The sequence below is a fragment of the Nothobranchius furzeri genome, chromosome 9, assembly GCF_043380555.1.
Source record: "Nothobranchius furzeri strain GRZ-AD chromosome 9, NfurGRZ-RIMD1, whole genome shotgun sequence".
NCBI lineage: Eukaryota > Metazoa > Chordata > Actinopteri > Cyprinodontiformes > Nothobranchiidae > Nothobranchius > Nothobranchius furzeri.
In genome coordinates, this window is record NC_091749.1 from 68,664,458 (window position 1) to 68,725,405 (window position 60,948).

The 60,948-nt window shown below is 42.6% G+C and overlaps 1 protein-coding gene across 1 annotated transcript; it reads right to left on the reverse strand.

Moving 5' to 3' along the window:
• Nucleotides 1-31,371: 31,371 nt before the first annotated feature.
• Nucleotides 31,372-59,054, reverse strand: LOC129153263 (zinc finger protein 345-like). The gene is made up of 3 exons (XM_070555138.1): nt 57,159-59,054; nt 53,101-57,083; nt 31,372-34,392 (listed from the first exon to the last, which is right to left on the reverse strand). The coding sequence occupies exons 2-3, from the start codon at nt 53,267-53,269 to the stop codon at nt 32,729-32,731; spliced, it is 1,833 nt and encodes a 610-aa protein (XP_070411239.1). The 5' UTR covers nt 53,270-57,083; nt 57,159-59,054; the 3' UTR covers nt 31,372-32,728.
• Between the last annotated feature and the right edge of the window lie 1,894 nt (nt 59,055-60,948).

The window sequence follows — 60,948 nt, forward strand, 5'->3', positions numbered from 1 at the left end:
GCGTTTATTGCTCGGACTGTATCGCAAGATCTCGAAAATCCCGCGCATGCTTGCTTGCCCACCTCAGGTCTCCGCACCTGAGCGGAGACGTTGTAGAGCGGGTACCAGTAAAAATTGAGTTCGGAAGCGAGCGGCTGCGGAAGGCGGGGGCGCACCGGAGCGGAGCGGAGGTAGTGGAATTTGGGGGTTAGACCATACATGAATTTCTAGTTGGTATATGCATTAGCAAACAGGATCTCTACAGGTCAGATAATAAACACAGTGGCTGTGTCTCAATTCAGGGTCTGCATCCTACCTCGGCCGGATTCGTCGGCCGGTTACGTCACAGCGCCGCGACTCGGCCTGTCCCAATTCGAAGACTCCTTCAAATGCGGTCGACGAATGCGGCCTTCTTTTCGCCTGAATGAAGGATGGGTCGGGTGTATCCTTCAATAGGTAGCATTTCCCAAGATGCCTTGCGGGCCGGCCGGCAGAAAAACTTAAAAACAATGGCGGTCAGTGAAGCGGGAGCTGTCGGAGAGGATTGCGCGTATAAATGTCAGTATAAACTTGAAAACTGTTAGGTTAAGGACTTTTTGTGATACTTGAACGTTATTCTAGTTAGAAATGTAACAGTAAAAGTGCTTGTATTGCGGTCTCGGCTCGTATGTTCGGCCGCTCGGTGTCGTACTTCTCCCGCTACGTTTCCCCCTGATTTTAATAGAAGTTTGTATTTTAGGGACAAGAGAAAACCAGGGAATTTATTAAGCTTAGGGTGGAGATGGACCACATAATCACTGGAGCAAAGTATTCGGCGGCTGTGGCATGGAGGTACAATAACATCTCATATTTTAAAAAACTCGTTTGAGTTTATTTTTTTCTGCGAAAACATGAAAGGAATAACCCGTTGTCCTCTTTTCTCTGGTTTTTTTTTCTTACTTGTTTGTTAAGACTGTTCTGGAGAAAATGGGCATCCAGGGGAAGGTGCCAGCGATGACCAGCTTCTGGAGCTGATCAGGGAGGACATGAGGCTGCAGAGGGAGGCAGAGCAGCAAAGGGCCCAGGAGAGAAGGAAGAACTTTGACAGCTTTTTACTTTGCTAGAAAAAAATGGTTAAGGAAGATTAAACATGTACATATAAAAGAAATATCTAAATAAAATCAGTTCTGCATTAAACTCTTGGATTTTATTTTTGTTTACAAATGAGAATTGTTTACTAGAGGGTATCCGCTGGGTCTTAAAGGCTTAAAAGGTGATAAATCAGTTTTGGTCAAATTAAGACCCTTAGAAAGTATTAAAAACTATTATCACATCTTTGCTCAGGCTCAGCTTGTCTAAAGTATTTTCTCTGAATTAGCTCTCCAACAGTCAAGGAAATGATTAACCCCCAGAGACCCACGGTTGTAATATTACAACATCAGATTTAAGTCTACAAAAATAAACCTTCCACATTTTTTTTTCTTTTTAAAACCACATTTACATTGCTAATAGGTCCTATTGTTCAGTTCTGCAACACTATTGGCTGTTAAAATGTGTAAATAGGCCCGTTTATTTGGCCTCCTAGAACAACATGTGAAAGGTTAAAAAAAGATTTTGCAGTTGTTTTCTAAATTTGGGTTTCTGGGGGTTAAAAAGCTAAATAAAACGTCGAGCTCCATCGTTTAAAGTCCCTTCTGCCCAGCGGTTCCACGGTTGCTAGGCGACGGAACGTTCGCCGAGGGAGTTCATGAAGGCTAGGCCTGTCCAAATTCACAGCCGTTAACATCCGGTCTACCCGGCCGACGGAGGACGCAGCCCACGTCGGCCGGGTGGGCTGGGTCCTTCGAAGGATGCAGACCCTGAATTGAGACACAGCCAGTAAATAGTTCCATCCACCGCCAACCACCATACTTGACAGTGAGTCGTATATGGAACGCTATATAGGCTGCAACCAAGGCTGCCTGAAGTAGGCCAACAAAACCTGCAGCTTAGCGATAGCAAAAGGACTAGCTTCTTAGTGAATTACACAAAGCAACTCACAGATAAAGTCAAATGAGCATCACTCTCGTCTTATAATACTCACATGATAAACACGCACACCGAGGGTAACTCACACAGGAACGCACGAGAAAAACGCTGATCATCCAACACCTTTCAGCTGTGCTGAACTGTGCTAAACACATTCCCAACCGGAAGTACAAATACCGAGGTGCATCATGGGTACTGTAGTCTAAACGGTTAAGGTGACCAAGCAGACTTTTAACATACAGCTTGTGTTCACAAACATTCCTCTGGAAAGCGGACTTTTAACAGTGTTTAAGAAACTCAATAACCAACTTTTATTTCCTTTCTTCACCATTTAACAAATTCTTTACGTTTATCACTCCACCTCCTATGTTTTTTAATTTCTCCCCGAGTTGTCCTCTACTTTCCTCATATTTTATGCAGTCACATAAAACATGTTCCACTGTTTCTCCCCCCACCCCACATCCACACAAACCTGTGGGATGTTTCCCTATCAGATGCATCGTATTATTAAGCCCAGTATGTCCCATTCTCAATCTTGATATTATTCTTTGATCTTTACTATTCATTCTTATATTTTTCCATTTCCTACTTTCCCTTGTATCTGAAATAAATGTCTTCCTTTCTCTTCCCTTTCCCACATTCTTTGCCACTCTGCCATTACATGTGCTTTAATGATTTAATTTAATTTCAGCGGCACTATATGCAATATTAATTATTTCTCTCTCGTTGCCTTTTTTGAAAAATAATCTGCCATTTCGTTTCCTTCAAATCTTCTATGTGCCGGTACCCATAAAATTTTAACTTCCGTACCCAATTTCCTTAATCTAAATATGGTCTCATATATTTAATATAATACATCTATTCGACTCTTGGTAGACATTAATTTAACTGACACTAATACAGATAACGAGTCAGTACATATAATTCCTTTTTTAATTCTATTTTGTTCCATCCATTGAAGACTAAATAAGATAGCTAACATCTCCACTGTGTACACAGATAAATGATCTGGAGTTCTTTCCCTAACTACTACTCCTATATGTGGTATTACAAATGCAAAACCGGGTTTTCCCCCTACCAGTTCCTTTGATCCATCTGTAAAGATTTGCACAAAAGACTCATAGCTTTTTAATCTATCTTCTGTAATTTTATCTCAATTTCCTTTCCCCCCACTGCTTCTCATCATAAATACTATAATCAACACACACTTCCGGAAATATCCATTTTGGATTAACCGTATATAAAAACTTTTTAATTTGTACTTTATCTTGGATCTTACTCTCTTTTGCCAAATCTTGCACTTTCCAGCTACCATATTCCTTCTTCTGTTTCTCCTTTTCCCAACACGGACTCAGTGCCCTTTTTGCCATGTGTTCGTTGTCCTCACACCCTTGTATACTTGCCCAATAATTTAAAGCTACCTGTTTTATCCTAAGCTGTATTGGTATCTCTCCCATTTCTACCTGTATTGCCACAATAGGTGTAGTTTTTATTGCTCCACAACACACTCTTAATGCTTGACTTTGTATGATTTCAATCCGTTTCATTCATGTTTTAGATGCTGAACTATAAACTATACTCCCATAATCTATCACTGATCGTATCATTGCACTGTACATGTATGTATGTCTGATCTCAGAATTGTGTGTACTGAAACTCTAATTTCCCTCTGGGATTAATAAAGTATCTTTGATTTTGAATTGAATTGAATTGAAGGTTCATGCTCTTAAGTTCAGATGTGAAATATGGCTAATTAATTCTAATAATACAAAATGTTATCACCAGGAAGGCAAGTTATGCTTATTTAAATATGTGAATATACAAATATATTTTTATTTTTAACATTTTATTTTTATTCTTTGCAGTCTGGATGAACAAAAGGGAATAACTGTGGGATCAACATACAGGAATGAAGGGCAGGCCAAAGTGTTTGTGCACTATAAAGCTGAGGTAGAAACAAACAACATTAGAGAGAATCTTAAAAACACAACATTTCTCTCTATAACCACTGATGGCTCCACAGACAGTTCTGTGAAAGAGGAGGAGTTGGTATATGTTAGATTTAGTCACAAAGGCAAAATCAAGTCAACATTTGTTGGCATCAAGTCAGTGGAGAAGGCAGACGCATCACACATTAGCAAAGCCATTAGTGACATCAAGGATGAAGTGAGTGATGACTAGGGAAGCAAACTGGTCGCTATGGGAACAGAAGGAGCGGCAGTAATGACTGGAGCAAAAAATGGAGTCGTCAGCAAGTTGAAGGGTGACCGGACCTACATCACTGGCATTTACTGCATGGCACACCGCCTCGAATTGAGCTTTTCTGATGCTATGCGCTCAAATGTGATGTTTCAGAAAGTGGAAGACCTGCTATCTGGGCTATACACCTTCTATCACATCAGTCCACTCAACAGGGCAAACCTAGTTAACAGCTTTCAGGTTCTTGGCCAAAAGCTATAGGTGCCCACCAGAATAGGTGGGACCCGTTGGGTAGGACACCTGCTGTGTGCCCTGGACCACTTCCTGCCAGGATACCGAGGCCTTGTACAACACCTTGAGCAGGTATTGGCTAAGAAATAATAATGTGTAATGACCTATAAAATTAGTTAGAATTGTTAACATGTACCATAATCAATAGAGAGCAGTTATTTATTTATGTGTTATTCTTCCTCAAATTATTTTTAGATTCAGTCTCCCAATGCTCAAAATATCCGGGGTGTCCATCAGGCCAAGGCCAGAAAATACTACTCTACCATTAGGGAAGCTGTTATTGTCCAGTTTTGTGGCTTCCTGCATGAAAATGAATCAGGTTCCAGGAAGCCAGTGTAGGGATTCTGCACGCCACCAAGCTAGCCAGCTTCACCAACTGGCCACAGTCAGGAGATGAAGAAGCAGGTTGGTTTATCAGAGCTGTCCAGTCAGGTTGTGAATAAAAACAGCATGCTTAATTACTTTAATGCCTTCTTTTTACACCACTGTTCTAGATTTTGGTGGGTTAGGGTTAGGGTTAGGCTGGCTTTTGCATAGTTGGAAGGGTTGCTGGTGAATCAGATAATAAATAATAGTTAAATTACTATTTAGAACAATAATTTACACAATAGCTGTGGGGTTGTTTGTATCCTTACCGAATTCTAAGTTTCAAAAGCAAATTTTCATGGCCAGTTGGCCACTAACGAACACGAACAGGTGTTCTGACTATCCGTGTTCCCCGTCGAAATGTGCTACTTTGGGGAAATGCGCAGGCTGATTATTGCGTCACAGGCTGTTTACAAGTCGAGACGCGCTACTGTGGAAGTTTATGTTTAATCTCGTCACTTATCTAGTTACTTTCAACTCGTCGAAGGTCACAGTAAATATTTCTTTAAGTTGTTTTATTAAATTACTGCCTGCTGTATGTTTACCTGACAGTTAGCTTGTAAATGGCTTCTAAAATATCGTTATACTGAAACAAGAAATGTCTCCCAATGTTTACAGTCATTCTGAAAGAGTCCCAAATTAATATTCAAAGATACTTTATTAATCCCAGAGGGAAATTAGAGTAGTATCCAAAAGTTTTATATTATACATATAATACATTTATCATAGTTGTATAATCTCCCAAATTATACATTCAAACAAATAACTATAAGTATTGGGGGACGCTTATTTGTTCTATGTGGATTAATTTGTCTAATAAAGGATTAGGTAGAGAAATAGAACGGTAAGAGCTAACGTCTTACAAATCTCCACTTTTATGAATCACTTTCTCGACATGGGTGAAAGTAGTTGGTAAATCGTCACTGTTCTGAGAATATATATATAGGAAGCACGGATAGTCAGAACACCGGTAATACAGAACTCTCTCTCTCTCTCTCTCTCTCTCTCTCTCTCTCTCTCTCTCTCTCTCTCTCTCTCTCTCTCTCTCTCTCTCTCTCTCTCTCTCTCTCTCATGCATAATGCATTTACAAGTTTCTCTTTGAACCCTAAGAAATCGTTTATATAGTCAGAAATTAAATAGACTAAACATCTCCGACCCTTACCATGCCCCTGGGATACTTTTTAAAAACGTCAGAAGCTGTCGGAGCGGACCTGGCCAGGGAACGCCTTGGGATTTCCCCGGAGGAGCTGGCCCAAGTGGTTGGGGAGAGGGAAGTCTAGGCCTCTCGACTTAGGCTACTGCCCCCGCAACCCGACTCCAGATAAGCGGATGAAAATAGATGGATGGATGGATGGATGGATGGATGGATGGACGGACACAAGGCCAGATTATAATATGGGCAAACTGGGCACAGGCCCAGGGGCCCACAGCCCCTCTCCCCCCTCCCCCTGCGTAGTGGCAGCAAACTCACTGATGCGCCTGCAGCCTCTTAGAGTTCCTGCTGCTCTAAACATTAAAATAACTATTTCATTTTCTGTTCCTCACTTCTGATTACCTTCAATGGTGTCTGTTTGTTGCAACCACTAGGTACAAAAACTAACTTGTTTTTATTTGACTATTTTTCTGTCCTGTCTGTTTATTATCTTCCTGCATCTCCTCTCAGTCCTAAAGAAAAACTGCTTCCTGGGTTCATATATATTCACCTCATGAGTTACCTTTGAACTGCAGTTCTAAAAGATCTACCGACCGCAAAAATAGCAGAGTGCGCACCGGTGAGGTGAAATCACCAGAGGACGAAACAGGTTATGCGCCGCTCCGCAGCAGTAAAACGCATCAGGCACAAATAAAAGACAGAAAACATAAAAGGATGTGAGCCGACATAAACGATCGCATGTTAAATTTGTTTTTGAGGTGGCGACACTTTGAGAATGTTACTGTGGCCGTGCTCAAGACGCATCTGTCTGGAGGGCGTCAACGATCAGATCTCTGCACCTCTCAGCTCTAAATAATCCCAGCAGAGTCCACATGAATAATGTAATATTGTTGTAAGTTCTCGCATGCCAAAAACAGTGACAAGAAACGGAGTCAACAGAAGGGACACAGAGATAAGATTGAACTTGCTCATGCGAGTAAAATCAGCCAGAAGATAAGGAGGAGGGGTCCAACTGAACAAGAAGCACCGAATGTAACTGTCCCTGAGACAGTTAAAATAAAGTTGTTTATTTCAAATGTTTCTGTGATAGAGAGATGCTTAATTCGGTTCATTTAATTACTAGATAAGATGATAAAAGTGTAACATTGATTAAAAAACATTTACAAAATATGTGATTACAAAATATGGGTTTGTTAAATATGTAACGTGCTGTAGTTTGTATGAGGTAGAGTTTGTAATGGTCACATGATCAGAGTTTGGTTGAGAGCGCAACCATAGCATGGATACATGGGTTGTGTCTCAATTCAGGGTCTGCATCCTTCGAAGGACCCAGCCCACCCCGCCGACGTGGGCTGGGTCCTCCGTCGGCCGGGTAGACCGGATGTTAACGGCTGTGAATTTGGACAGGCCTACCCTTCATGAATTCCCGCCCCTCTCTCGGCGAACGTTCCATGGCCTAGCAACCGTGGAACCGCTGAGCAGAAGGGAGAAGGAACTTTAAACGATGGAGCTCGATGTTTTATTTAGCTTTTTAATCATTTCCTTGACTGTTGGAGAGCTAATTCGGAGAAAATACTTTCGACAAGCTGAGCCTGAGCAAAGATGTGATAATAGTTTTTAATACTTTCCAAGGGTCTTAATTTGACCAAAACCGATTTATCACCTTTTAAGACTTTAAGACCCAGTGTATACCCTCTAGTAAACAATTCTCATTTGTAAACCAAAATAAAATTCAAGAGTTTAATGCAGAACTGATTTTATTTAGATATTTCTTTTATATGTACATGTTTAATCTTTATTAACCTTTTTTTTCTAGCAAAGTAAAAAGCTGTCAAAGTTCTCCCTTCTCTCCTGTGCCCTCTGCAGCTCTGCCTCCCTCTGCAGCCTCATGTCCTCCCTGATCAGCTCCAGGAGCTGGTCATCGCTGTCACCTTCTCCTGGATGCCCATTTTCTCCAGAATAGTCTTAACAAACATGTAAGAAAAGAAACAGGAAGAGAAAAGATAGAGAAAAGAGGACAACGGGTTATTCCTTTCATGGTTTCGCAGAAAAAAATAAAGTCAAACGAGTTTTTAAAATATGAGATGTTATTGTACCTCCATGCCACAGCCGCCGAATACTTTGCTCCAGTGATCATGTGGTCCATCTTCGCCCTAAGCTAATACTTCAAGACTAGAGCCCAGGAAATCCTCAAGGGAGCGAAAGTTAACACCCAAAATGTTAGAACTTAAGCAACAAGAGTTTTCTCAGAAGGAGAGTAAATTTATCAAACTATATGAAACCTGGTAAGAACAAGTAACGCTACATGTTCCAAACTTAAAGAAGAGTGCTCTGACTAGGAATTAGCTGACATGATGGATACTGTCGAAGGGCTGGAGTCACAAGTGAAAAATACATACGAAGATATAAGATCGCAGTCAGCCCCTTCTACTGACACTAGAAGAAAAATTGATTCCTGCACAGCAGTAACAGCGGACTTGATGAGAATACTTAAAGTACGTATGAGTGAAGTGGGGCAAGAAGAGTTTGATGCTAAGGCAGAAAATGCAAGACTTCACATGGTGCTAGACAGAGAATATGCTCAGTCAATATTTGGGACTACAATCTCCCGACCTTCAGTACGTAGCTACCGCTCAAGCTGTTTATCGGAGCAGCAAAGCATCAATGTAAAAAAGGCAGAGTGTGCAGCAGAGTGTGCAGCACAGCTTGCCGCGAAGCAGGCCGAGATAGAAATGGAGGAGGCTATTGCTACACAAAGGCAAGAGCTTAAAAGACTAGAAAATCTGTGAGATCTTCAGGTAATAACTGCAAAGCTAAAAGCTTATTCTCAAGCAAGTTCAAGTGAAGTCTGTGGAGAGGTCAAAAGTGCACACAATGAGGTAGTCAGTTGTCCTCCATTAGCTCCTGAAGAAATCGTACCAGAGCAAACCTACAAGAATAATAACAATGAACAACCAAACAATAATAACAATGAGTCATTGTTAATGCAAGCATTGCATGACACAATGGTCTTCACCAGACTTCCTGCACCTGAACCCCCAGTCTTCTCAGGGGACCCACTTAAGTTCTTAGAGTGGAGCACTAGTTTCAAAGCTTTGATAGAACGGCGATGTACAAATCCAGCCGACAGGTTGTTCTACCTACGCAAATACATCAGTGGAGAAGCACGGTCTGTATTGGAGGGAAGCTTTTACAAAAAAGATGACCAAGCATATGACCAAGCTTGGGAAGCTTTGAATGCTCGGTATGGTCACCCCTTTGTAATTCATCGTGCATTTAATAATAATAATAATAATAATACATATTATTTAAAAGCGCCTTTTAGAACACCCAAGGTCACTTGACAGAAAACACTTAATAAAATAAAATAAAACAATAATAAAACCCAAACAAAAAAAAAAAACAAAGAGAGAAACAGTTCAATAAAATCAGAGGTTGTAGGCAGATTTAAACATATGTGTTTTGAGTTTTGTTTTGAAAAGGGTAAAACTGTCGATGTTCCTGATGTCTGGGGGAAGTGAGTTCCAGAGACGAGGAGCAGAGCGGCTGAAAGCTCTGCTCCCCATGGTAGCGAGACGGGCAGAAGGAACCGCAAGATGGATGGAAGAAGAAGATCTGAGAGAACGGGATGGGGTGTGAAAACTTATAAGGTCTGAGATATATGGAGGAGAGAGGTTGTGGATTGCTTTGAAGGTATGGAGGAGAATTTTGAAGATGGACCTGAATTTAACTGGGAGCCAGTAAAGCTGCTGGAGAACCAGGGTGATGTGGTGAAATGAAGGGGTTCTGGTGAAAATACGGGCTGCTGAATTCTGGACCAGTTGCAGTTTATGAAGGAGTTTGTTGGGGAGACCATAAAGAAGTGAATTGCAATAGTCGATACGGGAGGTGACGAGGCTGTGGATGAGAATGGCGGAAGTGTGAGGGGTAAGGGAGGGGCGGCGACGGTTTATGGAACGTAGATGGAAGTATGCTGACCGAATTATGTTATTAATGTGAGCTTGAAAAGAAAGTGAGCTGTCGAGGATGACGCCCAGACTCTTGACGTGAGGTGAGGGGGAGACTATGGCGCTGTCAATAGTTAAAGAAAAGCTGTCAGATTTTGAGATGGTGGATTTAGTGCCAACTAGAAGAAGTTCAGTTTTATTGCCGTTGAGTTTGAGGAAATTAGAGGTGAACCATGATTTAATTTCAGAGAGGCAGAGTGTAAGGGAGGATGGTGGGAGAGTTGAGTTGGGCTTACTGGAAATGTAGAGCTGGGTGTCATCCGCAAAGCAGCGAAACTGGATATTGAATTTGCGGAAGATTTTGCCGATAGGGAGGAGATATACTATGAAGAGGAGGGGCCCCAGGACAGAGCCCTGGGGCACACCTGACTTGACTGGGGAGGGTTCTGAGGAAAAGGATTTTAACTGGATGAACTGAGTGTGGCCAGTAAGGTAAGACTGAAACCAGCGGAGGGGGGTGTGAGTGATGCCTAAGAAAGAGAGTCTATTGAGGAGGATGGGATGAGAAATGGTGTCAAAGACCGCACTCAGATCGAGGAGAATGAGAATAGAGATTAAACCAGAATCAGCAGCAATGAGTAGGTCGTTAGTGAACTTGATGAGAGCTGTTTCTGTGCTGTGGTGGGGACGGAAGCCAGACTGAAACTGTTCATAAAGGTTATTGCGGGTGAGATGGGAATGGAGCTGAGATGCAACAGTTTTCTCTAGGACTTTGGAAATGAAGGGAAGATGGGAAATGGGACGGAGGTTATTGAAATCATTGGGATCTAAACCAGTTTTTTTTAGAATAGGGCTGACTGAAGCGGATTTGAATAGGGATGGGACCGTACCAGAGGATAGTGAGGAATGAATAATGGCTGTTATAAAAGGGAGCAGAGAGGAAAGGCAGGATTTAACTAAAACTGTTGGAATAGGGTCTAGTTGACAGGTGGAAGGTTTGGATTTGGTGATGTAATCTAATAGTTCTGAGGGATGGGGAAGTTCAAAGGAGGAGAACTGAATGGAGGTTTCAAATAAATCAGGAGAGGGAGGGGAGGAATGAGGTAAAGAGAGATGAATTCTATTGACCTTATCATTAAAAAACTGAAGGAGAGAGTTACAGGTTTCTGAAGAGTAAAGATGGATGGGTAAGGAGTCGGGAGGCTGAAAAATGCTGTTCATGATGGAAAATAATGTCTTAGTGTTGCTGGAGTTGGACGAGATGAGACCGGAGTAATACTGAGATTTGGCATGGGAGATGGAGTCCTTGTAGAGAGAAATCTGAGCAGAATATAAGTCTTTATGGATGGTGAGACCGGTTTTCTTGTAGAGTCTTTCAAGCCTCCGGTTGGTAGCTTTCAAGGAGCGTAGGGCAGGGGTGAACCATGGAGCAGACCGAGTAAAATATACAGAGCGGGATTTGATGGGAGCAAATGAATTAAGGATAGAAACCAGACCGTTATTGTACTGAATAACAAGATCATCGGGAGTAGAGGACAAATTTGGGGTCAAGGTGGCAAAACTGGAGGACAGGGAGGCTAGATCAATGTCCTTAATATTACGAATTATATGATAAGGGGTGACTTGATGATGGAGAGACGGAGGGGAACAGAAAAGGAGATGAGGAAGTGGTCCGTGAAAGGGAGCAGGTCAGCTGTACAGTTGGAGGGGGTCAGGCCGGAGCAGCAGATCAAATCCAGGGTGTGACCTTTAATGTGAGTGGGAAAATTGGCATATTGATGAAAACTGAGGCTGTCCAAAGATGAGGAGAAGTCTTTGCTGAGGGGGAGGGCCGTATTGTCCATATGAATATTAAAATCACCAAGTAAAATTACATTTGGGGAAAGGGCGGACAGATGGGATAAAAGAGCAGAGAGTTCATTTAAAAACTCAGGGCTGAACTTGGGGGGACGATAAACAGAGACAATTATTGTGGGGGTCGGGCCGGAGAGTTGACAGGCGAGGCATTCCAGAGTGGTGAGAGGAGGAAGGCTTACGGGAAGGACCTTCCAAGTCTCGCGAGACCACCACCACGGCCTGACCCACGTGGTTTGGAGAGGTAAACAAATCCGGGAGGAGTACAGTCATTGAGTTGTGAGAAATCGCCGGGTTGTTGCCGAGTTTCGTTCAAACAAAGAAAGTCTAGCTTATGGTCACTGATGGTATCTTGGAGGAGATGTCCTTTACCAGAAAGGGAGCGAATGTTGAGAAGACCAAAATTAGCAGTGCAGAAGTCCCTGGCGACAGGAACATTAGCCCGACTAGCCAGCCGGGCTAACACGCCGGATTCGCCCGCTCGGCAGGTATTCCTGGGTAGCCGCCAGCGAATCGTGGACCAGAAGGAGGGTATTCCTTTGGAGCCCTCGAGATGGAGGTTCCGCTGGGACCCCCGATGGATATACCGACAGCGAGGCTGGAAAGTGATGCCGGGGAAGAGGCACAGAGCTGGTGGTGGAGATCCGGAGTAGTGAATGCGGAGGTTGAAGAGCTCCGCCGCCGAGTACTGGAGAAGGCCATCCACGGACAGAAGAATGAGCGACAGGATGATCCAGGCCAGTGAGAGGCACAGAGAAATCCTGCTGGACCACATTATGGAGTGGAGCAGGGAGGTGGTGACGTGGAACCAGAACGCAAGCTGAGCAGGTAGGTGAAATGAGTTTTCACCGACACAGGGATAAGACTCGGTTGAAAAAGAAGTAAAAACACAAAAAGTTTGCCGGCGAGCAGCGGCAGCCAGACGCGCCAGCGTTCACTCAACCAGAAGAGGTGTATGTGCCAGGGAAAAACTGAACAACTGGCCAAAGACTGGTTCAAGAGAGTCGCTTAAACTGAGACAATTCAGTGATTTTCTGACAGCCTGCAGCAATGCTATGCCATACATCAAAGAACTGCAGGTGTTAAATGACTGTGAAGAGAATCAAAAATTGCTCCAAAAACTTCCTGACTGGGTGACTTCTCATTGGAATCGTCATGTCACGGTGCAGTTACGGCAAACAGAAGAATTTCCAAGCTTCAAACAATTTGCTGACTTTGTTACACAAGAAGCGGAAGTTGCATGCAATCCTGTAACATCATGCCTTGAAACACACTGAAGCTAGAGACATAAAGCATCCAAAGGCTAATGCATACATCACAAGTGTGGAAGCATCAGACAGAACAACAACAGGATACAGAAAGTGGAGAACAATTCAAATGAGGCTGATATAGAAAGAAAAGCACATGCTTTGCCATCAAACTCAGTCACATGTATTTGCTGTGGAGAAAGCCATTCTATTCACAAATGCCAGACCTTTGCTAAAATGTATGTGGAAAACAAGAGAAAGCTCATACATGAAAATAACCTGTGTTTTGGCTGTCTCAGAAGAGGACACAATTCAAAAGACTGTAAACGCAAGGCAACTTGTGGGGTTTGTAAAAAACATCATCCAACAGCTCTTCATGAAGACAGTCTAACAACTGCAGTGAACACATCATCACATAGAATGCAGGCAGAAGAAAACATATCTGCACTTTCTTGATGCATGGACAAAGGAGATGGTGGGGGCACATCCATGATAGTCCCTGCGTGGGTTTCTTCAACCACTACTCCAGAGAGAGAGACCTTAGTGTATGCTTTAGTAGATACGCAGAGTAGCAACACTTTTGTAGATCAAGAGGTATGTGAGGAGATGGGGATGAGTTTAGATCCAATGAAGTTAAAGCTAACCACTATGATGGGAAGAGATTCCATTGTTCAGAGCAAAAGGGTTAGTGGGCTAAGAGTTAGAGGGTTTTACTCCAAAGGCTTTATCAACTTACCACTTGCCTATACCAGAGACTTCATCCCACTTGAATGTTCACACATTCCCACCTCTGAAACTGCCAAGAGATGGAAACATCTAATCAGAATAGCACAGGAGATGCCCGAGTTAATGGATTGCAAGGTCGGTCTGTTAATAGGCTATGACTGTTCTAGAGCACTGGCACCACGGCAAGTAATCGCGGGAGGTGACGAAGAGCCATATGCAATCAAGACAGACCTGGGCTGGAGTATTGTTGGCAGTTCACAAAAATGGCAACATCAACAGAAGTGACAGGCCTGTGCCATCGCTTATCTGTTAAGGAGCTTCCACCTCTGACACCAGCCACCATCATCAGAGTACTTGAGTCAGATTTCAAAGGCACAGCTCCTGGAGAAAAGAGAATATCACAAGATGACATACAGTTCATGCATCTGCTAAATGAGGAAATACACCAGAATGCTGATGGGCACCTAGAGATGCCACTTCCCTCAGCTGCCAGAAAATAAGCGTCTGGCTCTGGTGCGACTTAAGCACCTAAAAGGGAAGTTTGAGAAAAACCCCAAATTTAAGAACGATTATGTAAGGTTCATGGACAATGTCTTCAAGGAAGGTGATGCTGAAAGAGCTGAAGATGATCCCAGAGAAGGAAATACGTGGTATATTCCACATCAAGGCGTCTATCACCCAAGAAAACCAGAAAAAATCAGGGTTGTGTTTGACTGCTCTGCAAAGTACAGTGGCACAGCTCTGAATGATCACCTCTTGACCGGACCTGACCTCATCAACAGTTTGACTGGAGTACTCTGCAGATTTCGCCAACACCCTATTGCAATCATCTGTGATGTAGAGAAGATGTTTCACAGATTTCATGTAAACAGAGAAGACAGAAATTACTTGCGATTCCTGTGGTGGGAAAATGGTGAAACAAACACAGAGCCAAAAGAATATCGCATGAAAGTCCATCTTTTCGGGGCAGCATCCTCACCAGGCTGCACAAATTATGCAATGAAGTCAAAATGAAATGGAACATCCGACAGCAGCCAACTTCATCAGAAGTAGCTTCTATGTTGATGATGGGCTAGTCAGTGTAAAAACTGTGAATGCAGCCATTGAACTAGTGAGAGATGTGCGGAAGATGTGTGCGAAGGCAAGATTACGTTTTCACAAGTTCATATCCAACAACAGAGAAGTCCTTGAGTCAATTCCAGATAGTGAAAGAGCTAGTGGAGCCCAGAATGTGGACATCAGTCATCATGAACTCCCAGTTCAGACTGTGTTGGGAGTAAGGTGGAGTGTAAGCTGTGACACCTTCTCCTTTAAAGTTGCCCTGGAGGAGAACCCAGTATCACGACGGGGAATTCTTTCCATTGTCGCCTCTGTGTTTGACCCATTAGGCTTCTTGGCTCCTTTCCTTCTAATAGGAAAGAAAATTCTACAGGAAATGTGTCTAAAGAGCATTGGATGGGATGAGCCACTGCCTGGTGAATTGAAGCCACAATGGGAGAGTTGGGTCACTGATCTGAAGAACCTGCAGCGACTCCAAATCCCAAGATGCTTTGTACCTGAAAACCTTGGAAAAGTCCAAAGAATAGAACTCAACCACTTTTCAGATGCGAGCAATCGCGGGTATGGTCAGTGCTCATATGTTCGGGTGATGAGTGAAGCCAGAGTGCAATGCTCCTTAGTCATGGGCAAAGCAAGAGTTGCACCCATGAGAGTTGTAACCATACAAAGGCTGGAATTAACCGCAGCAGTCAGCAGAATGCTAAAAGAGGGAACTGGAGCTCAAAATTGATCAAGAGTATTTCTGGTCTGATTCACAGGTGGTTTTGGACTACATTAACAACAAAGCCCGCAGATTTCATGTTTTTGTTGCTAATAGAGTGCAAAGAATCAGAGAAGCAACTGATCCAGCACAGTGGCCTTATGTTGACACCAATCAAAATCCAGCGGATCACGCTTCCAGAGGCCTCACAGTGGCAGAACTGATCAGTTCAAATTGGCTCACTGGACCTCATTTCCTGTGGGAAAGAGGGTTTGTCACACCAGACTCAACTCCAGACCTTCTGGTAGGTGATCCAGAGGTCAAAACGACGCAAATACTACAAACAAAGGTAGTAGAGGACAGGAACTTCTTGGAGAGACTCAAAAGGTTCTCAAAATGGCATACAGCAGTAAATGTAGTTGCTAGGATTCAGCAAATAGCCAAAAGAGCCAATGCAACAAAGGGTATAAATGTGGAAGATAGGAGAAAAGCAAGTCATGTGCTTATAAAATTAGCACAAGAAGATGCTTTCAAGGAGGAAATACAAACACTGAGCCACGGTAAATTACCACAGAGCCATCCTTTGTACCTACTTGACCCAATATTGCAAGATGGCATTCTCAGGGTAGGAGGGCAGTTAAGGAAGGCTTCCTTACCGCTTGACTTGAGGCATCCAATAATCCTACCCAAACATGGCATAATTACTCACCTGATTTTAGATCAGTGCCATGAGAAAACCCAGCATCAAGGCAGAGGACAGACACTTAATGAACTAAGAGCAAATGGTTTCTGGGTTATTGGTGGGAGCAAAGTTGTAGCTAATCACATTACGCAATGTGTTACATGCAGGAGAGTTCGCAGGCCAACAGAAACACAAAGGATGGCTGATTTACTGGCAGCTCATGTTGAACCCTCACCACCATTTTCCTATTGCGGGATGGATTGTTTTGGACCTTTCCATACTAAGCAAAACCGCAAGGACTTTAAGAGGTACGGTCTTCTATTCTCTTGTTTGTCCTCTAGATCAATCCGCATAGAAATGTTGGAAGATCTCACGACAGATGCCGTCATAAATGCTTTACGGTGTTTTATAGCTATTCGCTATCAGATCTGATCAAGGAACAAACTTTGTTGGGGCAAAAAATGAACTGACAGAGGCCTTAAGGGAAGTAGATAAGGACAGACTGTCTGCTTACCTGGCCAGGAAACAGTGTGACTTTGTCATGAATGTGCCTGACGCCAGTCATATGGGAGGTGTTTGGGAACGGCAGATAAGGACAGTCAGGGGCGTCTTAACCAAGGTCCTTTCACAGAGTGCTGGAAGATTAGATGATGCTTCTTTGAGAACATTTTTCTATGAAGCCATGTCGATTGTTAATAGCCATCCTCTTACCACAGACAGCAACAGTGATCCCAAAGGCTTAGAGCCACTCACCCCAAACCATTTACTCACCATGAAAACCTCTGTACCACTGCCTCCACCTGGAAAATTTGTGCCAGAAGATCTGTATGCCAGAAAAAGGTGGTGCAGAGTTCAATATTTGGCAGAGCAATTCTGGAGTAGATGGAGGAATGAGTACCTCTCAAATATCACATTAAGACAACGCTGGCACTCCCCAAGACGAAATATTAGAATAGACAACATTGTCATTGTGAAAGAAGAAGGAATCCCTCGCAGTGAATGGAAGCTTGGGAGAGTACTGGATGTTTGCAAAGATGAAGACGGTCTGGTTCGGAAAGCCAGAATACAAATAGGAAATAGAAAACTATCGAAAGAGGGTGAAAGGCTCAATGAACCATCCACTCTTGAACGCCCTATACATAAATTAGTGGTCCTAATAGAGAGTAATTAGAATGTTCCAGTGGAACTTCTGTAAATGTATATGGGATGGTTAAAGTATTAGACTTGACTTGCAAGATTGTCACATTTAAGTACTGTTTGGTTCTGAAAATTTCTAGATTTATTCAAATTATTAACAGTTCATAAATCTTAGTAATTTGGTGGGAGTGTAACTGTCGCTGAGACAGTTAAAATAAAGTTGTTTATTTCAAATGTTTCTGTGATAGAGAGATGCTTAATTTGGTTCATTTAATTACTAGATAAGATGATAAAAGTGTAACATTGATTAAAAAAACATGTCTAAAATATGTGATTACAAAATATGGGTTTGTTAAATATGTAACGTGCTGTAAAGTTTGTATGAGGTAGAGTTTGTAATGGTCACATGATCAGAGTTTGGTTGAGAGCGCAACCATAGCAACCATAGCACGGATACATGGCTACAGATGCGTCTACAGCAGGGGTGTCAAACTCATTTTAGCTCAGGGGCCACATTGAGGGAATTCTAGTCCCAAGTGGGCCGGACCGGTAAATAAAAAAAAAACTTCAGATTGTTTCCTTTGTTTTAATACAATCAATATGAAAAAAAAAATCTTGAGCCTGAGGACAATGTATCCAAAATAGTACACCTGAAGTGTACTTGAAAATTTGAAAAAAATTAAAAATCAATAAATAAATAAATAATTCCTTAGTGATTGAAAGAGCTTACAGACCACATGGCAAGATCAGTTTTATGCAGCACTTAAAGTATATTTGACTCATTTTACTTTACATCTTTTAGCATTCACCAGCACATCAATATCAGAAGTCACATCCTGAGTGGCAGCCAACTTTAGGATGTGAGTCAAGTTCTTGTGTGAGCCTTGAGCGCAGCTTTGTTTTATTTATACTCATTACAGAGAAAACTTGCTCACAATGATAAGTTTATTTTCACTCTACATTTTAAAGTATTAAAATAGTTTTCACAACTATCTCGCGGGCCGGAGTTAACCCGCTTGCGGGCCGCATCCGGCCCGCGGGCCACATGTTTGACACCCCTGGTCTACAGCCTCGACGTTAATGTCATTCTGCATGTGGTCCAAGAGGCGCACACGGTATGGTTTCATGTATAATGTTTGTAAAATGTTGTTTCTCTTCCGGCGCTCACAGGGAGCAGACGCTTCTGCCTTTTCCTCCCTTATCTGTTTTTTCCCAAGGCTCTTTTGTCCCGTCTGCCTACAGAGCGCTTCTCTGCATTTCCTCTGCAATTACCTTTTTTCAGCATTTTTCAACATGGACTTAATTAATTGGTCATTCAACGCGATTGATAAGATTTTTTCTACAATGAGGACGGAGGAGGGGGCTCACGCTTGTCCTCAGGGGACACATGAAGCGGGATATATGTTTGATTCCTGGAAAAAGTGGAATCTCATCTGTCTCTCTCAGCTGTCCATTGAGGACGTCGAAGATATGTGGATATTTGGCCTGATGATCGTTGGATTTCTTCTGATTGGAGTGGGAGGATATCTGGCTTTCTGTAAAATTGGGATGACGGGAGCGATTGGAGGGCGACCCGCAACCATGGACGGCACCGTCCGTGTGGATACCTCACAGACTGGGACGTTGCTCGAGGTGAATCGCAAGCTGGACAATGTCTTAGCTGCGTTACCGGTGTTAGCGCGCAGGATTGATAACATCTCGGAAAGGGTCACCGGACGGTGTGGAGATGTTTAATCACTGAATTGGCTTCACTGGAGGATTTGAATGATCAATACAGACTTAAGGCTGAGAGGAAAAATTATCTCTGTCTGACCCAAACAAAGTTCTGTTATCGAATCTGACGCCATAAGCAGCCTTGGAGTTGCATGCAAAACCCCCACGCTGGAAGGAATGCAGACAAATGCTGTGAATCTCTATCCACCCCCCCCCCCCCCCCCGACCCCCCCCCCCCCCCCCCCCCCGCCTTCAGATTGTGGTCCCCACTGAGGTCATCAAGCTAAAGGACTCACTGCTCTCTGTGCCTCCCCATGACCTCCCTCCCACCTGCGGAGCCAGCTGGTTGAGCGCCATACAGGCCACCCCCGCTGAGGAAACCAGGATCCCAGCCCCTCCCCCCTACCTACCGGGTCTCATGTTGTGAACTGTGACGTTTGTTGCTTACATGTCGGGTGTTTTTTTTTGCATTGGAGCGCTACACCCTGCTGGTGTAACCCTGTTAATGCCTTTTTTCTCCCTCCCTGAACTTCCCTCATGTATTCCCTTACTCATCTACAAAGGAGCGCCGTCATGGCTGCTCCCATGGTCTGCCTGTATCTGTCTTGTCTATATGTGTGTGTGTGTGTAACCTTGGTCAGGTTGTACTATGGAGTCAAGTTCCTACGCCCTGAAAAGAGCGCTGGCAATAAAATTCATTCTGATTCTGATATGTGTTCTACACTGGTAATGAGAGGACATTTTTGTGATTCATTATTGCGCATTTTCTTTCTGTTCTGCTTGCACGAGACTGTTTATTTATTTTATTATTATTATTATCTTTATTTCATTCAATAAAAAAATAACAACAGATACTAAACAATATTCATAAAAACACAATGTATATTTGAATGAAAGGGAGCAGATAGAAGAACAATCTTATTATTTCTGCCCCCTTTTTAAACTTAAATATCAATTTATATTTGTGCAGTCCCTCATCAATTCTTTCAGTCCCGTAACTGTTCACATTTGTTAATTATTATGTCCACATCAATTGTCCGTTGTCATATCCACTCAACACACGTGATTTAATGTGTAGACTGAACACTTTTAGAGTTCTTGACTCTTTCCATTCTCTGTCCAGGCAATTCCACAACTTCACACCATTCACAGATATGCTCATTTCCTTCATTCTTGTTCTAAATTTAGGTTTTTTGAAGATTTCAAATCCCTTCAACGAATAACTGCTATCTCTCTTTTCAAATATATGCTGAATATTCTTTGGCAATGTACCTTTATTTGCTTTATACATTATATGCAATATTCTCCAGTTGACCAAATCATGAAATTTAATTACTTTATATTTTATAAATAATGGGTTAGATGGAGCTGTACTATGAGTGTTGTCTATAATTCTCATTGCTCTTTTCTGCAAAATAAACAAAGGTTGTATATACATTCTATATGCACTTCCCCAGATTTCTACACAATAATTTAAATATGGCAGAATCAGTGCATTGTATAGTAATAACAATCCTTCACTATTAAGTAGAAACTTTACGCTATACAATACTGCAATGGCTTTGGCCACTTTACCTTTTATATAGCCTAAATGTGATTTCCAGCTTAGAGCTTCATCAATCATTACTCCCAAAAATTTGATTTCTTTTACCCTTTGAATTTCCATGTTATCTATTTCTAATATTACGTCTATATTTTCTTTGTCATTAAATAGAATGAAATTAGTTTTTTTAAGATTAAGTGTTAATTTATTTATATCAAACCAGTTTTTAACTTTTATCAGTTCAATATTTATCACATTAGTGACTTCATTTATATCAGACCCTGAATAAAACAATGTTGTATCATCTGCAAACAAAACAGAACCTAGTTTGTCAGACACATTTACCAAATCATTGATATACAGGTTGAACAATTTTGGTCCAAGGACCGACCCTTGTGGCACTCCATAAGCAATATTTCGTAGCTCTGATGTAATGCCATTTATCTGAACATATTGCTTTCTGTTATCTAAATAACTTCTAACCCATTGATGAGCAACCCCTCGTATTCCATACTGATATAATTTTTGCAGTAACCTTGAATGATCGATAACATCAAAAGCTTTCTTTAAGTCAATAAAAACACTAATAAAGTATTCTCTATTGTCTATTGCTTCAGATATTTTCCCTGTTAAATCCATTATTGCCATTGTTGTTGAATGTTGGGTCCTGAATCCATACTGTTCATTATGTAAAATCATATTTTTTTCAATAAATTTATCCAACCGTGATGCAAAGACTTTTTCTAGTATTTTGGAAAACTGTGGAAGTAGTGACACTGGCCTATAATTTGTGAAATTATGTTTATCACCATTCTTAAACAGTGGAACCACTTTTGCTATTTTCATAGCATCAGGGAAGACTCCAGTAGAAAGTGACAAATTACATATATAAGTAAAAGGATCAATAACAGATTCTATTATGGTTTTTACAGTCATCATGTCCAAATCCCCACAATCAGTTGATCGCTTATTTCCACAGTTTTTTACAATTTCTCGTATTTCCTCTTTTTCTACTTTGCCAAGGAAAATACTACTGACATTATTTACTACTGTATTCAAATTGTCTTCAATTAAAGTGTCATGACCAATCAAACTCCTCCCTACATTTACAAAAAAATCATTGAATTCATTAGAGATTTCTTTTACATCATAAATGTCTACATTGTCCTTGACAAAGTAATTTGGTACCTTAGATTTAGTTTTATTTCTGTTCGTCACACTATTTATTATTCCCCATGTTGCCTTTGTATTAGCCTTATTCTTTTCCAATAATTCACCATAATAATCTTTTTTCCTTTTCCTAATTATTGCTATTAATTTATTTTTATATTTTTTATATCGGTCTTCTGTTACTCTTGTCTGTGATTAAAAAAAATTTCTATACAGCTGGGTTTTTTTTTGCACATGCATTTCTTATTCCTTTAGTCATCCATGGTTGATCTACCCTTTTACCACTACTTTTGAATAATTTACAGTTATTATTATATAATTTCATCAATTTTTTCATGAAGGACTTATATGCAGTGTTGACATCCCTTACATATACTTCCTCCCAATTCTGCATTTCAAGATCCTTCTTTAGCGCTTCCCATGCTCTAAATGATCTATCTCGTTTGTAATTTAACGAGGTTTCTTGCTTTATCAATTGTTTATTTTTCAGTACTGCAAAGACAGGCAGATGATCACTAATATCGGCTATCAATACCCCACTCCTCAATACATCATCTTTTTTATTTGTAAATATATTATCAATTATAGTAGCACTATGTGCTGTGATCCTGGTTGGTTTGGTGATTAACGGAAATAATCCTAAACTGTACATAGAATTGATGAAATCATTTGTTTTCTGTCCAGCAGGCAGCTCTATATTAATATTAAAGTCTCCACACAAGAGCAAGGTTTTGTTCTTTATGTGATCACCCAATTCACTGATTCTTTCAGTGAATGTCTTAATACAAGCACCAGGTGCTCTATAAACACAACCAACCAGGATATTTTTTGATGTGGTATTATTAATTTCCACAGTTATTACTTCCATGACCCCATCCTCAATCATTGTCATGTCTTCAACTAATTTACATTTCAAATCTGTTCTAACAAACAAAGCTACCCCACCTCCTCTTTTGTATGTTCTATTAGCAAAAAAAAAGTTCATATCCCTCTATTTGAACTTCATCCATCATGTCGTTCCTGAGCCATGTCTCTGTTATTGCAATCACACTTAATTTATTTTCGAGTTTACTGAAATAATCTTGTATTATTTGTAATTTACCAAACAAACTTCTACTGTTGATGTGGATAATTGATAGCCTATTTCCTGTGATTATCTCACTGTTCAATTTTTCATGGACAATGATATAAGAGACTGACAAGTTCAAACTGTTATGGTGTAAACTTTGTGTTTCTTCAGTTTTCACGGTGTCTGAAGACAATAAGAGAAAGAGAGAGAGAGAGAGAGAGAGAGAGAGAGAGAGAGAGAGAGAGAGAGAGAGAGAGAGCAAAATAAACATCCAAAGACATGGCCATTCTTTGTTGTTACACCGAAGCTGGAACAAAAGGAGACCAACTGAGGAAAAGCATCTCAGGAAAGGACAAGCCCTCCATGGAGAGTTCTGGACTTTGGGAGGAGCTGAAGACCAGCTTACAAATATGACAGCGTATGGGTTTGGCTGTCTTGTGTTGAGCTAAGATATGAAACTGACAAATTATCACATTATTTTGCTGTCTTGTGATAATGAGATGTATGTAACTGAAAAACGATTAAATTGTTTAGGCTGTCTCATGACTGTTTGAGATATTGCTTGGCAGTTGTTCAGGATGAGTATAAAAAGGGCAGCTAGAAGTAGAGCAGGGAGTTGTTGTTGGACTTAGAGTTAGAGTGTGACAGGTTAGTGTTGACACAAGTCAACCAGTTATTCTCAGGAAGATTTTAGCATTAGCATCCTCCAAAGGAGATTGGTTAGTCTTATATTTACCTATTTTTTGTATTTTTTAATTTTGAAATAAATTTTTTGGAAAAAGAAACCTCATTCCTGATTCTTAAAGGTCCATTTTAAAGCTTTGAGTGGGAGCCCTGACCAGACCTCAAGAAGAGGTAAGTCACCTTGCTCGTTCCTGTGCTTCAGGACTTGTTTTCAGGTTGTGACAGATTAAGAAAAGATACTTTAGGTAAGGGAGCTTGTCTCCCCCCCTCTTGGTAGCGGTACATCCTAAGGATTATAGGTCATGACGGTTTGTTGGTTCAAACAGGCTTTTTTGCACTAAAAAGTCTTTGTTTAGCGTGGGAAGGAACCATTTCAAAGGGTGGATTAATTAGATTAATTGATAAATCTATGTTAGTCTGGCCAACTAATAAGAATCATTTTCTAGTTACCACCGCCCACATTGCCAACAGAGGTGCAAATTAATCCTGATAGGACCCAAATAATAATCACAAAGATGGCCTCTCGTGAACTTTCGCCCTAGTATTTAAAACCACTAAATAACGAGAGAGTTAAAAGGAAAGTGTGTTATTACCAGTGTTGGGAGTAACGCGGTACAAAAGTAATTAACTACTGTAATGCATTGCTTTTTGCTGTAATGTGGTAGTGTAAGGCATTACAGGGAAAGAAAATGGTAATATTTACTCGGTACATTTGTCAGTAACGCGGTAATTACAACGCATTTTTAAACCCAGAATCAAGATGCGGGTTTCCTAAAAATTCAAATTGCGGGAAGCCTGAAAAAAGATCCAGTATCCACATATATGACGTCATTTATGGACTCAGCTTTGCGGGCATTCTATGAGCAGAGAGGACGCAGCGGTGATGGCTCAAATACTCCAGCTGCGTCCTGCGTGCGGCCGCTGTTATATTCACAAAATCGCTCCACCAAAACAAAATAATTCGTTTGCGATCGTTTATATCCGCCCATATTCTCTGGTACTTCATGTAATTTTTAGCTGAGTCCGTAATCTGTGCGCCGGTGATTTCAACTCCTTGCTGCCGGAGCGCAGCGCAAAGCTTTTTTTATTTATTTATTTTTGTGTTCGGTAGATCCCTTTGGCTGATTAGTTAGAAACTAGGAAATCTAGTTTACAGTTTTTCTAGAAGACGTAGAAAACATGCAGCATGCAGAAAGGTTAGAGAGAAAGGGCAGGAAGTTATTCACATAAAATCAAGAAAACAAAACAAAGTGCTTGAAAAGAAAAAAGTAGGTCCCCAGTACACATTTTTACCAGTGAAAAGCAATAATATATAAGCATTTAATATTTATACAAGTGATAGAATCAGATCACCCCAGAAGTCAGTCCCACATCCAGGGCCGTGTCAAGGCATTTGGGGACCAAGGCAAATATAGGCTTGGAGCCCCCACCACCTCACTCCCTGCTCAGTTAATATAAGATGGCAGCGTGCTGAGAGTACAGATTGTTGTTGCTTTTATTTAATAAACAATCATTTTAAAGCACTGTTATTATATCTGACTGTTTTTAACAGCAATCCTAGCTCAGACACCACATCACTTTCCACATATATGTCATGAGCTCACTGAGCATCACATGACCAGATTCATATTGAAGTTGTTTTGGTGAAAGTAACTTAAAGTAATGCAAAAGTAGTGTAATGCCTTACATTTCAAAATCAGTAATATTGTAATGTAATGAATTACTTTAAAATGAGGGTAACAAGTAGTAAATAATGCATTACAGTTTTGAAGTAACTTGCCCAACACTGGTTATTACAGAAGAACAAGTAGCGCAAATTTCATTTCACCTTAAACTAGAACACGAGTTCTAAATTAGGGAATCCAAACCAGGGTCTAGTACAATAAAACTCACCTGGGACCTCAACCTCCCTGAGAAAGCAGCGTATTCTAAGGTTCTAACGGAACCAATAAAAAGGGCACGCTCGTGACAATATAAATAGAACCATGATCGTTTACGGTCTAAAAAAATAGTCCATCCAGTCCATCTTCCCTAATGTGTTTGTGGCCCTGCGGATTTTTCTAACTCTAACTGCTTATATGTAACTCTCACCATTCATAAGGGTACCGCACCATCAGCTACGTCAGCCCAGACAAGAGCAGAGAAAATAGAGACAGAATAGAGGATAATTCTGTCTGGATGTGGATGGAGATTACATTTTATAACAGCCTGATCATCATTTAAATACATAAACCATCACCTGTCTTCTAGTCCACGCTATCAGCATTATTTTAATTGGTGCGTTTGTGCGTTTTCCACTTCAAACACTGGTCTAACCAACCAGACCAGCGTGTCCAGTAACATATTAATGTTACAATTAAACAATTTCACTTCATGTAGGCTAGGAACATTTCACCTGCCGTGGCCTGACTGATTCTGCTCCACATAAACTTTGTGCGTGATCAAATGTCTCTACAGGTGCTTTCTGAGCTGAAGAGGCTAATCTGCCTCAAACAGACTGGATGCATCATGCGTCTTCATATTGGAGATGGGAACAAGCGATATTCAGCCAAAGTTTCATAATCAGAGAACATTTTTCCAAGTGACACATGCCTCAGAGAGACCGGGTTTCCAGACCACTTCAGTGGGAGGAAATCTTACTGCATTGCTGTGGTTCTACGCTGCGCTGCAAACCCCTCTACAGATCTACAGCTCACTGTCCATCATGTGCGCTGCGAGCTGCGCTGAGCACAGTGTCCAGTATAAAGTGCTGGTGTTCTGATGGGAACATTTTCTTGATTGATTGTTACCTCCGCGATGTGCGTAACGATTAAAATGTCAGCTCATCTGTGTGCGCATCAGTGTGCGTCAGGGTAATTCTTTCAAAACAACCAACATCCTTGAGTTTATCCGTCAACATAAACAGTCAAATGGAAATTTCTGTAACCCTGCCATTTAATGGTTTTGCCTCCTTGTGAAGATTGTTGCAAACATTAACAATAAAACTTGATTAACCCCAGAGCCATGCGCACTGCGCTGTACTCCGTGACTGTAAATGAGGGGAAAAACAATTTAATCAGATCCTTTTCTTACCTTTCCAACATGGTTTACAAGAAGAAGAAAATATCATTTCTATAGCGCCTCTCAAGATAAAAATCATGAGGCACTTCACAAAAACAAAAAATGTAAAAATATAAAAAAGCATTTAGAAAATGTTTAAAAATATATTTAAAATGAGCAAAAATAGACAATTATGATTTTAAAAAATGTTAAGAAAGAGAGAGAGAATAGGAAAGAGGGAAATCAGTGGATCCTGAGGAAGGTGGAAGAGGTGGGGAGAGCAGAATAAAGAGAGAGTGGTGAAGAAGGTCATACAAAAGCCAGCTTGAACAATTTAATGTAAAAATTTCAATGAGTACAAACTTTAGTCGCACCAATCTAACGAGACTGAGCCTGAGCTTGTATTCTGAACTGTTTAAACATGTTTAAAACGGAGACATGCGTGGCGCGTCTGAAGTTCGCACCTGCTCAGCTACTATGGAATTTAAACTAACAAGATTAATAACATAAAATTACTTTAGGCAAGACAACATCCCCCACACTTTTGAAAAGCTTGCAACGCGCCTGCTACCAGTTACAAATTGTGAAGGGGAACAATTTTCACAAATGGCAGGAATAAAAAATGAACTGAGAACAACACAAACTCAACAGCACCTCAGTGCACTGTCACTGATGGCAACTGAATCTCAGTTTGTCAGGAATCTGGACTTTGATGACATTGTAAATTAATTTACTAATAGAAAGGCCAGAAAGCAGTTTTTCTGAAGGCAAGAGAGGAGACCAATAAGAGGAAACAAAAAGAAGAGGAAGGAGCCAGGAGTCAAGAGGAAGAAGGAGACAGGAGTCAAGAGGAGGAAGGAGACAGGAAACAAGACGAGGAAGGAAACAGGAGACAAGAGGAGGAAGGAAACAGGAGACAAGAGGAGGAAGGAGACAGGAGACAAGAGGAGGAAGGAGACAGGAGAGATGAGGAGGAAGGAAACAGAATACAAGAGGAGGAAGGAAACAGGAGACAAGAGGAGGAAGGAGACAGAAGACATGAGGAAGAAGGAGACAGAAGACAAGAGGAGGAAGGAAACAGGAGATAAGAGGAGGAAGGAGACAGGAGGCAAGATTAGGAAGGAAACAGGAGGCAAGATAAGAAAGGAAACAGGAGACAAGAGGAGGAAGGAGACAGGAGACAAACAAAAAACATACAGATATTTAACCCTTGTGTCAACATAAGTAAGCGAGTTTTAATATTGACAATGTTATGAAATGTCTAAAAAGTGCTTCTGGGTGGCAGTAATATTGGGGGAGGCCGGGTGGGGTGGGTGCCCAGGGACCCCTGCAATGATAATCCGGCCCTGGATGGACAAAAAACATAGATTTACATGTAAGTAGTTTAAATAGAGTGCTGTGCTGTTTGAATATATAAACTGAACACCAAGAGAAATCACTGGTCTGATTTTTTTCTGTGAATAAAATAAATATGTGAGGCAGGAGCGTCTCAGGATCTGTCTGAGATCTATCTCGGTGAGACAGATTATAGCAATCCAAAGTGCTTTTTATGTGTGATCTGACAATTGATCAACCATTGCCTGAAACTGAAATATAGCTTAGCCGGTTAATTGCTGTGATCATAAGACACAAACGGCAGCACGCAGAAATCACGAGGCAACATTTTACGTGATGTTTACTTGTTGCTATGAGTAATAAGACAGAAAAGGCCACGCCAAAATCAGTTTAGGAAGCCCACTAAGAATCGTAATAAAAGCATTTAAAATAAATACCATATACAGTTGAGGAAACGTTGGTTTAAGTACCTGATATGAAGTGGTCGCTGCATAAGCGAAAACCTTTACTCTCAGGATCACACAGCTTCATTTGAGCCTGGAGGCTAGCGCGTTTCATTGCAATGATCCAACTTTTGCGGCGTTCCGGATCTTGGGGAATCCCGTAGAAGGCTCTTCCCTTGTGTCATCCACGTCTGTTCTGGCATCCTGGGGCACAACAGGAATCTACCATATTTCCCGTTTGATTGAGTTTTCTGACAACAACAAATAGCCTAGCTGCAGGCTACTGCCTGCCAAGATGGCGACGTTTTGATTTGAACTGTTGCATGCTGGGAGAAGTGACGTCAACTCCTTGAGTCTTTCAGAAACATCAAGTAAAAAACAGTAGCATGTTGTCAGGGGTAGTGTTGTGAGCCAGGCCACCGAGCTAACTCTAGGTGATAAATCTCAAGGCACTTATTCACGGTACTAGATGGTGGGCATGAAATCTGCCCCCTCCTGCAGGCACCCTTACTTTGTAGAGAAAAACTGTTACTTATATGCAATCTAGGCCTTTAATTCTGGTAAAATCACCTTTATTTAGCTGTAGGAAGACTTTGCTAAGAACACACAGACACTGCAAGAGCTTATGACACTCATCACAGACCCCTGTCAGCTTCCCCTCTGATCAGGCCACAGCTGATCTAAACAACCTGGGATGGAATGAAGCAACCAGCAAACTCACCTTGCCGAGCCAGAGAAATAAAGGAGGCCCCCACGAATTGCCTTTTAATTTCCTCCCAAAGGAAAAACGTTTATTCCACACAAAAAAAGGGAAAAAGGTACTCCAAACAGGGAACAATAGCGTAGGCGAAATAGGAAAAGCTCGTATCAAAAACCCAAGTCTAGCAGATCCGTGGGAAAACAAGCTCTGTGTAACACACACTTCAACTGTCAATCACCAACTCTCTCCCTGACCAGAACCCTAGACACTTTTATTTCCCACCTCCCACATTATGCATTACAATATTTTTTCATTCTTCCTGATCTTTGTTTTACTGTCTCGTTAACTTTTTTAACACCTGTTGAGGAAAATTCACATCTTTATTTTTGCTGCACAAAAACTGTCTCTCGCCTCTCTTGCAGGCCCATTCTTCTGAAGTGTGACTTTCTGTGGTTTCCTGTCCCCATCTTCTTTTCCTGGTCTTCTTTACACATGCAGTCCGTTTTAGACCTCACGCTCTGACTTTCCAAGAAGTCAGCGTTCACACCTCTGGCCTCTTGGTTCTGTTGGACCCAGTCAGCTTGTTCCATAGAACTGAGTGCAGAGCAGGGGGGCCAGCGGGGGCAGGGCAGAGGCCCACGCACACACTTCAGAGTCAGGAGCGGAAGTGCAGAGTTCACACACACATTTCAGGAGCTGGGGCCTGTGTGCAGGAGTGGAATGGCAGGAGGTCAGAGGTTTTCACAGAGATGAGCTTGGCCCAGACTCGAAAATGTGACCACCGAGTCTGCCCCAAGTCTCCTCTCAACAGGTAGCAAGAGCCTGTTTGAGAGCAATGAACGATTGTACAGAGTCAAAAGTCCAGGATAAAGGTACAGACAGATTTCTCATACCCTGTTGGTTCACTAACGCAAGCAAAAGGGGGGTCATACCTGCATAATCAGGAACAAACTGACGGTTAAAGTCAGCATGTCTTTTACCTTGACAGGCAGGGGATGGTGTAAAATGGAGGAACGGTGGGAGGGAGACATTTCATGACCGGTCCGAGACACGAGGTGTCCCAAAAATGACACCACAGACCTACAACATGAGTTTGTTTTTGGAAACTTTGAACTCAGCTGAAGCGATCATGGACAGAATGGAGTGAGTGTCTGACAAGTCTGAGAAGGTGTGGAGGCTATTGAAAAAGTTTCAACATACTGAATCATGACTGACTGTAGAAAGTGTGATGTCAGAGAGCATGTGGAGGAGCGAGACGTGAGCGTTCCCTCATTTGGCTCGCGGTTTGGGCGGCCAAGGTTTCAAGTTCCCTCTTTGTTTGGGTCAGTTTAAGTCAACTAGAACTTTTTCCTGCACGTGTGGGCGAAACAACCTCTTGATCCTTAATTAGGCCTCCAGTTACCTTAAAGACAGGAGCTTGGAGTCCATACTAACACACAGCAGAGCTGTCATACCTGTAAGGAGGTGGCAGGGAATACAGTGGAGCAGAAGGAATTGAGGGGCCCCCTGTGTGTGTGTCTAGCGGCTTCACAGGAACTTCTGCTTAGCTCTCAGCTTTGTGTGTAATGTCAACAGAAGCTGACTGCTGTTGTTTTTCCACCGCTAACACCTTCAGAGACAAGTTTTGTGACTGTTGTGATTAAGTGGGCTCGTGATCTTTCATCATCTAACTCCTGAGGCCTTTTCTTACCCTTTCTCCTTGCCACAAAACTCAGCTTGTCCCCTGCATCCACTCCAACCTGGTTGTGTCTGTCCCTCAGAGCCATTTCAACCTCAAACATAACCCGGCATATCTAGCAGCCAACTGGATATGAAATATGTTTCAGTACAACCTTCCTTCCAAAATCACTATATTCTTACATATTGCACCTTTAAACATATATTATTCGGCTTCACTGACCATCCATCTGAGGAAAAACAGCATTTTTGTGTATTTAATCTGTTATTTTACATAACAATTGGCATATTCATAAAGATCAAAATACTAGTAAAAAACCATTTTTCTCTTTATTTGAAAAGGAGATCAAACTATATATGATCACTCCACTAATGTTAACGCTGTTGTTTACACACAATTCTTTTTACGCCTGGCACAGTGACTACCAACATGTAGCTGATGTGCCAACTCCCCTAAACAGTTCTCCTGAACTACCAGCACAATCTCTGCTTCACACTTAAGATTACGGTTTAAAAACACACGTTTATCAAGGAAATCATGAAGGAAATCTCTTTTCACAACAAACATTGTCATTAAAAACTGTAGTCAGCTGCCCTACTTTTCATACCAACTTGTTGAATTGGAAAACACTTTTCACACATAATTTCAATTACAGGTCTTCACAGTTGTTTATTCACGTTTTTTTAAAGCATGCAACATATTTTTGGAGCTCTACACGCGAATCCAAAAACACACGCATTCTTCTCAAAATGGTCTTTGGTTTCCAAATGACACGCAAACCATCACATGAGTAAACATTTATAAGAACCAGATTAACTCTGATGTGTAAAACATTATGACCACTTCTCCAGTCATCATAACGACTTATTGTGTTCAGTGTTACACTAACTGTACTACGACAGTGCATTAAATATTTCAGAATGTTTGTGTACAAAACTCAAACACGTTACAAAATATACTTTAGTGTGTTTTAACACAAAACAGAGTTCATCCAAACCAACACAGAGTTGCCTATGCAGTGGTCTACATATACAAACAGAAGACTATAATTAATAGTTAAGCTAAAACAAATAAAGAAAAAAATGAATTAATAAACGAATGTGCTGCATCTGCTCGTTTTTATCTGGCCACTGCCCCTCATCCACATGACAAGCAATGTGCTCGCTGACCGAGCAGAGTAGAATTGAAAAATTGGGAGGTTGTCAGGCCAGGTCCAGACCGCCTATTGAGGGACACTGGTATAAAGCAAGAACATTTTTAAGGCAGATGTGACCACAAGTTAAAGATCTGGGTAAAATAATGGCATGGGTTAGGAGTTTTTTCTCTCCAGATGTCTTTCCAGCCCTCTTCCCAAGTAGGTCCATCTGGAGCTGAACAGGGCCGACACGCCCACTGCTGACTGATTGGCTAACTCAAAAGCATGCCTACCATTACCAACTCCGATTGGCGGCGGGAATCAGCCTGCTGGAGGCTTCCCTTAGGTGTGATTCATTATCGTTGATGCTGTGGAGTTAAGAAGCCTCTCACAAAAGCTGTTTTTTTCTGTCCCTCACTGCTGTGAGGCGCGCGCACTCTCTCTCTCACACACACACACACACACACCTGCCAGACCCAGCAAAGCAGGATGCAATATGAAAGTCAGAAAGTGTCCAAAAGCAAGACTACTTAGGCTGCTTTTGTTTAATAATGGACACTGCGGACTTCTCTGCGCTTTTGACCCGCCCACATGTGCTTGTGACATCACAGACCACCCGTGTCTGAAATCACGTGCACATGTGCTCAATCACATCTACATTCCTAAGACAAGCTACAAAATGTGATGTTGTGAGATAATTACTTTTCAAAAGCGTTTTTCTAACAGGAAGTGTGGATGAAATAAGTCTCCACCCATGCCTTGAGCACTTGAAGGCATCTATGATGTTGCTAAACATATTTTTATGAATACAATCTCAAGTGTGAATTTTCAAATCAGAAGGTAAAGAAAATGAATCTCATAGAAGATGAAATCAATTCTCACCTGTGTGAGTTCTTATGTGTCTAGTCAAGCTACTACTGTTAGTAAAACATTTACCACAAGTTTTACATGGATATGGCTTCTCACCTGTGTGAGTTCTCATGTGTATAGTCAAGCTACCACTGTCAGTAAAACATTTACCACAAGTTTTACATGGATATGGCTTCTCACCTGTGTGAGTTCTCATGTGTGCAGTCAAGTTACCACTGATAATAAAACGTTTACCACAAGTTTTACATGGATATGGCTTCTCACCTGTGTGAGTTCTCATGTGTGCAGTCAAGCTACCACTGTTCGTAAAACATTTACCACAAGTTTTACATGGATATGGCTTCTCACCTGTGTGAGTTCTCATGTGCGCAGTCAAGTTACTACTGTTAGTAAAACATTTACCACAAGTTTTACATGGATATGGCTTCTCACCTGTGTGAGTTCTCATGTGTGTAGTCAAGCTACCACTGTCTCTAAAACATTTACCACAAGTTTTACATGGATATGGCTTCTCACCTGTGTGAGTTCTCATGTGTTTAGTCAAGCTACAACTGTTAGTAAAACATTTACCACAAGTTTTACATGGATATGGCTTCTCACCTGTGTGAGTTCTCATGTGTGCAGTCAAGTTACCACTGATAGTAAAACATTTACCACAAGTTTTACATGGATATGGCTTCTCACCTGTGTGAGTTCTCATGTGTGCAGTCAAGCTACCACTGTCTCTAAAACATTGACCACAAGTTTTACATGGATATGGCTTCTCACCTGTGTGAGTTCTCATGTGTGCAGTCAAGCCACCACTGTCTCTAAAACATTGACCACAAGTTTTACATGGATATGGCTTCTCACCTGTGTGAGTTCTCCTGTGTTTAGTCAAGCTATCACTGTTAACAAAACATTTACCACAAGTTTTACATGGATATGGCTTCTCACCTGTGTGAGTTCTCATGTGTGCAGTCAAGTGACTACTGTTATTAAAAAATTTACCACAAGTTTTACATGGATATGGCTTCTCACCTGTGTGAGTTCTCATGTGTGCAGTCAAGTGACCACTGTTAGTAAAAAATTTACCACAAGTTTTACATGGATATGGCTTCTCACCTGTGTGAGTTCTCATGTGTGCAGTCAAGTTACCACTGAGAGTAAAACATTTACCACAAGTTTTACATGGATATGGCTTCTCACCTGTGTGAGCTCTCATGTGAGTATTTAAATCAGATTTGCGACTGAAAGATTTTCCACAGAGCTTACAATAAAATGGTCTCTCACCTCTGTGAGCCCTCTTTTTTTTAAGTATTTCACCACCTACACTTTCTCTGTGTTCTTTGCTTCGCTGACGTCTTTTATTCAGTTTCAGTTCTTCACTACCGTTTGATTCTGAGTTTTCTTTTCTGCATCCACCCCGATCTTGGTTCTCAGGTTCTGTAGAACTCTGACACAATGGCTGGTTCCTGTTTGGTTCTGGTTCATGACATTTTGTTTCTTCAGACAGAGGAGTATCCGTGAAGGTAAGATTTTCCTGGTTCAGGAGCTGCCCTTCATGTTGGAAAAGTTTTAGCTGTTCTGGTTCTTCCTGGTCTGAACAGGAGATCAACTCCTGGTTAAAGAGCTGCTGGACAGTCAAATCCTTCTCCTTTTCACAGACATGATGCTGTGGAAGATCTAGACAGGATAAGAGAAAAAAGAAAATGTTGATTAATTTGACAATTAAAAACACTTTTTTTAATCATCTAATGCAGCAGTTCCCAAACTTATTTAGCCGCGCACCCCCTTCTATGTCCCGAACATTTCGACGCACCCCCCTAGCCCCACATCAGGGAATATAGTGTAATGACCTGGCTGGGGTTGTAAGCCAGGTGCATTCTGGGTATTGTGTTATATGTGTTTCCTATCCCTCGGCTAGTTACTGTGTTGATTTGAGTGTTATGTTAATGTAAGCCACAGGGAAGGTGATGTGTGTTCTGTGGAGCGGGTTGAATTAGCATGGTTAACTGACACCGTGACTCTGTGTGGTAGGAGCGTGATAGAAGTTCTGCGTCTGTAGTGTTACAAAGGGTGGAAGAAGAAGGCTAATAAAGGTCTGGTGTGAACCACTACTGCCTCCTGCTGGTTGAGTTGGGGACTGCCGCTGAGACGCTCGGGGTCACTACAATTGGTGTCAGAAGTGGGATCGCTGAGTGTCTAGCAGACACTATGGAGCCGACCATAGACGAAATAGAGCATGCAATCTGGGACAACTACTCGATTCTCGGAAACATGGCTGCCGAGATCCAGCAAAGAAGACCGGAGCTGGGACGGCCAGAGGGCCACAGTGCACCCCGGAACAGACACCCCCTGCGGCGGGAAGAGATTCCTGGGGTTGCACCACAGCTCCCTGGCAGGACGGTTGCTAAACTGCAGCATTACACCGGGGCGACACAGCTACAGCCATACCTGGCCCAAGTCACGCTGGCTGCCACTCACAATGGGTGGGGTCAAGAAGAGACTGCCACCCACCTGGCGCTCGCACTGGAGGGCCCAGCACTTCAGGTTCTGCTGGACCTGTCCCTAGAGGAGCAGCGCGACCTCCGGGCTCTGACTACGGCGCTCGGTTTGGACAGAGACCACCAGCTGAACAGAGCAGGGAAGAGCTGGCTAGCCGACGCCGACGTGAGAGAGAGAGCCTGGGGTCCTTTGCTGCGGACGTCCGCCTCTATGCCCGACGGGGCTATCCAACCTTCTCAGGAGCGGCCCAGGAAGAGCTGGGTCTCCACGCCTTCCTGAGGGGTCTCACACCGGAGAGGCTGCGACAGCATGTTCGGCTGTCATCCCCCCGAGACCTGGAGGAGGCGTTGAGGGAGGCGGAGCGGGCAGAGGAGGTGCTGAGGGGACCCCACCCCAATCATTAAAACCTCTCCGTGACACTCATCCTGTGGTGGGTCGCTGTGGGTCCACCCGTGGATTATACCTGGACTGTATCATTGATGGACGGTCTTGCCGGGCCCTGGTGGACACGGGGTCTACCATCTGCTTGCTGCGGAGGGGGGTGCTTCCGGAGATGGGCGGGTCATTGCCGACGGATTGGACCCCTACTCACACAGCGTTGTACACTGTCACAGGAGAAAAGACTGTGATGCCGGGGAGAAAGACTCTGCAGGTGGTGGTGGGCACAAACAGAGTGAACCATGAGTTCTGGCTTGCCGATATAACAGACGAGTGCATTGTTGGACTGGACTTGCTAACCCACTGGGGGGCACAGGTTGATGTGCCGGGAGTTGCCATCCACCTTGGTGCTGAGACTGTGCAGCTCCAAGTGGGCCGCGGTAGTCAGGGACAGGCCCCCACCCCGCCGGCACCCCCAAAGCTCTCGCGTCCCACAGCTTCAGGCCACAGCCAGGGGTCGAGGGCGGAAAAGGGGCGGAAGAGGACCCAGGGGGTGAACGTGAGCAGAGCCAACATCCCGCAGCCAGAGTCGCCGCCTAGCTCGGCGGTCTCCCCGTCGCCTGAGACTGTCGCGGCAGTAGAGGAGCTTGGGCGGCGGAGTGGGGTGCACCTCAGTGTGACGCAGCAGCGGCAGCTGCAGAGCCTCCTGGCAGAGTTTGTGGATACTTTCGCTGCCAGGGAAGAAGACTGTACAAGGACGGACCTGGTGCAGCACACCATCGACACTGGAGCAGCTGCCCCAATCCGGCTGCGGCCCCACCGCCTGCCCCTCGCCAAACGCAAAGCTGCCAAGGAACTGATAAAAGAGATGGCAGATAATGGCGTCATTGAACCCTCGGATAGTCTATGGGCCGCACCTGTAGTTATGGTGCGGAAGAAAACAGGGGGTTGGCGCCCTTGTGTGGACTACAGGCGCCTGAACGCGGTAACCCGCAAGGACTCTTACCCGCTACCTCGCATCGATGACGCACTGGATTACATCGTTGGGTCCAGTTGGTTCAGCTCGCTAGACCTCCGCAGTGGGTACTGGCAGGTGGAGCTTGCTGATGAGGCACGACCCAAGACTGCCTTCACCATTGGGCAAGGACTGTGGCAGTTTAGGGTGATGCCTTTTGGACTATGCAACGCACCAGCCACGTTCGAGAGGTTAATGGAAAGGGTCCTCAAAGACATTCCCCGCGGCCGCTGCGTGGTCTACTTGGATGATTTGCTGACTCATGCCAAGGACTTTGAACAGGCTGTTGCAACCCTGCGAGAGGTCCTGACTGCTATCCGCGGGGCCGGACTAAAGCTGAACCCGGCTAAGTGCAACCTCCTGGCTCGCCAGGTGAAGTTCCTGGGACATGTGGTGAGCGAAAAAGGGGTGGCTACTGATCCGGAGAAGGTGGTTGCTGTGGGGGACTGACCACGCCAGCCTAACCTGGATGCTGAACTTTCGCCAGCCAGAGGGTCAGGTGGCCCGGTGGCTGGAAATACTACAAGAGTTCGATTTTGAGGCCCAGCACCGACCAGGGCGGCAACACGCCAACGCCGACGCCCTGTCCAGGTGCCCCTGTTCTGCGGAGGAGTGTCGGTACTGCAGACGCCTGGAGGAGTTGGACCGGGGTCCCACATCAGCAGCAGCAGAACCCGAGGGCAAGGGTGAAGGGCGGGAACCTTTCACCGCGGCAGAGCTGCAGCAGCACCAGGTGAGCGATCCAGTGCTGGGAATGGTGAGGGACTGGATGGAGGTTGGGACACGGCCAGACTGGTCCGCCGTGTCTTCCCAGGGGCCTGAGACTAAGTCGCTGTACTCCCAGTGGAATAACCTGGAGCTCCATGGCAGTGTACTTTACCGGTGGTGGCGAGCGCCAGATGGGGGAGGCGACAGACTCCAGCTCTTGGTTCCCCGGGCCTTGCGGCCTGAGGTCCTCCGCTGGGTTCACGGGGCTGCAGGTACTGGCCATTTTGGGAATGGGAAGACGGTGCGGCGGTTGAGACAGGACGTGGAGATCCATGTTCACTGCTGTGACGACTGCACAGCACAGAAAGGTCCCAGCCAGCGCTTCCATGCCCCATTGCAGCAATACCTAGTTGGGGCGCCAATGGAGCGGATAGGAGTGGACATCCTGGGTCTGTTCCCTGTTACTGATGCCGGCAACCGGTACGTCCTGGTCGCGATGGATTATTTCTCGAAGTGGCCAGAGGCGTATGCGGTGCCAGATCAGAGTGCAGTGACGACTGCGCACACTCTGGTGAATGAGATGTTCACGCGGTTTGGTGTACCGGAGGAGCTCCACAGCGACCAAGGGAGGAATTTTGAGAGCCAAGTGCTGGGAGAAGTGTGTCGGAGGCTGGGGGTAAAAAAAAAACGAGGACCACCCCCCTTCATCCTCAAAGCGATGGTCTGGTTGAGCGGTTCAACCGCACGTTGGCCACCCAGCTGGCCATCATGACCAGCCAGCATCAGAGGGACTGGGACCAACACCTGCCCCTTGTTTTGTGGGGGTATCAAACTGCAGTGCAGGAGTCAAGTCAGTGTACCCCTGCAGCCTTAATGTTCGGAAGGGAGATCCAAACTCCGGTGGATTTGGTGTTCGGGGCGCCCCCTGAGCCGGAAATTGCTGGGGGACCAGAGATGGATTACTTCCGGCGGCTCAAGGAGCGGTTGCACACGGTGCATCAGCTGGCGAGACAGACATTGGAGGGGGCCGGGGCCCGCCAGAAACGAGCGTACGATACCCGTGCGCACGGTCCTATGCTGGGGGCCGGAGATCGGGTCTGGGTGTACTGCCCCCGGCGGAAGCGGGGGCTGGCCCCCAAGCTCATGAGTCACTGGCAAGGCCCGGCCGAGATCCTGGAACAGCTAACAGAGGTGGTTTTCCGAGTCTGGATGCCGGGGCGGGGAAGGCGGGTGGTGCTGCATAAGGATCGGCTGGCGCCATACCATCCGCTTGCCCCGAACCCGCAGACTGGTGGGCAGCCTGGGGATTCCTTGCTTCCTACGCCTGGCTTAGCTGGGGGTGCCATGGAACCCCAGTCAAGGCCAAAGCGTACTCGACGCCGGCCCGGATATTTACAGGACTACAGAGTAGACGGTTAAGGTTGTGGGGACACTAAACCTCTTGGGGGGGGGGGCAGTGTAATGACCTGGCTGGGGTTGTAAGCCAGGTGCATTCTGGGTATTGTGTTATATGTGTTTCCTATCCCTCGGCTAGTTACTGTGTTGATTTGAGTGTTATGTTAATGTAAGCCACAGGGAAGGTGATGTGTGTTCTGTGGAGCGGGTTGAATTAGCATGGTTAACTGACACCGTGACTCTGTGTGGTAGGAGCGTGATAGAAGTTCTGTGTCTGTAGTGTTACAAAGGGTGGAAGAAGAAGGCTAATAAAGGTCTGGTGTGAACCACTACTGCCTCCGGCTGGTTGAGTTGGGGACTGCCGCTGAGACGCTCGGGGTCACTACATATATATATACAGGGGTGGACCTTTAAACCGCCCGAGCGCCAATGGCGCTAAATTTTCTCGTCGGGCAGTAAATACTTGACGACTTACCGCCTGGGTGGCGCCCAAACCTTCTTTGTCATTTACACACCGGCTTTCACCTCCATCATGGCCGCGCCCTGTTCGCGCACGTGAACCTGCCTCTAGTCACGTACTGCACATGCACTTGTACGTGCAGTACGTGCACGAATCATGCACGTACTGCACACCTCTAGTCACGTGAACTATAAGTTCACTATAAAAGACGGAGCAGAACCACGCTAGAAACACACAAGCATACAGGAAGATGGCGACATCACAGGCATGGGATTTCTTGATGAAACCTCCGGCAAAACGCTTTAATACTGGTGAGGAGAGGCGAGACCGTTTGAAACGGTATGAAGCGGAGAAGCGTGTGCGGAGGTGGAATGATTCTTGGCGGTTTAAAAAAGACGGGAGGCGCAGAGGATGGCTCGAGTACAGCAAAGCGGAGGAGGTGATGTACTGCGTTGTATGCCGGAAGTATGCAACGACAAAATCAAGTTTTGTTGAGGGAACAAACAAATTCAAAGTAGAATACGTTAAAGACCACGAAAAAACAGCGAGCCACATGAAGGCAGAAAAGACTCCTCTTGCTAATGCAGCAACGGTAGGAGAGTCGCCAGCTGCAAAGGCCCTCGTGGCGATGACTAAAGCACAGCAAGACAAACTGGAAAAGTTGTTTCGTACAGCTCACGCCATTGCAAAGAAAGGAAGGCCATACACAGACTTCAGTTGGATGTGCGAGTAAGTATTTTTTTGCTTAACAAATTATCAAAATACTGGGTTTGTTCTGTTAGTTTAACTATGTGTTTTTGTCCATTTCATTGTTTGATGGAGAAAAGAACCAGAAAACATGCACTGTCTGTAAGTCATCTTTGATTTATTTTTTAAAATAAATTCTGTTCCATCTTCTGTTTTTTTTTAAAAGATTTTTTATTAAAGATTTTCTTTAAAAAAACGTTACTTTAACTATTTTCACCTTTTCTTCATTATTCCATTTTTTTAATTTTCCCCACCTTTTCTTATTCCGTTTTTATTTAATTTATTTTTTTACTGCCATCGTTCCAATGTGAGAGATATGTGCATTAGCACAGTTAAAGACTGGCTGTCAAAATTGAATGTATGAAATGTAATTTGCTTTTTCTTTCAGTTTAGATGAGCAGAAGGGCATGGAGATAGGCGAAACATACCGAACCAGAAAGCAGGCCAAAACATTCATTGGGTATATAGCCCAGGCAGAGAAGGAGAGGGTGCAAGAAGAATTTGCAGCTGGAAAGTTTCTTTCTCTGATGTCAGATGGCTGTGCTGACAGTGCTGTCATTGAAGAAGAAATCATCTATGGCCGACAAGCAGTTAAAGGACAAATCTGTGTCAAGTTCCTGGGTATCGAGGCAGTCGCAAAAGCTAATGCAGAAAACATCACGTCTGCCATAACAGCTGGTGTGTGTAAAGGTCTTGGTGTGGAGGAAGGCACCTGGAAGAAGAAACTGGTCGCTGTTTCAACAGACGGGGCTGCAGTCATGCTTGGAGGAAAGAGTGGCGTGGTGACAAGACTGACAGCAGACCTGCCCCATGTGCTGCCCGTTCATTGTATGCCCCATAGACTTGAGCTGAGTTTTAAGGATGCTGCCTCGAAGAATCCATGCCACAAGAAGCTGGATGCTCTCCTTACTGGACTCTACACATTTTACCACTACAGTCCTCTCAACTGGGCGAACTTGAAGGCCTCATTCGAATCACTGGGAAAGAAACCCCTGATGCCCACAAGAGCGACAGGCACCCGCTGGGTATCACACCTGTTGACGGCCTTGGACCACTTCTTGCGAGGGTACTCTGCCATTGTTCAACATTTGGAACAGGTATATCCTTATGTGCACTGTTCAAATGTCATTATTTTAAAAATGATTTCTCAACCAATGCTTGCAGCACAGAAATCTAATAATTCCTGGAGAGAAATAGCACGCACTGTCGGAAAAGACGAGGACGCTGTTAAAAAATGCTGGAATGCCATAATGTAAACAACAGTAATTTTTACTTCTACTATGGTGTAGTGTTGGTTGCATGCCGTAGAGCTCCATGCTTCCCTACACAGTTTGGGAGAATATTGGCTCAACGCAGAGACAAGCCGCATGAACCATAAACACTGCAAATTGTGAAGCGCGTTCCATCCGCGAGCCGCATCACCAAGTGGAAAGTAAATGCGTCAAGCATAAACCAAGCCTAAGTCAACGAATAATTTGTAAGCTTTACTTACTTTTTGGGATTCATCAATAAATTCGTAAATATGGAAATATTCACCGATTTATTACGTAAGTAGGATATTAGGATATCCTCGGGGCACCAACCCCTTTTAACAGGGGAAAATGAATCCACACCTATTATCAATCTGTCTAAAGTTCCTAAATTCTTTACGGGCAGCAGTCATAATTCATATCACACAAACAAATTCACTTGAGACAAAACTGAATTAGCAATAACATTTATTAACTAATATGATCACTTCAGCTCCTTCCAAAGCGTTAGCATTCAATATTAACCAACTGATTTTATCAAACAAACAACGAGTAATGAAACAATGAAATGATAATGTAAAAACAATCTAATCCAAGGTGGAGTGATATGATGTGTTCAAGTAGATAGGATCTCCAAAATGGAGGAAGCTTTGAAACAAAATGGCCGATCCCTTTGTTTGAGGGAGCAAGGACCCGACCGTGTATGTGGGATGTGTGTGTCCTCCCAAACATTGAAAACCAGTATATGTGTGTGTGTGTCTTGTTTGCCCCAAACATGGAAAACCAGAATGTGTGTGTGTGTTTTCTCTCAGTCAGTGGCTTAACTTTCACCTTAACTCAATCAATCAAAAAAAAAAAAAAAAAAAAAAAAAAAAAAAACACTTCAGAACACCTTAACCCGCTCCACATAGCTCAAGGAAAACAAAAGATCAATCATAAAACAACTGAAATATCTAACGATCTGTTTATGCTGTGGCCACAGCTCAAAACAACTCAGATATTACAATGAAAGAAAGGATCTTACTTCAAGATGGTCCGATAACGTATTTTGGTACGGGAAATAGAGAAAAACCGTCTTTTAATTTGAAGCAATCACGCCGTTGACCGCTTATTCGGACTATTAAGAGAAATGGGAGAAAAAGAGGAAGGAGGAGGAAAAAAAAATCTTTTCTGAACGAAATCAAGGCGTCGTTCGGCTGAACAGGTTTGATGGTTTTCCCGTTGATTCCAGCAGCTCGGCCTCCTGACGTATGTCCAGAGCGTAGCAGAAGTCTCTTCAACACCAGTTGAGACTGGGACAAAAGAGAATGTTTTCCTCCGCGCTCTGGCTCTTATAGATTTCCAGCGGGCGGGAACTTGTTTAGGTTCCGGGGTTCGATGTTGCTTTGGTGACGTCATCTGGTTGCTTCTGGCTGCAGAGGATCATGGGAAATGAAGTCACTTTTGGCGCTTCCTTTATTTCCTGCTTTCAATGAGTGCAGATGAAAGTTTTTTGGAGAAATTACTGCGTAGCAATTTCTCATGAGGGCAGAACCTCAACACGGCTCAAACATTGAGCCCAACCCGAAAGTACCAAAAGTTGCAGTTCCACCCTCATCCGCTGGGGGCTGGTGTCAGAAGCGATCAAATCCTCATCGACTCCCATGTTAAAAATGCCAATTTCACAGCAGAAATAAACATGTTTACAGCCTGGTACCAAAACATGTTTTTGGTTTAAATTATCTAGTTTACACTCATGACAACTCTGAGGGGGGTGAATTTTTTTTCGTCACTCTTCTGTTTAAGTTTATTAAAAGCCTAAAATTCTGTATAATTAATGAGCATCAGACCCACGTGACCACAGAGGTAGCTCCGTGGAAAGGCCTCAGTAGAGCTTCTGTCTCGCCTGAAAACTGTTCCGGGATTTTGAGTCTCTTTGTTTGTGTATTCTTTTTTGGATATTATTTGTGCAATTGTTGGACAAAATGACTTGCTGTGGCATTAATTGCACTGATAGAGCGTCCAAGGAGTCTCCACTTCATTTTTTTTAGGTCACTGCCGAGCTGAGCTTAGATTTTAACATGTACTGTTTAACCATGAAATTTAAATGTAATAGGGTAAAACCCAGTGCATTTAACATAATGCTGCACTTTAGAAAATGGGTTGAAATATAACACGTGGCTTCTGTCTGCTGTGCAGGCTGCCAGCTTGTGGAGCTCTGGGGAGACCTCAGTGTTCCACCCGGTTTTACCCAGCAGTCAGCCCGGCCTATCTCCGACTCAGAAGCTCTGGTGTTGTGCACAGTTAACTCCGGTTATAGCTAGGTTGCTACCTCCGTTAGCTTAGCTCCCACCTCTGCGTTAGCTTTGGATTAGCTTGTAGCTAGTTTGACCGGGTGTCGTCAGTTGATCCCAGCCTTACAGCCCCACCCTCAGCTCCAACTCTCTTAGGGCTGCTCAATTAATCGAATTTTTATCACAATTACGATCTGAGTTTTGAACGATTATACAAACAAAACAAGCCGATTATTTGCTCCTCCCACTTGCGCTGCCCTGAGTTGCAAATGAAGCGCTCCTCCCACAGTGTTGCCAACTTGGCAACTTTGACGCCATTTCTAACTTTTTCAGACCCCCTTCTTGACTTTTTAAATCTTAAAAGCATCTAGCCAACACCTCAGAAACATCTCTGGTAACCCTTAGCTACTTTCTGGATAACTGTCGTTGACATTTCCTGCAGGTTAGCTAAACACTCCGCCTGCCCTCCGGACCGTTCTTCGGGACATTAGGAAAGGGAATGATGTAGTGATGTGTCAGTCGCTAAAGAAACAGCTCTCGGAGCCGGCTCCTTGTTGGAGTAACCAGAGTGAGTGACACACACACCGCACCTGTGGACTCCTGAGCCACTAAAAACGGCTAAATGTGCGTGTGCGGCGCGTTAAACACACGTGCAGCTTGCCACTGATTGCTGTGAGACCAGGTTGGGGGGTGGAGGGTGCAGCTGTGGGTTGGGACAATTATTACATTAACTGATGGACTTGTAAATAAATAGTTTATAAATAAAGTAGAAATAAGTTCCTCACACTGATAAATAATAACTAATCTCTCTGAGGACACGGTGCTAGTGCACTCTCCTACAGCACCTTGACATGACTCATTAAAATGTTATACGACATTTTGTGAACATCAATTTATTTGCATTTATTTGTTATAAATGCCACTGTATAATTCTTGCTGTCAGTATTTGCAAGATATTGGTATTTGGGTCTGTACTGGTTAGACTTAAATGAGTTAAACAAAGGTCTATAGCCCTTGGGTCATAGACTATGAGCTGTAAGTATATTGGTCTTTTTATACTGGGAATCAGGAGTTATTTTAGTGATCATCTTGTTTCTTATTTATTTTTGTCCAGATTGTGCCCTGAACAATTTTATGACTGAATAAAAACAAATAAAATCAACAGAAATTGAAAAATCATCCTAAATAATCGAGATCTCAATTTCAGTCATAATAATCGTGATTATTGTTTTTGCCATAATCGAGCAGCCCTAACCTCTCTTCCCTTTTGTGGAATTGTCTGGGCTTGGTGGTCAAAATGGCGGTGGTGGCCACCTCCCATTTTTCTTCAAAAACGTGTTATTGGGGCCTGTGGAAACACATTGTCCAATATTTATATGTCGATGAGGCGAACCTGAGCAAACCTACATGCCAATTTGACCCCATAACCACTTCACCAATACATCTGATAAGAAGCAAGTTACGTCACATGTAATTGTGCCATCCAGTGTGTCTTTGTAGATGGGATATATGGTTTGTCCAGTGGTGTCTCAGTAGAAGTCATTTCAGAAGTAATTTGTCAAAAAAATTCACAGAATATCCACATTTGAGAACCAAGACCAGACCCGCTTCAGGGGGAGGAGACCAAATTGAAGCTGAGATGGGAGGAAAATGCGTGAATGAGGCCAAAAACAGCTTTGGGGGATTTCTTATGAGGAAATGACAATATAACATGGTAAAAAGTTCCAAAAGTTAATATGGAACCTTTACAAAAACTGTTCAATTAACATCTCAACTCCGTCCTCAATCTTACATTTTAGATGATATTAGCTATAACACCCTCTTTGGTTCCAGAACGCTATCAAGTCTGACAACTGGAAGGAATTGGACTGACTCTGATGGATTGGGTAGGGCTGACTCTGGTGCAGCTCCGCCTTTGTGGTTCTGCAACGGGCGATCTCGTCCCACTAAGGAAAAATGCACAATAAAGAAACAAAAGTTGCCCACTAGGTGGGGCTGTGGCAGCATAATTGATTCACAGCTGTTTAATAATTATTTTCCCCATTTAAATTATTTTAATAGATACTTTAAAAATTGCATACCGTGTACTAAATACTTTTATTTATCAATAATGGAAAAGCAAAACTGCACAACTATAAAGGAACAAAAAATTACTAAACAAAGCATTTCAGATACAATCGTTTATTTTAAAGTTGATTACAAAGAGCTGCATCATGTGAATTTTGTTTATCTTCAACAGATGTTAAATGTGAGTCATGAACGTCTCTATGCAGAATTCTAATTTAAACTTTATAGAATATTTCCTGTTTTTGATAATAACTGTCGTAGAAAAAGTTAAATGCCAAATTGATGTTTTCTTTGTATATTTCTGTGTTTCAGGCATACAGGTCCATAGCACGAAGACGCTGGACAGCTTCTAAGGGATCCAACACAAAATGGCTTCTCACTGCACACTAACCTGTTTTATTAGAAGCATTTAGGTCATTGAAAAATGTAGAATATTGATACTGGATACTGAATACTACGTAGATTAGACATTTTTTCTTGTGGATGTGTTTAACTTTTGTGTTTGGAACGAAGAATCCAAGAGTTGTTGTTTTAATTAAACTTTTGCATTTGAATAAACAAATGAAACCCCCTGCAAAATGAAAAAGTATTAAATAGAAATTACTACAAATATACACAGTGATCACATATGGACAAAGGTAATTTAGCAATGGTAAATAAAATTAATGAGTATCCGCAATAGTCTTTGTCTAATGTAGTTAGCTTCTGTTAGGGATAAAAGCTTTATATTGTCCATGTAGGTCTGAGTATCTGTCCCGAGTTCATCAGACACAATAACTTGGTGTTGCAACCCTGTGACCATGTCCCTCTGCATGGATGCTCCTTCCACTGTCGTCTGGGAAGCCAGAGGACCCCCTCTGCAAAACATACTCTTCCATTTGAGGATGCTGCTGTTCTCTATAGGTTGTGCAAATACACCAGGTTCATCTGATGCAGGAGGAGCCACTAGGTGATGTTTCATCCATGATGTCAAACAAGAGACTTGGGTCAGGTATTCAGCAACTCTCCAGCAGTCTGGGATGTTTCCAAGTTCAGGAATCTGATGAAAGATTAGAAAAAGAAGATGATGGCTAATAATTGCTACATGCTAACAAAGAGTGGTAAAAACAACCTGAACATAATATTTACTTTCCCAATGTGGAATGTCTGAAAAACTGCAGAGCTCTCAGCAAATACATTTGAGCTATTTTACTAATTATCTTTAAATAATAACTAAAAATGTAAAGAGTAATGATAACAATCCACCCAATACAATTATACGTTGGTCTATGGATGCTTTGAATGATTATTATTGTGGTGAAATCACTACTGGTGAAGTAGAATTTGTATCCAATCTACGTAATCCATTGTTTTCCACAAATAGTGAAATGGGTTCTGCACACCTGTACACAGGAAGAAAAGAATCTAAAATAATATCAACTCTATTCTAAACTAAACTGATGTGGAAAAATAAAGAACCCATTTCACTACGAAACAAGAGGCCACAACAACATTTGACTTACAAAATCATAGGAGTTGTTCTGTCAGCTATTAACAGTAGTAGCTTACTTTTGCTAATACTAGCAAGCTACCATGCTATTTATTACTCTTGAAGCTGAAAATAATCCCGAAATAAACTTTTTAAAACATACTTCCTTACCATATGAATAAGTTAAAATAAATTATTCATGTTAGACATTTATATTGTTAGTTTTTCACTTACCGGTCAATCGGCCATTGATTCACATGAACTGTGACAGGTGTTCTTCTCTCTTTTGTTTACTGTGGCAGAGTGCGTTCACATATCCAGAAGGGCGCGGCTTAAGGATTATACCTGATGGGAGGGGTGAGAGTTCTGGGACCGTGTTTGCGTAAACCAAGCCCCCACAATTCGGTTCTGACAGTGAGGCCAACGCGGAAATGAACTAAATTGCAGTTCCACCCTCATCCACTAGGGGCTGGTGTCAGAAGCGAGCAAATCCTCATTGACTCCCATGTTAAAAATACCAATTTCACAGCAGAAATAAACATGTTTACAGCCTGGTACCAAAACATGTTTTTGTTTAAATGATCTAGTTTACACTCATGACAACTCCGAGGGGGGTGAATTATTTTTTGTCACTCTTCTTTTTAAGTGTATTAAAAGCCTAAAATTCTGTATAATTAATGAGCATCAGACCCACGTGAGCTCACCCCCCCCCCCCCCCCCCAAACAATGGTACTCATAATTAAAAAACTAGCAGCAACAGGTTCAACTTTTTGTGTTGGCCTTCTGATATTGTGGTGTTATGGGTTAATTCTGACTTTAAAGAGAAGTCTCCTTATGTTTCAATGTTTATTTGAGGACCTGATGTCTGTATGAGATGATGTTTTTATATTAGAAAATATAGCACGAGGATAATAATGTTTAGTAGTTGCATAAAGTGTTGTGGAGGTTTAGCAATAAAACATCAGACAAATGTCTAAAATAATTTCACACAGGTTGTACATGTGTGAATTTCATCTTTGTTTCTCCTCCACATCTCTTCAAAGTGTACTGTGTGAGTTAGGGCTGCAGCTATCGAATATTTTTGTAATCGAGTACTCTATCGAATATTTTTTTCGATTAATCGAGTACTCTAATAAATTACCCCTTTGTGTTTGTAAACCATTATATCAAATAGCATGTTATAATTATGAAAGACCTCTTAAAATGAGCAAGCAGTTGCCAGTTATTCTTCAAGTTTTATTCAAAATTAGTTTGCAAAACTTCAGCACTTCAACTTTACTTCACAGTAAACAAATGCCTGTGCAAAAAATAAGTACACAACCTGAGCCGATTTTCCCCTCGTGCGAGAATCTGCTAGCCTGCAAGCCAGAGGATAACTGTTGAAGTAGCGCTGCGGGCGGCTGCGGCCCAAACAGAACCAGAACCGCTCACGGCGCATGCGCAAACAGCTCGCCGGCTGTTTCCCTATTAACACACGTCCGTTTTAATTTCAACACTTTTTTCTCACACAATAACAAGGATTGTCGAGAAAGCATGTTTGCCGTGGTTTTGTCAAATTATACTGATCACAAAACATTTATTTACTTTCTTTCGTTTTCCTCTCATAAATACCAGTAATCCTGCAGCAATCCCGAGGGACAACAAATATCAATAACAACACAATAAAAAGTCCGACGTTTTGTGTAAAAATGCTATTTTTTAGCACATTTTAAGTCCGACGTGTTGCTACCAGACGTACGGTGTGAGCTGAAACTGAGTGCTACAAACGAAAAAGTCGCACAGTGTCCGCAGAATATATAGCAATACAGGCTAAAATGCATTATCTTGTAGAGGCTCCGAGTCCGCTTGCAGAAGTGACATTTACAGGTGCTGCAGCACGGAGGATGTGGTGTTGTGGTAGGCTAAATCCATTTTACAGTATTTTCACTGGAATACGTTTTCCACCTTACGACGTGAAAAATGGTCCCACATCTTGACATTTTCTGTCTTTTTCGCACTCCACCGGGATCCACGTTGTCCGCCATAGCTTAAGATAAAGTTAAGTTACATTCCCTACTCGCGTGTGCGATTCAGTCCAGTGGGCATGTGCGTCACTTATTTCAGTCCGGGTGAAACATGACCACGGGCGACTGCAAAGCCATGAATTAATTAAATATGAATTAAACGAATCCTCGAGGCAGAGAATTTGACTCGAGGATTTTTTGTACTCGAATTATTCGAGGTACTCGAGGAATCGTTTCAGCCCTAGTGTGAGTGATTGATTTCTGTATCATGGGAGGAAACAGAAAAACAAAAGCACAAGTAATTGTCCACGGAAATGCGTTGTAGACTTTTCTAAAGTTATGATTTTAACAAAACTGTGTGGTCAAGGTTCTTAACTTGATGTTCAACAGACACTTAAGCTCTCCATACTGTTAGCCTTTTTGTGTCACCAAAATTTAAAAACATGTTATTTGTTTTTATTGTACTTGTCTTTCAGGGCATTCATGCGAGAAAAAAAAAGGATGCAACGTCTCAAGGTGGACTTGTGACACAGTCAAACACCCAAAACAATTGGACGCTACCTCATGTGGAGTCTGCATTGAAAGTACGAGTCTTAACCGTAATGCATACACATATACAAGAATATTGGAAATGTGTTGCAGGGGTGGACATTAACTTCAAAACCAACCGGCCAGCCGGGCCGGTAACTCTGAATATTTACCGGCCCTGCCAAGAATCTACCGGCCCCGCTGGTCAGCTGCCAAAACGAGTCAAAATAACAACTGAACCGTTTTAAATGTAATAAACCTTTATTTTGTACACATTCACAAACATAATAACGTATTCAAGTTTGAATTTGTTTGTTCCCTCAACAAAACACGATTTTGTCGTTGCATACTTACGGCATACAACGCAGTACATCACCAACTCCGCTTTGCTGTACTCGAGCCATTGGCTGTGTTCGAGATGAGCCAGTTCTGCGCAGATTAGACCAGCGGTGATCGGCGAGCAGTGCATGCCGGTTAGATTTGTGTCCGAATTGACGCCGACTTGCTCTGACGTCATACATACGTAAGCAATGATAACCTTGTGAGATCAAGGCGGCCGCAGATTTTGGAGCAAGGCGCTGCAGCTGCTCTCCCTCGGCTGCAAAACCTAGGGGATGACGGGAAACGCCAGGCTCTCACCTGATCTAAGATCTGATTGGTTCATATTTTGATCCAAACATCCGGTGGTAGAACATGAAATGTTAGTTGGTCACATGTATTCTGTAGATCACTTTACGTTGATGACGACAACTATATAGGCCATAAAGAGAAATGTGTTTTGTTTTCTTTTGTCACGTTTCCTATGAGCACACTGAAGCTACAGCTGATAACCTTTACTTATTATTACGGTCATGTTTTCATATAGAATATATGATATTCACAAGCACGTGAGGATGTGTTTCAGCTGCTAACAGGCACCAGAATTAAAATTGAACAAGTGTGAATGCTAACGCGATATCATCAGCCATCGTCACCCCCGAGCTACACATGCAAGAAACAACTGGTTCACACATAGGTGTTTTTTTCTCTCACTCACACACACACACACACACACACACACACACACACACACACACACACACACACACACACACACATAGAGGAAAAGAGCTGAGGAAATGGAGGACACCAAGTAGTTAAAGGAAAAACTACAGCTGAGCCGAGGCGTCTGATCTGAACTGAGAAGCGGCGAGCGGCGGCCGGACTTCGTGAGCGATTCGCTTCGGGCGCTTTCGCGGCCGGTGTGTCCCCGGCATTAAACGCCGGCTTTCAGCCACTCCCCCTGCTGCTTCCGTCTGCTCTCGTCTGTTTTCCAGGCGAGCCGCTGCTCAACTCGAAAACGGCCATTCTCTGCGCCTCCCGTCTTCTATAAACCGCCAAGAATCATTCCACCTACGCACACGCTTCTCTGCTTCATACCGTGTCGAACTGTCTCGCTTCTCCTCACCAGTTTTAAAGCGTTTTGCCAGAGATTTCATCAAGAAATCCAATCCCTGTGGTGGCGCGATCTTCCTGCGTGCTTGTGTGTTTCTAGCGTGGTTCCACTTCGTCTTTAATAGTGAACTTATAGTTCACGTGACTATGAGTAGAATCGTGCAGTACGTGCACGAATCGTACAAGTGCAGTACGTGGCTAGAGGCGCGCAGGTTCACGCGCGCGAAACGAAAACGGCGGCTTCCTACAGGGCGGGGCCATAATGTAGGTGAAAGCCGGTGTGTAAATGACAAATAAAGCTTGGGCGCCACCCGGGCGGTAAGTCATCAAGTATTTATCGCCCGACGAGAAAATTTAGCGCCATTGGCGCTCAGGCCTTTAAAGGTCCACCCCTGGTGTTGTAATAAATGTTAATGACAGGAAAAGGAATATAAGATAATTACACAAGAGAATAAAGAAATTGATTTAAAAAAAAACACATTTCTATAAAATAACATGTAAGAAATTAGCCTATTTAGTCATCTTAGAATCTCTTTTTCAGTTTGCAGAAAAGATCTTGCAAAAAGAGTCAATAGACTTTCCATCTACAAAAAAGGCCGTGAATACACAGGCTGCAAATTGCCACCACTCTCCTCCTAGAGACAGGTAACTAATTTTCCACCATTCAGTGTTCTGACATCATGAATATTTTCATCATGATGGCTGTAGAAACAAACAATATAGTTGTTTGAATGAAGTAATAAGAGCAGTAGGTAGTATAGTCCATGTGCTACTTTTTCACTTTTTAAAACAGATGACCTGACAAACATCTGTCATTTCTGCGGGGAAGAAGAGCATGAAACTGACAATAAATAGGTAATGTCATCATGAAAGACTGCTAAATGTTATGATCAAATCCCATAAATGAAATTTAAACATTGGGATTTGTATTTTTTTTTTACAGATTCAGTGTGAGATGTGTTTGCGGTGGTTCCACCAGCTCTGCTTGAAAAGCCCACCACCAGAAGACGTGTTTATTTGTTTCGCTTGTACATAATTGACACTAAAGGTGCACAGCTAGTGTTCTTATGGCACACATAGTTGAGAACACACATATCTACATGTATAGATGTAGATGTTAAATTAAGAAGTCTAAAAAAAAGAAAATGTTCTCCAAAGTTTCTGTAGTTATTAGTTATACTGTGACTTATTTTGCAAATAAAGTATTTCGTGATAACAACGCCAATGTGCATTATTGAGGGGGGGGGGGGGGGCGGCACATTTTGGCAGCCGAGGCCACACAGCCTGATAAAATCTGTATCCCTCCTTAACTTTTGCTGTGAAGAAACCCTCTGCAACGTTACTGTAGTTATTGGTTATACTGTGATTGATTTTGCAAATAAACTATTTCCTGATAGCAACGCCAACAAAAACAAAGTGTAAACCGAGTGTAAATTCATCGGACAGCTATGTGTTTCACGTCTGGTTTTACAGTATTATAGTATCAAAGTATTTTTCTATACAGTGTTCCCAGCAGGTTATTCCACATGGCACATTACAATGTCACGAAACTAATATTAAATTAATCGAGCCTGCTGTTTCCCAGCTTTTACTCTTTATTGCGTCGACTGCAGATCAGTGACAAGTAGCGTACAGAACGGAGCTGGGCAAGTGGCTCCTCCTACTTTGCGTGCTCCCGTGAATGGGGGAAACAATTTTTAACGGGGGTAACTACTTTGGCACAACACCGGTTGTAACTAGGTTGCTACCTCCGTTAGCTTAGCTCCCACCTCCGCGTTAGCTTTGGGTTAGATTGTAGCAACATTAGCTTCAGTTCGACATTTGATCCCAGCCTTACAGCCCCACCCTCAGCTCCACCTCTCTTCCCTTTTGTGTAGCCTACATCACATCATTCTGGGCCATTTTCTGAATCTAAATTAACTCCAAAATATCTAAACTGGACTACTTCACTTGCTAAGAGTGATTATAGCATCCACTTTGGGAGATTGAATCAGTCTTCATTTGTTTATAGAAATTGTTCTACATTTCACATCACACAGGGGCCTTTACGTCACCTTTAGTTACTATAAATGGCTAAAACTGGTCCTGTTCTGCCATAATAATGACGCAATTTATGCTAATCTTAAAGCTCTTCCCCTCGGTACCCGCTGGTTTTCTTACCTGCCCTGTGTGAGCTGCACTGTGGTTTCCAGCTCATATCCGACAGTCTGCGCTGGCCACCGAGCCCTTCCTCGAACGGGGCCATGGCTTCTTCAACCTTCGCGATGATTTCTCTAGCAGTAGCTACTTGCCTGGTGACAAACTCCATCAGAGACTCTCCTGAATACATGTTTAATATTCACCTCACAAGGCTAAACAATAAACTAAAGTTGCTAACGGTCTTCTTCTTCCGTTCCTTCCTCTTGTCCACGAGGCTGAAGTTAGGTTCCGTTCGCGACGATTCAGGAAATGGCTAAAAGGCACACACGCTAAAAGGGGCAATTTAGTTTGAAAACGGGAACGCCGCCTGTTAGCAGAGTGTCGTTGTACGCAGCGGTCGGTCCAAACATCCCAAGCGGAGTCCCAGGTTAAAAGGTAGGAAATAAACGATAGATACAGAGCTTCTTGTTTCAATGGGCTTTCACTCGAGCTAGCAACTTTGCAGACACCAATGCTCCCCTCTTAGTGGTGCATCTTCTTCTTCGTGTTTAATGGCGGGTGGCACCCAACTTCTAGGCGCATTTCCGCCACCTACTGTGCTGGAGGGTGAGTCGGAGTAAGAGCGTAAAAAAAAAACTAAATTCTGTTCAACAAACCACAGTGTTTTAGATACTCAATAACCAACTTATATTTCCTTTCTTCACCATTCAACAAATTCTTTACATTTATCACTCCACCTCCTATGTTTTTTAATTTCTCCCTGAGTTGTCCTCTACTTTCCTCATATTTTATGCAGTCACATAAAACATGTTCCACTGTTTCTCCCCCCACCCCACATCCACACAAACCTGTGGGATGTTTCCCTATCAGATGCATCGTATTATTAAGCCCAGTATGTCCCATTCTCAATCTTGATATTATTCTTTGATCTCTACTATTCATTCTTATATTTTTCCATTTTCCTACTTTCCCTTGTATCTGAAATAAATGTCTTCCTTTCTCTTCCCTTTCCCACATTCTTTGCCACTCTTCCATTACATGTGCTTTAATGATTTAATTTAATTTCAGCGGCACTATATGCAATATTAATTATTTCTCTCTCTCTTGTTGCCTTTTTTGCAAAATAATCTGCCATTTCGTTTCCTTCTACTCCTCTATGTGCCGGTACCCATAAAAATTTAACTTCCGTACCCAATTTCCTTAATCTAAATATGGTCTCATATATTTAATATAATACATCTATTCGACTCTTGGTAGACATTAATTTAACTGACACTAATACAGATAACGAGTCAGTACATATAATTCCTTTTTTAATTCTATTTTGTTCCATCCATTGAAGACTAAATAAGATAGCTAACATCTCCACTGTGTACACAGATAAATGATCTGGAGTTCTTTCCCTAACTACTACTCCTATATGTGGTATTACAAATGCAAAACCGGTTTTTCCCCCTACCAGTTCCTTTGATCCATCTGTAAAGATTTGCACAAAAGACTCATCGCTTTTTAATCTATCTTCTGTAATTTTATCCCAATTTCCTTTCCCCCCACTGCTTCTCATCATAAATACTATAATCAACACACACTTCCGGAAATATCCATTTTGGATTAACCGTATATAAAAACTTTTTAATTTGTACTTCATCTTGGATCTTACTCTCTTTTGCCAAATCTTGCACTTTCCAGCTACCATATTCCTTCTTCTGTTTCTCCTTTTCCCAACACGGACTCAGTGCCCTTTTTGCCATGGGTTCGTTGTCCTCACACCCTCGTATACTTGCCCAATAATTTAAAGCTACCTGTTTTATCCTAAGCTGTATTGGTATCTCTCCCATTTCTACCTGTATTGCCACAATAGGTGTAGTTTTTATTGCTCCACAACACACTCTTAATGCTTGACTTTGTATGATTTCAATCCGTTTCATTAATGTTTTAGATGCTGAACTATAAACTATACTCCCATAATCTATCACTGATCGTATCATTGCACTGTACATGTATGTATGTCTGATCTCAGAATTGTGTGTACTGAAACTCTAATTTCCCTCTGGGATTAATAAAGTATCTTTGATTTTGAATTGAATTGAATGTTCATGTTCTTAAGTTCAGATGTAAAATATGGCTAATTAATTCTAATAATACAAAATGTTATCACCAGGAAGGCAAGTTATGTTTATTTAATTATGCGAATATACAAATATATTTTTATTTTTAACATTCATATTTTTATTCTTTGCAGTCTGGATGAACAAAAGGGAATAACTGTGGGATCAACATACAGGAATGAAGGGCAGGCCAAAGTGTTTGTGCACTATAAAGCTGAGGTAGAAACAAACAACATTAGAGAGAATCTTAAAAACACAACATTTCTCTCTATAACCACTGATGGCTCCACAGACAGTTCTGTGAAAGAGGAGGAGTTGGTATATGTTAGATTTAATCACAAAGGCAAAATCAAGTCAACATTTGTTGGCATCAAGTCAGTGGAGAAGGCAGACACATCACACATTAGCAAAGCCAATAGTGACATCAAGGATGAAGTGAGTGATGACTAGGGAAGCAAACTGGTCGCTATGGGAACAGAAGGAGCGGCAGTAATGACTGGAGCAAAAAATTGAGTCGTCAGCAAGTTGAAGGGTGACCGGACCTACATCACTGGCATTCACTGCATGGCACACCGCCTCGAATTGAGCTTTTCTGATGCTATGCGCTCAAATGTGATGTTTCAGAAAGTGGAAGACCTGCTATCTGGCCTATACACCTTCTATCACATCAGTCCACTCAACAGGGCAAACCTAGTTAACAGCTTTCAGGTTCTTGGCCAAAAGCTATAGGTGCCCACCAGAATAGGTGGGACCCGTTGGGTAGGACACCTGCTGTGTGCCCTGATTTGGTGATGCAGAACTGGAAACACTTGTGGGCCACTTCAAGCCTGTCCTGGAGACCTCTGGTGTCCACGCTGAAAGCATTCCTGACCAGTGGACTGCCTTCAAGTCGCTCATGTATCAACAGCCTGGGACCCTGCCGAAGATGTCATGGATCGCAGTAAACAGACGCTTTCAGCATTCCTGCCCTGATTTGCTGGCATCGATCGACCTGGTGCTGTCCCTCCCTCCCTCAACTGCTGAGTGTTTAAGAGGCTTTAGCACCATGAAGCCAGTTAAAAATGACTGGAGGTCCAATATGAGCCCTGACACACTTTCAGATGTTCTCATGGTGCAGCTGTGTTCTCCAGAGATCAAGGACTATGACCCAAATGAGGCTGTAATGCTTTGGCACAAAGACGGTGTCAGAAGCAGGAGGCCAGATTCACGGACAGAGAAAACAAGAAGTCCGACTAGATTTCAGTGAAAGAGTTCATAAAAACATCCTTATAAAAGAAATAAATAGTAAAATGACAAAAGAGTTCTTTTTCTTATTAACTGATGTTTTAATTATTTTGTCACTCCTCTCTGTTTGGAATCAACATATTATAGAATAACATGCTTTAGGTAGATCTAAATCACGTAGAATTTTGGCCCGTAGATTTTTTAATCATCTACCAGCCAACTTGGTCGGTGAGTCAAAATTTTTATTTCGGACCCTGGATACTCTTGTGTGAAATCTTATTGTGCTACTGCTATTTTAGTGTATTGTGCTGTTTCAATACTGCAATTTCCCCACTGAGGGATGAATAAAGGTATTCTTATTGTTCAGTAATAGGACTTCAGCTAAAACTACAACTGCATTTAGATCGTTGCGTCACCCTACATTGTTCCATGAATTATTGGAGTGTGTTTATTCGTTAAGTTGCACTGTACAGGTAAACAATACTTTATCTGGCTATACAAACATTTTCTATAATTACTAGGTTGTACGGAGCTGTCATGTTCTGTGGTAAATGTTTAACCCAGGACATGCAGAATCAATACACGGAAGCTGGTGGTAGGAATAATAATGATTTAAGAAAAGATGATTCCAGGAGTAACTGGTAATCAGCGAATGAGTGACGGGAGCAGCGTCTGAGGGGAAGAGGAGCAGAGGTGAGACTTTGATAAGGTAATATGGTAGAGGATGCGCTTGGGAGGAGGACTTACGGGCAAAGCGAAGTGAAGTTTGTCCGGGGAGGGGTGAGCTGGAAGAGCGAGCAGATATCCAGGGTTGAGGCAGATCGACGGGGTTCCAACCGGAGGTGATGAGAGAGAGAGCGAGAGCGAGAGCAGGTCTGCCAGGAGCAAGTCGAGCCGTTGGGAGGACGGGGAGTCGAGAGGTGAATCCAGAGGCTGTATGGTCGGGCAGTTGTATATCCAAAGTGTCACGCAGGGATGCGGTGTATTGAGAGGGATGACTGAGCCAGTAAGGCGTAATCATCCGGCAGTTTAGCAGTGTCCTCCGTCCTCCTTATGAAGGCCACCTGCTGATGAGCTGATTGACCACAGCTGCTGCTCTCTCTCCTGAAATCAGAGAAGCTCCCAAAAACAGGTGACGTAATGGTGTATGTAGAGTGCTCACCTCCCAGCTCACAACAGGAGCAGGAACTGTGGGCGCTTTAACAGCATCCATCTAAACACCACAAGATCTTCCAAGGACAGCAAGTGCCTCCGTCCTCAGACATTTTTATGGAGCTCACCCTGACATATTTTTTTAAACAGTACTATTTAGACTCAGCTGCCACCGAGCTCAGCTGTAGCTCCATCAATAGCTGTTTTATTGCTTTATCTAGGAAATTCAAAGTAAAGGATTTTTCTGACAGAAAGATTCTTTAGAAGTGTGTGTTACGGTGGTGTCTGGTGAAAAAAAATATTGGTGGAGCTATGTGTGAAAAGATTTCCCTCCTTTGTCAAAAGTTTTCAAATGAACTACTGAAAATGACAATTTGACAAAATGACAACACACCTCTTTGGTATCATGGCAAGTTAGTGAACAAGCTACCTCATTAACCCTCCCACTGTCTTTATGGGTGACCCCGCAAGGAAGGTTGACCATTGAGCAGGATTGATGGTTTATCCCTTGAGGTCCATGTGGCAGGGGTGAGGTGGTGCTCCACCTCAGCACCACTAACCCTAACCAAATAAATGTATTATTTAGTCTGGCAACGCTCCACTGACGGTTCTCGGTTGTGGGGCGGGTTCTACTGTTGTCTTTCAAATGATCTCCGCATTCCACTGGACAATGAATGTGACATACTCTTGTTTCACTCTGTTGCATCATCCCACCCACCAGGCATATAGAGTGCCCTGATTGGCCCACAAAGCAGATAAAGCTCTGTGATTTGATCACTAAGCAGATAGAGCACTATGATTGGCCCACCATTATGGACCAATCACAGCTCTTTATCTGTTTGAAACCCCTCTAGAGAGCTGTGATTGGCCAGCCAGAATGCTGTTGGGGCTGCAGAGGTTCCAGTGGAGCATTCCTAGACCAAACTTTGCAAAGCAAGAATTTGGTCTAGTTCACTAGGCTAACACCCAGTAGGACAGTGGGAGGGCTAAAATAAAACGTCCTATGTTGTCCTCTGCTCCCAGCGTGTTACATTGATCTCTATGTGCTGACAGAGCAGCAATGGGCGATCAGGCACTGTCTAAACTCGAAAAACTAGAATATCCTGCTAAAGTTAATTAATTTCAGTAAAGCAAAGGGCCCAAGCCAAGTACTGAGTACATATACGAGTATACTTTTCAACTGTCTGACACTTCTCTATTTAAAATCCTCTTTCTATTGATTTCCTGTAATATCCTAATGGGGGTTTTCATAAGCTGTGAGTCAGAACATCACAATTATACCAAATAAAGGCTTAAAAGTTCTGGCTTTGCATAGAATGAGTCTGTCTCATATAGTTTCACCTTTTTAATTACTGAAATAGATTTTGGACCATATTCACATGTTTTGTTTCACCTGTAATTTCACCAGAAAAGAACTAAAACAATAACCTGATCAAAACACACAGTAGGTGATCCACACACTCATGCATGCATGTGTGCACCCGCACACACACACGCACCCACACACACGCACACGTGCGCACACACACACACCAGCTTTTTTTTCATTTTTCAATGATATTAAAATATATATATATATATATATATATATATATATATTTGTTCTTGTAAAGCGCCTCGTGATTTTTATCTTGACACAATGACTGAAGGAGAGTGTTGGAGTTTCCTTACTCTAAAAGCTCTTTCCCCTCTCATGATGACCTCACTGCTTTGTCCTTTGACACAGAGCCTGATGTTTGTCTGGGCCAGCCTCCGACCTCCCACCCTGCAGGTTCCCCCATGGCAGTGTGGGGGGATCTGCCTGGTCTTCTAAATTTAAAACAACATGTCAACATGGGGAATAGGTACGAACCCAATCAGAGGATCAAGCAAACAGAAATGTTAAGGCTCCTAAAAGAGGCTCATTAGGGTCACCATAACCGCCAGTGGTTCGTTACGGGTATCATGGTAACCATTAGTGGCTTGTTGTCACCATGGCACCCATCGGGAAATAATAAAATATTCATTTGGTTTTTGAGAGCATATAGATTCACCTCAAAGGCTGAGTATGGAACACGAACACCAAAGTGACATCTTGTGGAGGTTGCCGTTGCAACAATAGAACAAGGTTTCCAGCCAACGGGATAACAGCGTTGCTGCCGATACGTGAATCTTTTCTATATGGGTCCATCTGTTGTAGGCTTCACCTAAACTCACTTTGGCTTTAGATATTTGGTTTGTCGTCTGAGAAGGATAACGACATCTTCTGGGCTCAGACGCAGCTGCTTGAGCTAACCAGTTATATCTGGAGTTTGTTTACATTTTAAAGCAATGAGTAATGAAGATGTGCAAGCTCAAAATGGAAGCTTCTTCATGCATCCCTTTTAAAGGCCTTTACCACTTTAATAGGATTTACAGGATCTGCAATACAGGTGGGTACGAACGTTTATTGTTACTCAGGAAAAATGGATTGCAAATCAAAATGTGAATTATGGTGAGTCAGATGTTTTTCATACAATCATCTACCAAACGTTTGCCTCTAATTTTGCTGTGACTGATACAAGTATGGGCACCATGGTATTAATAAGCCATAGGAAGCAGCTTTAACATTTCTAATGATTGTCTAATACAGATTAGTCTCAGACGGATCTTTTAATGGTGCACCATCTATCTCAGTGAAACTTCAGTCTCAAAAATTTAAACATTCAGCTGGTAGCATTCAGACACTTTGATTATGATCTGAATATGCAACTTAGAGTAAACCCTCCAGATATGGCTCATCTGTGATCCAGATGTTAACGTGATGTTGCAGCTTTTTGATGCTGCGTATGTTTATGTTTATGTATCTGGCAGAAGCTTTTGTCCGAAGCGACTTACAAGTGTATGCATTTATCCCTCTTAACTATGTATAGACACCCAAAACAAACTGAGTGGCAACAACCCTCCGAGAGACAATTCTAGTCAAATATTCTATTTAAAGGCTAAATAATGCATAGAAAAATCTCCATGCATCAAGATTAAATGTGAAATATGCAGAATAAACATATTCTGCCTGTTTTATCTCCTTTAATCATCCAAAATAAACAATTTAATCGACATTATTATTTCAAATGATCATTTAGAGCATTCTGAAGCATTATAAACACATTTTAGTAAAAAATCCAGAAAGCCTGGCTCCTTCTGAAGGCTGCTCCCATCTACTTCTGGACCACTGGTCCCTAACTGCCAAAGAAAACTTAGGCTCTCCATTTCATTTTGCCCATATGGATTACCAATACTTCAGCAATGCATATGTACTATATGAAAATGTACATATATGCAATATACTATAAGAAAAAAAAGAGAGAACTCATCCAAGTTGTTGTTCTTTTTCTTATTATTTATTTCCGTCATTTCCTTAATTCAT

Excerpts from the sequence above, each read along its gene's own strand:
- LOC129153263 (XM_070555138.1), bottom strand. The coding sequence starts at position 53,269 with ATGTATTCAGGAGAGTCTCTGATGGAGTTTGTCACCAGGCAAGTAGCT. Across the intron at positions 34,393-53,100 it reads GTGCAGCTCACACAGGGCAG|ATCTTCCACAGCATCATGTC; the intron begins GTAAGAAAACCA and ends TATCCTGTCTAG.